At 41.7% G+C, this 72,089-nt stretch overlaps 2 protein-coding genes across 4 annotated transcripts; one reads left to right on the forward strand and one right to left on the reverse strand.

Moving 5' to 3' along the window:
• Positions 1-21,866: 21,866 nt before the first annotated feature.
• LOC105047573 (abscisic acid receptor PYL8) lies at positions 21,867-24,862 on the forward strand. Its single transcript, XM_010926552.4, has 3 exons — positions 21,867-22,316; positions 22,778-22,993; positions 24,209-24,862. The coding sequence occupies exons 1-3, from the start codon at positions 22,128-22,130 to the stop codon at positions 24,410-24,412; spliced, it is 609 nt and encodes a 202-aa protein (XP_010924854.1). The 5' UTR covers positions 21,867-22,127; the 3' UTR covers positions 24,413-24,862.
• Positions 24,863-28,273: 3,411 nt separating this feature from the next.
• LOC105047572 (ATP-dependent zinc metalloprotease FTSH 9, chloroplastic/mitochondrial-like) lies at positions 28,274-45,984 on the reverse strand. 3 transcript variants are annotated; one of them, XR_012141988.1, is made up of 18 exons: positions 45,116-45,982; positions 44,418-44,571; positions 43,868-43,960; positions 43,612-43,700; positions 41,752-41,875; positions 40,231-40,350; positions 39,442-39,492; positions 36,827-36,888; positions 35,138-35,195; positions 34,392-34,517; positions 34,232-34,312; positions 31,440-31,569; positions 31,042-31,190; positions 30,606-30,887; positions 30,439-30,528; positions 30,302-30,355; positions 28,475-28,677; positions 28,274-28,327 (listed from the first exon to the last, which is right to left on the reverse strand). XR_012141988.1 is itself a non-coding variant. In XM_010926550.4 (17 exons), the coding sequence occupies exons 1-17, from the start codon at positions 45,724-45,726 to the stop codon at positions 28,540-28,542; spliced, it is 2,412 nt and encodes an 803-aa protein (XP_010924852.2). In that variant the 5' UTR covers positions 45,727-45,982; the 3' UTR covers positions 28,274-28,539. The 3 variants fall into 3 exon arrangements, 2 of the variants coding, with proteins under 2 accessions (XP_010924852.2, XP_073115064.1); XM_010926550.4 differs by having other exon boundaries at positions 28,274-28,677; XM_073258963.1 differs by lacking the exon at positions 30,302-30,355 and having other exon boundaries at positions 28,274-28,677; positions 30,389-30,528; positions 45,116-45,984.
• Positions 45,985-72,089: the final 26,105 nt, after the last annotated feature.

Below are 72,089 nucleotides of genomic sequence, written 5' to 3' on the forward strand. Positions count from 1 at the left end.
GGAGTACCAATCTGTTTGAGTTATCCGATCAAATTCATTTTTGAGAAAGCTTCATAGAATAATACATCAGTAGAGCTTTCATTATCAACAAGAATTTTTTTTACATCATACTTTGTTATCATCGTAGAGACGATGACAGTATCATTATAAGGGGTTTGAACTTTCTTTACATTATTTTCAAAAAATGAAATAACATATTTAGTTCTCTGCCTCTTGGAAGACAAGTTATCAGTATCAGAAAGGATATCAAATATTATATTGATACACCAACAGTTGGTCGGTTGTGATCATCAGAAGTTTCTTCTGTTGGAGGCCCTATTCTCCGATTGTGGCCGGTCTGACATATTTGCCGAGATAATCCCGATGCATTAAGGTTTCTATCTCATTTTGTAGCTGCCTGTATTCCTTGGTGTCATAGTCATGATCTCTGTAGAAGCGGCAATACTTTTGCTTGTCTCTCTTCTCTGGAGGGGCCTTCAAAGGATCAGACCTTTGGAGATATCTTTCTCCTTCAATCTCCATCAAAATTTGAGCTTGGAAAGCAGACGGAGGGGTATAAGAACTAAAGCATCAAGGTAAGCTTTTTGACCTGAGATTTTTTTCAGGATCGATTTGAATTTTTAGTCTACTGCATCTCATCATTCTTTCTCGATCATTTTTTTTTATTTTTATCATTTTTTTGTCTATCTTAAGATAGCCTCCTCTTCCTTGGCCTGGGCATACTTACGCACCAGGTCAAGCATCTCGTTGTAAGTGTTCGAAAAGTTTTTATTCAGAGAAAAAATCAGACGGTTGCTCAGGAATCTCCTTTTCAAAACGGACATGGCAACTAAAATTTTTTACTTTCAGAATGGCCGCGTTGAAACGAGCCACATACTTTCGAAGATCCTCTCATTCCTGTTACTGAACAGAAAAAAGACTATCTACATACCTCAAATGAGGTCTGTTGGTACCAAAATAAATGACGATAGTCTCTCAAGCTGCCCAAAAGAAGAGATGAACCCTTATGGGAGTCCGAAAAATCACACCCTCATCCTCTTCTTGAGGATTACAGAAAAAATAATGCACAATAGAATATTAGAAGTTTCTTACAAAGCCATGAGGGCCCTATAACCCTCGATATGATCTATTAGATTAGCAGAGTCATTGAAAGACTTAATGGCGGGTAGCTTGAATCGGTTTGAAACTGGTTCACTCAAGATCTCATGAGAGAATGGAGATCGAAGATTGAAACTATCTTTATTCTGAGATCGATCTCCTATCTAGAGCTCCATCAAACGCCTTTCAAGATCCAAGATCTTGTGCTCCAGATCATCCCATCTTTGAATTTTCAAAGTACTGAGGGCAAATTCACTGTCAGCCTCATCAATATGGTGTTCATCTTGATCGACTGATTGAGGGCTATACTGAGACAAAATATTTGGTGGAGGAGCTTCTTTCGACTATTGCTCCTCCTTTTTTTGAAGCTGTTGAACTGTTGCTATCAGAGCTTGGACTTGCTAAGTAAAGAAGCTGAATTGTTGAGGATCAACAGCAATTGGTTACTGTGGTGGCACCTCAGGTACTCCTTCCTTTGGAGCAGAAGGAGAGGGATGCTAAGCTCGTGCTTTGACCATCTTTTCTACAAAAGAAATTAAAAATACCCTCCTTCTAGCGTCAATCTATTACTGCAAGGCTCAAAATCTGAAATAGAGTTGACCAACCAGAGTGAGGCTAGGCTGGAGTGATCCTTGCGACCTAATGAGAATTTCTTCAATCTGCAAAATGAATCAAGAAATCAGATGAAGATTCTCTGATTCTTGACCCTCCGATACTTAAATCAGTTCGAGCCTTGAGAACAGCGGTAGAAAACAGTAGAAGAACAAGAGAGATTGAATAGAACTGGAGGAGAACTTGGTGGAAGCCAAAAGTCTAGCCTAATTTTCTACTGACAGAGTCTTCTCTTTTTTCAGAGAGCAGAACTTACCGATGAAAGATCTCTGACCCTCTACTTATAGAGAGATTGAAGAGACCATTTCAGAGTTTGTTAGGCCATTAAAGGAGTCTGTTAGGCGGTTAGAGAGCCACCTATAAATGAGTTGGCATACAGTCGTACATATGAGCTAGATATGAGATTGTGATCAATTGTGGCTTAGTTGAGAAAACCACCACGGATGTTCGCACGATGATTAAGTCCATCAGTATAATAGTTTATTTTGGTAGATGATCGAAATGCAATAGAGATGTCATAACATTCATCTTGGATAAGGAGGCATCGGGGTTTAGATCGGTAAATATCTGATCTGAATATTTTTTTGTTAGCCGAGACGTCATCCAGATAGAATACAAGGGTGTCTTTTATTCAGGTCGGTAATATACCGAGTTAAATATGCTAATCGGTAAATTGGTCTATTGGGATCTGGCGTTTTCAGATTGACATATCTTTATCGTGATGCCATGTATCTTGAGGGTGTTTTAATGCACCAACAATACTTTTAAATAATAAAATAATTAAAAATAATAAATATTTAAAATAATTTTAGAATTATTTAAATATAAAATAAATAAATAAATATGATAATGTAAATAAGTTTAACAAAAAGAATCATATAACTTTTTCTCTTTTGCCTTTTGAGTTCTGATACGCAGGTTTGTCTCCGCGCATTAATTCCTTTGTAATCCTTCCATCAAGGAAATGAACAAAAAAAATAAAATGATTATTTTTTTTAATAACTTTTGCTCATCAATAATTTTTTTAGCTTGAAGCGACGTGACAAAAAGATTGTGTGTTGAAACCATCACATTCTTGCGCTGCTTTTATTTGGCATGAAAAACCCATGTCATCAAGGCGCACGAAGAGCATGCCCCAGGTGGTGCTCGACCCAAACAAATGCCCATACGTTTTCACGGTGCAAGAAAAGCAGCACAAGTGCGTGGCGTTTTGGATACCCATGATAAAAATTGTTGGAGGACGTACGCGGGTGGGAAGTGTATGATCCCACCATTCATGTGAGTGCTGCTACTTAAACCTCCAACAATGTCTACCTTTTGTGAAGCAGTCGCGATGCTGGCTAAAGCACAATGGTCATCAAATACCCAAATTTTGGCCTCATCTAAAATCCACTTTATGACCTTTGAAACCGTCCATTTATTTTCCCAGGCTCACTTTTTATATTCAAATCCTTGAACTCCACGTTAGCTCTATGTTTCGTTCCTACACATGCTCCTCTCCAATAATTGGTGCCAACCCTACGGCCATCACCATCAGCCAGTACATCAGAAAAGAAAGATAGATTCGCTCCGAGAATAAAATCTATCAATGAAAAGAAGAATCTTTTCTTTTTTTTAAAAAAAATTTATAGACAAAAAAGGGTGTTGTCACTTCACCAAACTTTATAGGCTCCTCTCTTCTATCGAGAGAACCTAAACGGTTTTGGGAAGTGGAGCGAGGGGAACTCACAGCCCACGAAACCAAACAAGACAAAGGACACCCTGTCACACAGCTATCGTGCCATTGCTTGTGGTGTGGGATTCCATGCATATTCCCTTCCATGGAATAGATTTTTTTTTTTCCTTTTGTAAGCTTTCCATGGTGCATGCATGGTGGTGGATAGAGTTGGATCCATGATATGGTTGTTTTTCTTATGTATAGTGCTTGGGACTTGCAAGAGAGGACGTGCACCAATGTCAATTTACTGGTTTTAGATCATTATTTTGATCATCTTTGAACATATTTGGGTTGGTTTGGGCTTTTTGGTTTCCGTAAAGGCGAGTAATGTTGGGCTGAGAATTGGGTAGTTGATGAAGGTTTTACACTTCCTTTTTCGCCAGGCTATTGGCATGAATGTTTTCATTAGATGTGGCAAGAAAATCTCTTCCAGATCGAACACATTTAGTGGTAGGATCCATCTAGTTAAGCGTAATAGTGAGATCTAATTTAGCTCATTAATCTCTCATTTCTATCCAATTTACCTTAAGGATAAGATGATGTATCCAATTAACTATTTTATGATCTATATTTTGTTCGAAAAATTGTTTCTTGTTTCATCTTAGGAAAAAAGAAAAAAAATTATTTTTTTTTTGAAAAATTTACCGAAACATCTTTAAAGTTTTACCATTTTACACTTAAATTCCAAAAAAAAAAATTTCAGCTATCCACCAAAATTTTGAAAATATTGTAAAAAGTCCTAGCCATCTATCTCTAATTTAATAGTATTAACAGAAAGGACGAAATGACTAAAATACCCTCAATTCACATTCAATTTTTTTTTATTTTTTTTTCTGAATCATCGGGTGCAGTTGGATCGTGCGAAATCCCATGGTGGATGACACGCCACGTTACCCCTTGTATTTCATCGATTCTTGATTGCGCACTATCCATCGTGCATATACTTCGAGATTTATCCGGTTCACTTGAACTTAGTGCATGCCATAATTTCTCCTTCCCCGACCTCCTCCCTGCTCTTGCACCGCCACCTCCCACCAGTCTCCATCATTGCCTTCCTTTCCATTGTCACCACCATTGACCTTCCCCTCCAATCTCCCTCGGGTGCTTTCCTTCCCATAGATTTTCGAAAAGAGAGAGAAATGACAGGAAAAGAGGGGGACGGCTCCTTCCTACTCTCATCGTTGCCACCTCCAATCGATCTCCATCATCGCCTTCTCCTTCATGGATGCCCACCTCCTCTCCACTCTCCTTTCCGCCACCTCCTGCAAATCTCCGCCACCACTTTCCCCCTCGAGGACGCCCATCTCCCGTCAGTCTTCGTTGTCGTCTTCTCCCCTCACGGATGCCATCACCGGCATCAGCCTTCTCCTCTGTGAATGCCCACCTACCACTGATCTCCACTATCTTCTTTTCCTTCGCGAACATCCTCCCTGACATCGGCCTTCCCCCGCGCGGATACTCACCTTCCCCCAGTCTCCACCATTGCATTCCTCCTCAAGGATGCTTTCACTGACGTTGCCTTCCCCATTGCGAAGGCCCATCTCCTGTCAGTCTCTATCGTCGTCTGCTCCCTTACGAATGTCCTCACCGACATCAGCCTTCTCCCTCCAATCTCTCTTTGTGCTTTCCTTCCCATAGATCTCTGATAAAGAGAAAAAAATGAGAAAAAAATGAAAAAATTTGGTCGATCTATGTGGAAAATTTTTTTTTTCTTTTTTCATCCTTCTTTTTATGTTTTGTCTAGATTTTTTTTCTTTTTTTTCCGTTCTCTGGAGTAACTAAAAGGGAAAGATATTTATAATATTTTATAAAATTTAATCTCTCAATTATTTTATATTATAATGTTGCCTAATGGAGACAGACCGGTAGATCTCTTTGTAATATTTTTAAAATTTTGATAGATAGTTGATTTTTTTTTTTTGAGTCTAAATATAAAATAATCAAGTTTTAAGGGGTGTTTTTTTTTTTTTTCTTTCTTTTTTTTTTTTTGAGGTGCGAAAAGGCTTGCATCCTATACAACACCGTGTGAATAAAGCCATGTACCTTTTTTTTACCAAAAAAAGGCCAAGTACTTTTTGTCCCACTATCGAGAGAAGTTGTTTTGCCTAAACAAGAAAAAATTATATGAGGAGCTCTCTTTATTTTTTTCTAACAAAAAATATTCATCGAATCATTACCACGCAACCTTGTTGTTCAATCACAACCACATCTATCAAAACAGCTTTAAATGGAACTCATTTTTCATGTTGTCATTAAAAGATAGGCTTATGTGGCAAAGTACTCTCATCTATACATCATCCAGAATAATGCTGCAGGGCCCAACTGGAATCAAGAAATTCTCTACTGACGGCATGTCATTTCTTTTCTTTTTTTTTTTTTTTTTGATAAAAAGAGGAGCATTGCTGGATTAAAAGATACAAAATCTTATGATTACAACAGGAAAGAAGAGTAAGACAAAATATGACGGCAAAGCAAGTAGAATACGAGGGGTCATGCAGTGAAAGAGTGCCGAAGTGTCCCCCACTTGATGCATATCCGATCCAACCAGTGAACTGAGAACAAAGGATGTTTGGTTTGCAATCATGATGGTTGGCTTGCAATCGAAATTAAAATAATTAATTTTTTTTAAATATTTAATTTATGATCGAATTTAAAATTAAAATTAAAATTTATTTTTTTTAAAAAATAAAAATCAAATTTTAAATAGATTGAATTATTTTTATTCCATCTTAAAATTGAAATTGGACTCCTTCCAACCAAATGATTAAAACAAAAATTATCCATTCCCATTCCGATATCAGATCTCAACTTTTTCCAACCAAACATCCTTCCATATCTTTTAACTAAGGTTTATAGATAAGATGAGATTTGAAAATAAATAAAACTCAACTACATATCAGAAAGAAGTCTGTAGTGTAGAAGCTGAAGCCAAGAGAGACGATGTAACATGAGATCAACGAGTAAATATTTGATACCACGTCAAACTTGTAACAAGCCAACGAGAATATTGCATTTCGTCGATTGTCATGTATTTTATCGATTCCAATGATGATACCCATATTGCTCCATCGATTTTGATTTTTGATTGGTAAATTTGATATGGTATCACCATTGCTACGAATATTTACTCGAGATCAACAAAAAGACCTGAAAGGTGGTGGTGTATAGCACCTCTTATAATACAGTCTTGAATTTTTTATTTTTACCGCATTGCGGCCCCAAACTATTTTCTACGCTGTTTTCTACGGTGATAGTTCCCACTGATCATGCCTTGCCGCTTTGAGAAGCGAGACGTTGGAATGTTGGCATCATTCTCCGTCATCCTTTCGCTCAACAAAGAATCGACAGGTGCCATGTTGCTTGGCTCCCCAAAAACAAATGTTCCATGTTCTGCTCCCTGGTCCAGTAGGTGAAGAATTTGATGGTACTGTAGATAGAGAATAGAGTTTGGCCAACGATTCTGATGTGGTCGTGGTAGGGGAGGCAAAAGGATAGATCATTTCCTCTGCCATTGGGACCCTTACACGAGTGAAAGGGTGGTTTCTATCAAAGGGCTGGCTTGGAATAGATATTTATGACAGGATCTGATTAGGTATTTCTTTTTATCAGGATTTAAGTCGGATTGGATACCAACATATCATATTTATATTTATTTTATCTATAAAATATAAATATATATATATATATATATTATTTAGATATAAAAATTATATCATATTTATTTTAAACGAATATGGATACAATTCGGATATTAAAAATATGAATATAATGATAAATATAACTTATATAATAAAATTTTACTGTTACAGAATTAAAAATATTATTAAAAAATGATAAATTGAGTTGATAATATGTTTACATAATTATATATTTTTTTAAAAAATTAATAATATCATATAAAATTATATAATGATACATGTAAATTCAGATATTCAGATATTGATGAAATAATTGTATGTTTATATGTATATTTATTTTTTTTTGACGATATTGATATAGATATAGATATTAATCGGATTCTCAAATTTATGTCTATATCAGAATTGATTCTTATCCGAAAATGGATCCAAATGGATAATATCTATATCATTTCACCTTTACTTTTCTGTTTTAAAATTAGGAGTGGTCAATCTCCATTTTTTTTTTTTTAAAAAAAAAATTCTATTCTCACTCCATTCTCGGAGTTATCCGAAATCCAACCAGAATTGAACCAATCTCCTTGTCCAGGTGGCAAGGGATGATATATACCGCCCAAGCAAGCACTTGGTGATGGGATCTAATTTAGTATTTCATGAGAAATTTAAATTGGTTTAGCACCAATTTGCTTTCATGATGGATTTGTTTGCTGGTCAATCTATATATTCCAAGCATTTGTTTTTTTTTGAAAGCTGCAATATTATAAATATTGAAACTTAATTTGCTGTCTTGACAGAGCAAAAGGGTTTTCACTGAAACTTGGTGCACTGAAAGTGGGGCTTAAGATCTCATATGATGTAATTGCAAGGTCGTTTTACCATGACAAAGTTTGTTAAGGTAATGGATTCAGATAAAAGGTTGTGGTAATGGTATTGCTGGCGGACTGCACACATTGACAGGGGCAATGCGAAAGAAGAATTCCCATTCCTTCCGGCAAATATGCACCATTGGATCACGTAATGCTTGCATCGAGAAATGTACAACTGGTGCGATCCAATGATCAAAGTTGTGAAAAAAGATCGATCATTCTTTGATGCCAAAGATACAACCCAAACCCCATTGATAGCTTGCATCTATTACTGGTAGCGGCCATGAGACATGTACTGGTTTTAGGTTAACCAATCCACGCTTTTCAGCGACATTACCGAACCACGTCAGGACCTCATGCGGGTGTTTCCTGAGAAAGAAAATCTTATGCAGGTTTTGAAACTCCGTGCATGCAATGCTGATTACTATGGCTTCTTATCTCTTATCTCCTCTTATCCTCTGCTTAGCATCTAGGAATAGGGTGGTGGTGTGCCTTGGATCCAACTGTTGTCGATGTGGTCAGGCTGAGCGTGGGAGTTTGCAAAGTAGCCACCCTTCTAAAGGCACCATAAAGCCCTTCAAATTTTCTCCAATGGATGGTGGTGCAGCTCAACCTAGCTACAATTGCATGCGGTTAAGCCCCATGATGCAATTTATGGGCAGTTACCCAGAAATTAAGACACATTTGCCTTGCTCGATAATGGACACCGACCCGCACCCCAAAAAAACAGTGCCCAAAGGATCTCCAAATATGCTTTTTCTCTATATGTTATCTACTACTGTCTTTCAAATCCCTACTGTTTTATCAAATTCTCTGTCCAACTAAAGCATCGGAGATTTTCATCGGACAAACGCTGATAAGTCATTTTCTTTTTCATATTTTTACATTAGACAGTCAGCACCAAGCAAGTTAATTCATCCAAATATAGCCATAGCCGATCACTCTCACTAGCCATTCTCTTTAGCTCAGAGCTTATCCAACCTCTCTAAGCTCAGAGCTTGGATTTTGGTGGCAACAAGTGGAATATTTCGCCATCCATCCCATGTTAGGGTTCGTGCATCACCACTTGTGTCTATGTCTAGGAGGGGACCATATCTAGAATTTGTGTACGGTTTAGAATATGGTCAACTTTTGTAGGATGCTCGTTCACATTGTACACGCACAAAATTTATCTAAACTATAGTTGCTGCTTGGTTATCATCTCAATTGAATGACCATTGCTTGATATTGTTTCATCAAAATATTATTTAATTGGTTCAAATCTTCATCTTATTTTTAAAAATTATATTTTTATTTTAGAATTATAAAAATAGCTATAATCACTATCAGAATAGGGCACTGATTAGATAGTTTTTATTTTAGAAATAAAAATATCTATTATGGGCCATCACTTCAGTCTCAACCAATCTGGTCCTTGGTCAATGGTGAGGCCTAGATGAGTTCGATCCTCGAGGAAGCTGGGGAGGTTAAAAGCTCAGCTACGCGGACTGGAGAACTTAAACATAATAGCTGAAATAAAACATGCTAACCAATCTAACAAGGAGCTCGTCTCTCATGGTTTTGGAAAAGCTAGACCAAACCTTGGGCATGACTGAGGTAGGCGAAGGTTGATTACGGCCGATCAGAGGAAGTTGATCCAGATAAGACGATGATCCTATATTCGACAGGTCATCCTGATCTAGTAAGAGGACATTTTGAGAAGACGATCAACCATATTCGCAAAAATGACAGATAAGATGCTGTAACTACCAAGATCAGATCATACCCATAAACAGCAACTATCGATTGGCCCCATGTTGTAAATGAGGAAACAATCGCTTTCAGCATGATCCACATATGATACTCAGGGAGTAGCCACTCTCCCCAGCGTGCACAACTCTTACTCCCCTTTATAAATAGGGAGAGAACGGGGACCTCAGGATAAGCTCTCAAAAGAAGTCTCAGCTTTCTCTCTGTTCTCCATCTCTCCATTGATTTAGTGTTGGAGGGTCTCCGTCGAAGAATACTTCGGTCAGGGGTTTTTTGTAAATCCTGCTCCAATTCCTGGAGTTCACCACCTTGGCACCTTAGTTTCAATCGAAGACCAACCCTTCTCATCTTCCGCTAAGGAGCCAAATAATTAGTTTCTGCTCGAGAAGATCATCTTCGGCCTCAAGCTCAGGATTTGATAGCAACAATATCAATAATTACTATCTAATGATCAAAATAGTACATTATGCATTTATCCTTTTTAGCTTTGTCGGCATACCAAAAAATTTGTTGGCTGGTGGAGAAAGATAACAAATCTTATGGCTAAATGTGGGCATGCTACCAGCATTAGAGCTAGCAAAAAGACAATTATCGAAGGGAGGATAATGAGGATAGCATAAGTCTAGATGCTTTAACTTTAAGAATTTTGCCATCATCACACCATCATTTCAAAAAAAGATAGATTGGGATATGATGTAGCTCAGACTATACACTACAAAAAATATGATTTTTTACGATAAAATTTTAGTGATGAAAAAATTTTTCATCGCAAATAAATATATTTTTGCAACGAAAAAATTTTCATTGTCAAAAATTAAGTACTTATGATGAAAAAAATTTTCGTCACAAAAAATTGAGTTTTTTGCAAGAAATGTCAATTTTCATTGTTAAAAGTGAATTTTTAACGATGAAAATTTTTATCGTCGCTCAAGTTTCATTTTTTTTTTGCGACGAAAAAAATTTTCATTGTCAAAAATTAAGTATTTTTGATAAATAAAATTTTCATCGCAAAAAATACTCTTTTGTGACCAAATTTTTTATTTTTGGTGACAAAAAATTTTTTGTTGCTAAAAAGTTTTTTCGTTGGAAAAAAAAGGAGGGAAGAAAGGTTTTTAGAGCAAAATTTTGCCCCAAAATCTTTCACACGCCAACATTACCATCCCATTGCGCCCTCCCTCTCTCTTCGTCTTTCTCACTTGCTCTCTCACTCTGTCGAGCCGCGCCACTGGCTGGCCGATTCAAGTCCTTTGCGATCATCGGTCGGCGTTGTCCCTCCGCACCACCGTCCCACCATGTCGGCTGAATCGAGCCATCCCTCGTCGTCGTCCTCCCTTCGCCACTACTGTCATCATCCTCTCGAGTTCTCCCTCCCTCACTTTCTCTCTGTCTCTCTCCTCTTTTATGGTTGTTTACTTCTCCTAGGGCCGCCACGGTCCTCATTGCTCTGCCTCACCACTGTCATCGTCGCTCCGCCTCCGCCACCATCCCTCTTTGAAGTCCGTCGGGCCACGATCTCTTCTCTCTCTCAAGATCTCTCAGGTACGGCCCTCTTTCTCTGTATGGCTTTCTCTCTATCTCTCACGGTCCATCCTATAGGTTGCCGTCATCACTATCATTACCCACCATCGCCATCGCCGTCGCTGCATAGCCACTGCCGTCCGCATCCATCTCGGTACCCCTCTTTCTCTCTCTCCCTCTCTCTCAGAGATTTATAGGGAGAGTGAGAAGATTAAGGTATGATTTATTTTAAATTTTATGATTGTTAAGTGGCTACACAAATCAAAATAAAAACTTTGGCCGTTCTCAGTGTTTTAAATTTTATTCTCTTTTTGTTAATTGATTTGAGTCGTTAGATATAATTATGATTATTTGTTGATCTACTCCTTATATGAAGTATAGTTTGAGATCTAAAAATAGTTTAAAAATAAAAGTGATTATAATAATAATATATTAATCGTAGCATAACAAATCTATAAATCTTAGAATTTTCATTCGAGGATAACGTGTATGAATCAATGTTTGTCCTTTAATGAAAAAAATATTGATGTTGTACATACTATTCTCGAATTGTTCTTGTGGATAGTTTGGGCATGTGAGTGAATTTTATGTTACATACCATGTGCTTCTATATTGAAGAGTTTTGTCGGTATTTTTTGTCATATTCTCTGGATACATAGCATAATTTTAGTATTTGTGTATCTGGAGAACTACGTCGAAATACTGTTAAAATTTTTTTAACGTAAAAAACATGTATGGCAATGTTAAATTCTCACATTTCTAAATGGAATAGGACCACCACCCTATAGATAGGGGATATAAGGCGTTAGTCAACTTTTATTACATAAGATTGACTGTACGGTTTGCATCATAAATATGTAGGCATGGATCGTAGTTGGATGTCATTACACGATAAGTTCTATCTCAAGTATATTGCGGGTGTGACATCTTTTATGAACGTAGCGTCCAATCACACTAAAAAAGATAGAAAAGCTCTTTATCCATGTCGTTGATGCAGAAATCTATTTTGGTGTACCCTATCGGATATTCAGAATCATTTATACAAATATGGTATAGATGTGACTTACAAGAGATGGACTTGTCATGGTGAAGATTTACCGACTGGCTCGAGTATGTTGCCCAGAAGTCTCACAAATGCATCGTCAGTAGGTGGAACATCTAGTCGTGAAAGGCAAATACTCGGTGCAGAAGATAGAAAAATTCTGGAAGATCTCCATCTAGAGTTATTTGAAGTAAATGTGGAAGCAGGATCAGAACATCAGCATCCCATCTCCAAGACAGTAACATGCCTGTCAATGATAGATTTGAGCATCTATTAAGAGATGCGCAAAATGACGTTTATCCTGATTGTAAGAATTACTCTCCATTGTCCATCATAATAAAGTTATTACATATGAAGGCTTGATAAGTGGTCAAATAACTCATTTAATTGATTACTCAAATTTTTGAAGAACTTGCTGCTTGAGGGAGAGTTACTTCTGTCAAGTCATTACGAAGCCAAAAAATTGTTAAAAGGACTCAAATTGAGAGTCGATGACTTGGGCCTATGCTGCAAAAAGAAACATGCATATCCAAATGATTATGTTCTATTTCGAAAGGATAAAAAAGATCTACAAGCATATGCGATTTGTCATTCAAGTAGATGGAATGAAAGTAATGGTAAGGATACAAGAAAATACTGTGAAAGATTTTGTGGTATTTTTCGATTATGTCACGATTGTGTCGATTGTTCATGTTGAGGCATACTACCTGTGACATGCGATAGCATAAGAAGAGAAACAACATCGACGACAGTATCATAAGACATCCATCAGATGGAGATGCATGGAAATATTTCGATCATGAACATTCATGGTTTGCAGCTGATTCACGAAATATCAAGCTAGGATTGGCAACAGACAGATTTAATCCATATGATAATCTTAGCATTATATACAGTATGTGGCCCGTTATAGTGTTTCCTTATAATTTACCACCTTAAAAGTGCATGAAATCATCTTTTAATCTACTGGCTTTGTTAATCTCCGATCCCCATGCCCTTGGAAGAGATATAGATATATTTTTAGAACCGTTGATCAAAGAGTTGCAATACTTGTGAGAAGAAGAATACAAAATGTATGATCATATCATAGGAGGTATCTTTCACATACATGCGGCACTGCTTTGGATAGTTAATGATTTTTTTATGTACAGTGATATTTTTGGATGGTGTACAAAAGAGTTTAAAGTATGCCCAACTTGTAACGATGATATTACATCGAATCGTATTCGTGAAAAAATTTATTGCACTAGCCATCGATGTTTCTTGCTGAATAATCATAGATGGAGGAGAAGTCTTAAGTTCAATGACAAGCATGAACGACGTGCCCAGCCAAAGTTCTGATCTATGGATAATATTTTAAATCAACTATCCGATCCACAAGATGTCATATTTGGTAAGGATCCAGCCAGCCAAGCAGGCGTGCGAACAAATATCAAAATTAGAGAAAAAAACAAGTTGTTCAATCTTTCATATTAGAAAATACTTCTTCTTTGACACAATCTTGACGTTATGCACATTGAAAAGAACATATTTGATAATATATTTTATACCATCATCAATATCGAAGAAAGAATGAAGGATACCATGAAGGCTCGTCTTGACTTGGAGGACATGCAGATTAGAAAGGAATTACATTTGATTCGACAAGGAGATATGCTGGTCAAGCCACTAGCATGTTATGTATTGAACTGAAGAGAGAGAAATTAATTTCTCACATATCTGAGATCAGTGAGATTTTTCGATGGATATACCTCAAGCTTGAAATGGTGCATCAAGCCGAAAGATGGAAAGATCGTCGGGATGAAAAGTCACGATTGCTACGTGCTTCTACAATATGTGCTTCTAGTTGGCTTACGTGGATTGTTGTCGGATAATGTGTGTGATGCATTACTTGATCTGACAACTTATTTTTAGGACTTATGTGCGAAGACGTTGAGATGAAGTCAAATCAACATATTAGAGAAAAGTTTATCATTACTCTCTATAAGCTCGAGAATATATTCCTCCTGCCTTCTTTGATATCATGGTGTATCTTTCAGTTCATCTTCCATATGAGGCTAGATTGGATGGGCCAGTACATACAAGTGGATGTATCTAATTAAAAGGTAATTGCATGATATTGTAAAACTTATTATTCATTATTGTAAAATTATTATGTATGTATATCAATTGATAATTTATTGGATAGGAAGATGCAAGAATACAAGAGTACCGTTGCTAACAAAGCACGGTCCGAAGGTTCAATAGTGGAGGCACACGTAATGAATGAATGAATGTCTGACATTCTGCTCTATGTACCTTCAGAGAATGGAGATCAAATTTACGAGGCGCAACGGAATATCGATGTTGACGATATTTTCATCGATGAATTGTCCGTGTTCTCCAATATTGTCTGGCTATATAGTAAGATAGATTTTGAATGTTGACACTACAAAAAATAGATGATATGCATTGGTATGTGCTAAACAATTGTGAGGAGATGGAAGCATACATGATATGAGTATACATATTTAATTTTTTCAATATTGATATTGCATGAACGTACTCGTAGATTCTAAATTAAAATATACATGTTATTACTGTATCACTTCAGTGAGCATGCAAGTGAATTCAGAAGAATTAATCTTACATTGACAGCGACACGACATAGAAATCAATTCGCATCATGGTTTGACGAACAAATAAGCTATGTTAATGTTCACCATGACTCAAGGTTCATTTATATAGTTTTTATTTTATCAAAAATAACCTGCTTATTGTTCTTTTAATTATAGTTAGCTCAGCTACGTATAGACAATTCCAACTGTATCACTGATGACTTAGTTACACCTGCATGAAAATTTGAAAGACATGCATCGATATATTTAGCATGCATAGTTAATGGTGTGCGATTCTTAATGAAAAAATATGATCGTGATCAAACCACACAGAATTATAGAATAAGCATGGAGGGTGAGCATAAGGGTGAGATAATGGATTTTTTCAGTGTTCTGCATGAGGTTATAAAGCTGAGGTATAGTGATCTTCGACGAATCATGTTATTCAAGTATCGATAGTATGATTTAGGATGATACAGGCCAATTATTGTAGACCCTCGGCTCGTCAGTGTCCACACCTGTCACTTATGGTACGAAAGTGATCCTTCTATTTTTACAAAGCAAGTGAGACTAGTGTGGTATGTTGAGGACACCAAAATAAAAGAGTCTTAGCGAGTTGCAATAAGGGCTCAGTATAGATATTTGTTCGATCCCACACTTTTCACATGCCCAAATGATGAAGGTCTAAAGAATGAAGTTCGTGCAGCTATTGAAAACAAAGCATATCAAATGCAAGTACCATATAATATATTAGTGCCAAATGATACGGTCGACATAGGACAATTGCAATGAGATGACTATGAACCTGAGGATGTTTCTATTGTTGGAATGTTAGCACGGGCATGATTCAACAATAATTTGAGGTCACAATCACATATAGATGATGACTTCATCAATGACGATGATGATAGCATTTCAGGGTCGACGCCTTCTACGAGTCTTATTGAGGATGACTATATGATATGAGTTCAGATTCTGAGAATAATAATTAATATAAATAAGTAATCTAATTTATTTTTTTATTACATCATATAGTATTTGAGTTTTTTTTATTACGTACTGATTTGAATTATCTTAATCATTACAGCATCATTGCTAGTCCTAGACGTGGATGTGGACGTTCACGGGATAGATAGCAGGCCTCACTTGATGATACACATCCTTACTTTAGTATTTTGCACGATGAGTCAGAGAACTTAGATGAGACTCAGTTGTTCGAGTTTACGGAGCAAGCTAGTGCTCAACCAGAGTCCATCCAGCTGGAGGTCATGGCACCGCAGCATCATCTCTCTGCAGGTACATCTCTATCAAATTTATAAACTATATATATATTTTTGTTATATACATCTATTGGTAGATGATATATGTTCATTTCATAAATTTTCATATGCAGGAATACAGCAGCGATGCACGGTGCATGGTCCTAGTAGGGCCTCATTTTGGAGAAATACATGCATACGCATAATAAAAGTCGAAAGTATAGATATTTTGAGATTATCCGATTGGCACAGAGGCTAGTATAGTCGCCAACGAGATCAGTCTGTACATATAGAATCATTTTTCATAGGCCGTCGAAAGTTTCAAACATATCGCCCCTCGATACCACGATGCCCTTGTCTCTCACATCAATGTAAGAATTAACTTCGAATGTGCAGGATAATAAGAATGTTCTCATAAATAATAGATAATTCTATGTCTTGCATATCATTATATAATCTATATTATCTTTTTTGTAGTCTCTTTGTTAGACTTCAAGGATGTTACATGGATAATTCTTTGTTATATAGATAATTCTATATCTTTGCTTCTTGTTATGATAAATATTCATATATGCAAGATAATATTAACTTCAAGGATTGCACCAACGAACAAGTGACGGCATGTATTCTCAAAATGACTGCAAATAGGTACAAAAATTGATGATGTAGGCTTCATACATATTGTAATCAACTGCAGACGAAGGAGATTGACCCTGTGATCCAGTCTTACAGAAATTGGGCTGGGTCTAGTGATGATTGACGGTGGTTATGCGAGTATTTTGAGAGTGAGGCATTTAAGGCATGTTTAGTATTTCAAATTATTTTGATATTATTATGTCCTTTATTAGTTATAACTATATATATTTTTTAGCGACGATCGGAGGTGAACAAGGTGAATAGGAGTAAGATTGATTCTATTCACACGCAAGAGAGTATCTCATTTATACAAGAAATGAAGATGATGGTACGTAACTGTATTTGCAATTGCGCGTTATAAGTTCTTATTGAATATATAAATTATGTTGATGTCCTTTTTCTTCTTTTCTTTTGTTTGAATAGAGACAATCCGGGATCGATGCCTATGATAAATTCTATCAGAATAAGAGTGGCGAATTTGTGATTGAAGAGGTGAGACAGCATCATGTAAGTATGGTACTATATTTTGAATGCTTTTAAAACCTTTGAAACAAACTTATAATATTATTTGATTTATTGTGAAGAAAAAAATATTACAATTGAGAGAGCAGGTGACGAGAGAGGTTGGATTTGACAGTGATGCTGGATTATAATCCATTTGTTCGATGACAGATGATACGATCCTGGATGTCATCCTCGGGCTGCAGCTAGGGTCTGGGCACAACATGCACTCAAAAAAATCTCACAATTCATCGTCCGACTGGTCTGATAATGCCTCGATGCCAGAGGCCGTCAGAACATTGATGAGCATGATATAGGATCGAATTACTTATTGGATGAATCACAGTCAGATGCTCGAGAGGATAGTAGCGATGATGGCGAGATGGCTCGGTATCGATATCTCTGAGTTAGCACCTCTACAGCCGCATGATGCCGTCTTTGCACAGCCATTGTGACACACATCAGGCTAGAGATCGATGCCTATAGGAGAGAACGAGACCAGCGACGGTGATGATGTATAATTTGTAGTTTTTTTTAATTTTAAATGGTGTATAAACTCATACTTTTATATCTGATAATGATAGCTATGAAACTTATTATTACTTAAAATTTGAATATTTTTATTGTGTTCATATATTTCTACGTAAAATATGCTTAATCTGATGAAAATTTATATTTAAACAGGTGCTTTTATGACAAAAATAGTAAAAAATATTTTATTTCATCCTTAACTTAATTTAGCAATGAAATATTAATTTCATCGTAAAAAATAATTAAAAAATTTTATCTCCTATTTGAAATGAAAATTTTCACTAGAACTTACGACGAAATAATTTTTATCGCTAAAATTGTGATGAAATAAATTTTCATCACTAAAAATGAAATTTTTTATCATAAATTTTATTTTTTTCTTTATCTTTTTATTAGCGATGAAATTTTATATTTTGTCGCTAAATTTGCGACAAAAAAATTTCATCACAAATTTAGCGATGAAATTTTATTCATTGCAAATTTTTATTTTCGTTGCTAAATTAGTGACAAAATTATTTTTTTCGTCGCTAAAATTGTGATGAAATTATTTTTTTCATCGCTAAAATTATGATGAAATTTTTTTCGTCATAAATTTTACGACGAAATTTTTTTCGTCACAAATTTAGCAACGAAATTATTTTTTCATCACTAAATTAGCTATTAAAATTATTTTTCATTGCTAAATTTTACGATGAAATTCTATTTTTCATTGCTAAAATTTAAAAAAAAAAAAAATTAAAAATTTATAATGAATAATATTTATTTTTGATGATAAAAATAATTTTTATCGTAATTTTAATGACAAAAGTATAAGCTTTTGTGATGAAAAAATTTCGTCGCTAATGCTACGAACTTTTTAATTTTTTCTACAAATTTTTAGCGATGAAAATTTTCGTCGCTAATAATTTTAACGACAAAAATTTCATCTTTGTGATAAAAAAATTTTGTCACAAAAAATTAGATTCCTTGTTGTGTCACGCGGGAGAAATGTAATTTTATACCATTCCTAAAGTAAAAATCTTACATATAAATAAGGTGCGTGATAAAGTGAAGCTAATGCAAAGATAATAATAATAAAATAAGATTGATCGATGTGTCCAAGATTCCTCTTGGAGTGCAATTCCACCTCTTTATATTAAAAAATAAATAATATATTAACTACCAGCTATTATATATGATGGTGGCTTAAGATCCTCTTCCAGTGCCGACGATTTTGGCAATTGGCACCAACTATCCCGTCTCCTCTTCACGTCCATCAAAACGGTCTAATTTTGTACTACTCATCGAGCCAATAGTCATGCTTAATCAATTCAAATGTTTATTGAACCTCCATTCAGCCTCCCTTGTATTTTTGTATATTTGACCTCTAATATGATACCCTCTAGTTGACTATCATCTTATACATGGTGTTTCTTACTTTGGTCTTAACTTTTGGGATATTCTCTTCATATTCTGAACTTGCCAAGTTGCTGAACAAGCATGCACTTCTAATGTGCCACATTGGATAAGGATATGATATAAATAATGCCCCCATGTCCCATCAGCTGTGAACCAAACATAAGGGATCGTCTTCACCTTCTCCATTACAATTTCCCTCAGACTCTTCATCCTCTTCTTTGCAACTCATTTGCATCAATTATTGATTACATTAAAAATATTACTTAGTTCATACATTATAATTGCCGATCAATGCCATATTCTAATGATAAAAATGCAATTAAAATTTGAGGTATATTTATCAGATAAAAATTGCAGCTATTAATATCTCCTCTCATGTCTGTATCTTCCCTCCGCTGCGAGGCATGCGTCCACAGCAAGCTTCCAAAAGACCACGAACGTATCCGTACACATTGGCTCTTTACACATGCCTGCCATTTTGCCGGGCGGCCGAGCCACGTGCTCTTCCAGCCACATGGTGGGGTCCGACGTCTAAGCGATTGGGTGTGCAAGTGGGGCATTCGCCAGTGTCGTCGTCTTCTCATTTCTCCCTAAAGATTCCGCAAGCACCGAGGTGGGGAATGGCACAGCCATAGGCCGTTGTTGTGGATAAGGCCTTTTTTTTTTTTTTTTCCAGCGGGAGGGAAATAATAAAAAGATTTTAAAAAAAACTCCCACTCCCTGGTCAAAACCGGTGTCGGTTCCCGAACAAAAAAAAAAAAAAGCATTTATTGCAGCCATCGATCTGTAGAAATGGACGGTCTGGATGGCAGCCTTCCATTCCGGCCTTTGCCTTCGGGGTGGGGGCAGCTGCGGCCGGCGAGCAGAAAAAACACCACAAAAAGATGATAATATTATCATCAATGAGAAGAAGACTAATTAATTGCACCCACTCTATGTGTCTCTATCTGGCCCATTCATTGTACTGGATTCCACTGCACCAAATGGGTGGTCAAATAAAACTAATTGCTTTTACGCCAGTGCCCCCACTTCTTTGAACAAAACTACAATGCAGTCTCTGTTGACAAAACGAACGCCACACCTTTTTTGGCTATAGTTAAACAATATTTTTTATTTCTTGGATAAAAAGGATGGGATTTGATTCCAAGTTAGGTCGGCGTTCCCTTAGGTCATCACAGGGTAGGATGGATATGGGTAGAAAGTAGAGATTAGTCCTTTCTAGATTCAAAAGGAAAGAAGCAAAGACTATAGTGGAGCAATGCTAGCATAAGTCAGGAGCAATGAAAAGCTGGATAGAGACCAAGTTTTAAAAAAATAATATTCATTGGATGTAAGCTATTTACCTCTTAAGGACTTTATGACTTACGAAATTATTTTATTGCAGCTTTCGTGAAGAAATTCATTCTCAGTTGTTTATCTCCACTAATAACTTGTCTGACTTGAATCCAATTTCATTTGATTTTGGTTCGAATTTTAGATTAAAAAATATATATCTAAATCAAATTGAGTAGTGTTGGTTTGTCCCTCAAAACCAAGCTTTCAAGATTTGGTTGAAATTGGGATTAAGCTTGGATGACTTGTAAGGTAAGAAGCCATCCAAATATCAACAATCAAGGATTGGATTCTACCAAATATTTACATAGATGTCATAAAATTAAAATATGCATCATTAATTTATGAAACAAAAATTTGTACAAACCTTAGTAGGTAGATGCAACTAATTAGCTACTTGATCTAAGTTTATAGATTAAAAAAAAAAATGCTATCCCTTGATACCTCTTCTTGTAGTAATATATATCACAATTTATTGAAAAACTGATAGTATTACTATGATCTAACTTGAAGATACAAATAAGTAAGAAAAAGTTCAATCTTTGAGCAATGATACTACTTATGATTGCTACAATATCAACAATATATTTATCTTATTTTGACATTTAATTATAATATTTCTAGATGGTTACTCCAAAATTCTCAAGTCAACTTTAATTCGAGCTATCCAACCTACTTTTTTATAGACCATATCACACAACTAATGTAAATTTTAGCCTAAAATAAATGCAAGGTCTAATATAGACTACTAGCCCTCATTTAGTAAAGATCCTATATTGTGGGCTCATGGCAAGTAGTCCGTCTAACTTCGAGGTTATATACACATTTCAAAATAATTCTATTACATCGATTCTGAATGCCTGTTATCTTATGTTTATTTATAATAAAATCAAAATACCAAACATTATTTCACTATTCCTCTAATTACGATAGGTATCATATAACATGAATAATGATCAAGACAAAGACTGTTATTTAACATCTATACTATCTAAATTACAACATTTTCTGAAATGCAAACCTTTATATCCACTAAAAAAAAAACCTATTGTTTATTGAATTGCAATAAAAGTGAACAATGCTTTTATTCTTTTAAGTTGTTTGAGTGTTTTTTTTTTTTCTTTTCTGTTATAACAACTAATCACGGCTGTGGCTAATTTAATCTCAAACAATCTCAATCAAGTCAGATGATTAAAGATAATAAGTAGCGGATTTAAAAGGTGACCTCCATTAGTAAAAATGATGGAAAGCAGCTTCAGTGGCATTTCGATAAATCGTTTGGAAATGCAATGGCAAATGGTGATGGAGGAGTTAAAGAGTAACGTGGGCGCTGCCTCCCGTTCCCATTTTTATATCGCTGCCGAGCGCGACGCAGGAGGAGGCGAGCGCAGGGACCATCGAGAGATTCCTCTCCGCCATTATTGCTGCTGTCTGTCCGAATGAATCCATAAAAGACAAACAAACAAGAAGAGACGAGAGAAGAATTTCGGCAGCCCAACGAGGAAAGAAAGCAGAGAAGCTTGGGTTCTCCTCTCCCTCATCTTAAAGACCTCTTCGACGTCGGCCTTCATCTTCCTGCTGCTCTTCTTCCTTTTTCTTGATCAAAGGTGAGGTTTTTTTCGGAAGGGGGTGAATGGTTGGGGAGAGAGGGAGGGGCGGAGATCTGTCGGTGGCGGCGGGCGGGTGGTGGTCCGACGAGATGAGTGGCCATGGATGCAGGCAGATGGAGGCCGAGTTCGTGCGTCGGTACCACCGCCACCAGCCGAGAGAGAACCAGTGCAGCTCCACTCTCGTCAAGCACATCAAGGCCCCCGTCCATCTCGTAAGTTTCCTCTCCCTCCTCGCTTTTTTCTCCTTTTCTCTATTATATCACTCTTCAGTGGATCCTTTGGTGTTGGATATGTCAAGAAAGGCGAGATCTTTCGTCGGTTCTCCATGGTTACTTTGAGGAATTTTAGGGATTTGATCTCTTAATGCAGTATTGTGGGGCCAGAAGCCATCGCAACAACCTAAGGTTGGGGTTGTTTAGGAAATATGAGATATTACTCAACTGATTGGATCAATTTGTTTTCTCTGTGCCTGCAAAATTGTGCATTTCATAAATTTGAAGGAAGAAATCATTTTTTTTTTTTTTCAAAGATAAGAATCTTGCTCCAGTTTATTAGGGGTCTAGCAGCCTTACCCCTTTTGGCCGTGTTCTTGGTATGCTTGTAGAATTGTGGCCTTCTTTGCTGTTTTAGTTATTGTGATCTTTGATTACTTTTTCTAATTCTTTGGTAATAGGTGTGGTCACTAGTGAGGAGATTTGATCAGCCGCAGAAATACAAACCCTTTGTGAGCAGATGTGTGGTGCAGGGTGATCTGGAGATTGGGAGCGTTCGAGAAGTCAATGTCAAGTCAGGGCTCCCGGCCACCACCAGCACCGAGCGTTTGGAACTCCTTGATGACGACGAACACATCCTTAGCATCAAGATTGTTGGAGGAGATCATAGACTCAGGGTTTGATTCTCTTCAATTGCTTCTTCTCTTACATCAATCTTGTTCATGTTTTCCTGCTCTTTTCTCCAGCTTAGCAGTAGTTAGTTTAGACGCCGTTCTTGGTAGCCTCAAAACATATTAAACAAAAAGAAATAGAATGGATCTAACACTAGGTTTGACATAGTGAAGAAACATTATGGGATTTTAAAATGGCTGACTCGATTTGTTTGTGATGGCCCTTTGATATTTGACTTAGCACCATCCACTGAAGCCAATTGTCTGCTCTATGCTCTGTGTTTTATTGGTTACTTTAGGCTGTTATTCAGTGTCTTACAAATTCAAAGCAATAAGATTGTTTTGATATTGAAATATCAGAATTTAAATCAGAGAAAAGCTCTGGAAATGATTTTGGCTCTAAAAGTCCAAATGTGGCCTTTGTTTCTTGTACCTCAAATTTATTCCAACTCTTACTTTAGATGATTCCTTCATTATTTCACCAGTAAAAGAGCATGTGGTCTTAAAGTTGGTTAATAGTGCAATCGATTTTGTGGTAGATTTGCTTCTTCTGTATAACCAGGTGATCAAATCGTACACGCACTTATGATTTTCTTTTTCCTGGCTTCAGAAAATATTGAGGCCTTTTTAGCATTGTTATGGTAGATTTATGTACTAGATCATTTTAATTCATCCTCTCGGTGGATGGTATTACCAAACAAGCAACAATATTCTTTGTTCTTGTGGATAACACCCTTGCCTTTTTCAGCTTGATTCATAAACCAGCATATTCTCATTAACTAATCCATCAAAATTTCTAAGAGTGCTACTCCTTTGATCTTTCTTGTAGTCTGTTTATCAAACCATGGTTTTGCAATATAATCTCTTGAGCACTGTGGAAACCATGACAACTTCATATATGTCCAATAGCAATTATTTCCAACTCAATTTGCCAAAAGATGATAATTGTTAATTGGATCATGCTAGTGTTGTTTATGTATCTGTTGATTCCTTATTATCGGGTAACTAGCAACTAGGAACAAATTACACAATGTAACAATGATCCTGTCCCATTCCTTTATATCAACACTCCATTTTGTGATTAATAGTGTACATGTAGGAAGTGGAAAATTAGAACATGGTGATAGATCAATTATCAGGAATTGCTACTTAACAATTATATTGGCTCAATCTTGGTATGAGCTGCAATTTATCCAATCCTCATATCAATTTGCTTGGCAGAATTACTCTTCTGTTATAACAGTCCACCCTGAGGTAATTGATGGGAGACCAGGGACTCTGGTAATCGAGTCGTTTGTGGTTGACGTGCCTGATGGGAACACCAAGGATGAGACGTGCTACTTTGTGGAGGCCTTGATCAAGTGCAACCTCAAATCTTTGGCCAATGTGTCCGAGCGACTGGCAGAACGCCACGGAAGCGGTTGACTGATTATAAGTCGACTAGAGGTAGGTGGAGGAAATGTACATAGCTGCAGGCATGGATGCTTTGAGGCTGATCCAGTACTTCTTTAACCCTTTAAAATTGGATGGTGGAGGGATTCCTTAGTGTTTTACTGGCTCAAGAACCTCTACTTTCTCGACCTCTTTATCTCCATCATCTGCCTAAACTGAAGGTTTGCAGTAGTAGGCCTCCCTGTTATCACTGGCTTTCCTGTATCAGGCTGTGGTGCTACGTGCAATATAATGTAGCTGAATTGGTCACTATGTGCTTTTGGTAAAGGCCGTCTACACCATGTCACAGAAGCTTAAATATGTTTCTGTAAAAACGGGGAAGAGGACGGTTTTCTTGCGTGTTATTGTGCATTATGGAGGCATGTGGATGTATGCACTAGACTATATTCTATTCTATTTTATGAACAGAAGAAACCTTCAGGACATGCTTTTGTTTTGTTAGAGCTTTCCTTTCAGTAGCCATGATCCATTGGTTTTAATTGCTTTTTGAATTGAATCACGGGTTTTTGGATGCCTTAGTGGTGTCGATGAGATAGATAAGCTTCGAGTGTCGGCAGTACGTCTCTAGCCTGAAGCTGCTCCAAGTTCCTTTATGGAAGATAAATTTGTATATGTTTTGGGTGGGTTGGGGTGTCGGGATGAGGACGAGGTGCAGGAGGGTTGTCGCTTAATCCATTTAATTTATTTCAATTTATTATAAATTAAAATAAATTATCTATTTAATAAAATAATTAATTTTGATTCAGATTTTTTATCTATTTAATAAAGAGATTGAATTCGAATCCATAGGTTTTTTATGTATCCTGTATCATCCAATTTGATTCATAATTTGTTTGATCTGATCTGATTGCCATCCCTAATTGGGGCAAGTGAGCACAAATGGTGGTTGTAGATGCTACAATTGCAAAGCTTTTCAGCTAACAGATGTCTTTCGGCTGCACTTGCAAATAATTCTTATGAACTTGTAACTCTTTTTTCATGGAAACTTAAGTGCAAATCAACCTGAAATTCTTGGCTAGGTACGTAATAAGTTTTAAAAGGCCACAAATGGGTGACCTAACAAAAAAAATTTTCCATCTCGGTGACGGTTTATGACAGCCATGAATTTACTCTAGGTCCAACCAATCATTTTCCTCGCCAGTCTATCAAGAGAGTCAAATATCACGAAGAGATTTCTCTGTTTAAAACTGCATTTGCCATTTGGTTTGGAAATTAAAGAATAGAAAAAATTGAAGTTTTGCCTATAAAGATAGTTATACTATGAATTACATCGACTTTTTTGGCTCTATATTTGAGTATCAAAAATTATTTATTAAATAATTTTTTAAACGATAAATTTTGTCCACAAAATAATAAAAAGTTTATATAAAATATGTTTCTACATCAATGAATAGTTTATGATAGCTTCTTTTGGAGTAGGTATGCCCGTAATAAATAAGTTTGACGAGTATAACTATTTCTTGATTATGCTACCTTTCCAAATACCGTATGATAAGCATAACATTTATTTTAAAATTTATATACATGTGCATAAACCAAACATGTCCTAAAAAGTTGTACCTAAAAAGTTGCTGTAATTACTTATAAAATCAATAGATAGCACCCAAGAAATATTCATTCTCACGGCCGTGGGTTGGATAGCCTACTGAGATAAGGCAAGGTGTTCTCCAGCCCGTTGTAATACCGGTATTGACTAGCTGGCTCGGTTTGGGATATGCGCCACCCGGACTAGGTTTCTGTTGCATATCCTGTACTTGTGGAATCATTTAGGCTTGAACATCTGCTGTGAGATAGCCGCACCAGGAGCAGCATTCCTTTCCAAAAAAAAAAAAAAAGGTCAGGGAAGAGAGTTGGTGCTCATTGACCTCCTTTTTGTTGTTCGAAGATAATAATTTTTTTTTTATTATTGGAAGCTCTTTTTCTATCTAAATATTCCTGAGAGCATGATCTAAGATGTGACAAAAAAGTTCAACTCAGGACAAAAATTTCATTCGATCGAATCCAATCGGATTGAAGAAAGTTTAATCTATTGCGGATCATTTATCATGTATAAACCGTTTGGAACCAAAATGAATGATTTGCAACGGATTCGGATGGGTTGTGTCAGTTTGGACTTTAATATTAATCTAATGCTGATTTTAAATCCAATATTGATCAACTTAAACTTATTTACTTTTTTTTTAATTTAATATAAAAAAGATCTAAACTTTATGACTTACAAATTTTGGACTTATTTTTGAATCTATACAAAATAAAACAGAAAAAAAAAATTACTCATCTAAAAGCAACTACATCTGAAAGCTTTTATTTTAAAATTATCTCAAATTGATGTACTTTCATCAACAATTCAACATTATTATTTCTATGAATCCAAATGGATGATAAAGTATTTTTTAGAATAAAGTATTTAAGTCTAAACGATGCCGTTCCAAAATGAAAATAAGTTTGTGAAATACTACATCGGTTATGTTCGATTTCATACGGATTAAAAATGTAAGAACCGAATCTGACCGTAAATAATCAATTTTTAACAAACCCCAACCCAATTCCATCCAATTTATATTTTTCAACCGACCGAAACCGATGTTTATTGGATCAGATAGGTGGTTTCTTCGGATTTCAGTTATTTGCTCAGCCCTACCATCTACTTGGCTATAAAGTATACCCAATTCAATGCTGCTTGCTTATCCCTTGATGCCCTTGATCTTTGGAACTCCCATGCTGCTCTTGCAGCAATTAGAAGATTATTTTCATTTTTTGGAAGCCCTCTCTTTCAAAGTTTGTCAAGATGAATTTTGATGACAGTTTCAGATATGATAGGGATGGTGTGGGCTCTGTCATTCAAGATCCGAATGACAGCAAGGGCTCTTATTTTTCGAGCCTTCAATCCTAAGAGCTGCAGAGGAAGAGGATTTTTATTAATAGAGATTTTACCATCATCATTGGTTGGATCTGAAACAATATGAAGCAGTTAAAAACTCATTCGCTGCTCCGTAACATCTGGATTGCTCTTCATCTTTCTGCTACAATATCGATTCAATATATCAACCGAAAAAAAAAATAGGATGATAGATTGAATCACATCTTATATGACAGAGCATTCCGAAGACTGGATTTAAATAGGATGAGACTTGCTCGCCGATTCTACGAGATATTTTATACTCTGAAGTTGCTCTCTTACCAGAGTGGTATGACCACCTACATATAATATAATATATATATATATATATATATATATTATTATTATTATTATTTTTTTTGATACGTATGATGTCATGGAAACATGCTTCCGAAGTTTTTTCTCGTGTTACTATTCCCTCGCGGGAGTCACGCTCCACAAAGTTCATAGTGGACTCTTTCAAACGAAAAAAAAAAAAAAGAAAGTTCATAGCGGACGCTGCATTAGTGAGGCTTTGATTGTTGGTGTTGAGATTTTCAACTGCATTACTATTACCATTGTTTCCTATTTTCCACATTAGTATTATGTTCATAGCTGACCTCACCTTAATGAGTCAGCCTTGCAGCCATGGCCGTACAGGTGAGGGACCACCTAGTGATATAACCTCTGAAATAAGAATTAGTTCATAGATTTATTCTCGCCCCACTCCCTCTTTTCTCATTTTCCCCGGGAGAAGGAATGATCAGCAACAATTATATCTTGTTGCGTTCAAACCACACAAAATTCATGATCTCTACTGTGTGTGCAACAACAGTGATGGTCAGATACACAAAATTTACTACCTAAACAAATCGGTATTGTTGGAATCTAATACAATTATTTTTCCACTGTACCTTTGATCAAAATACCTAAATTGTTGCAGACAACCGCAGGTCTTCTCCAAAAGTTGCTTATTCCGTATTTGATTGCATCGGCTTTGATCAACAGAACTGAGATAAATTACAGTCCTTTGTGAGAATTATATTTCCCTCCGCTCCTTCTAAATGGAACGGAAGTTGAAAAGAACATGATACTTCCCTTATGCCTTTAGTAGCCAGTTTAGAAAAAAGGACGTCACAGAATTTCTAATAATTTACCTGTGATTGCATTACTGTACACAGCTTTACAGTGAGGCAAAACTAAGTCAATAAATGATAATTAGTCAAGTCAGTGCAAGCTCCTCTTGTTGCTCCAAAAGTTGGTCTTCTTGGTAAGGATTGAGGACTTGCTTGATTTCATCTGCAGTGAGTGTTTCATACTCAAGAAGCGCTTTTGCTAGTGCATGTAATGCCGTTTCATGCTGAAAAAAATAACAAAAGCCATGTATATGGTAAGTGAGAGAGAGAGAGAGAGACTAATGCAGCTACAAGAGCATAGAAAAAGTTGAGAGAAACTCAGCAGCCACTTAAGCACATAGGGAATGTTGGATCTAGAGTGATGCCAGAAGTCAATTACAAATGGCTGCTGTATCACATTATCAGAATACATTAATTACTATTCAAAAGATCCAAGTATTTAGTCATGACTACGTCAATCATGAATAAAATAATGATGACAGTTATTTATTGTGTAATTTACACACCCAAGTAACAGAGCAAAATAATGCTTTACCAATTTGAGTCATTTTTTACTTCTGATTATGGTGTAAGCAAAGTTCAATATATAAAGCTATCCTCACTGCTTACATCAGCAAAAGCACCACAAATATAAACTCTGCATGTTTGATTCCTGGTCTCTACTTCTTATGCTTAGATGTAAACAAGTTAACTAGGAATCCGTAAGATTGGCAACACACCCTATCTACTATTTATGTTCAATGACGATGCTTGTATAACTCAATCTGCAAGTAAATCAGAATGATGCATCATGAAGCAAAACAGGCTGCTTGTCATCCTGAAGTACTATGCAGCTTCTGAGAGGACCAGCATACAGAAACTGATACCAACCTTATATCTTCCTCACCAGTTCATAGAGAGAATCACATGTATGCTTCCATTATAGAGAACACTCCAACCATTAGTTAACTGAACTTTTGTGCATTTAGTTCTCATTATGTGACATGAATTGCCCAATATTGTCTTCAAATTACAGCTAAGCTTCACATGATTTGAGGTGTACACCAGCTGTGCATCCTCATATGCTCATTCAAATTGGTCAGAGATATCTGTCCTTACCACTTCATCTTTCTTATCACATAACGAGGAAGCAAAAGTAATCACTTTTTTCTAGCCTAACAAATTATTAAATCTGAAGCTGCATCTATGAAATTAGTTATACAAGCATGTTCTATCTTGTATTGAAAATATAATGAAGAACAATAAATGCATGAAACCCCCTCTGGTAGGAACATGTTCATCTCTGTAACATGTAAAGCTCTCTTTCCCCGAAAACAATTAAAATTCTCAGTCCTTGCTCCTCATAGATACCTGTATCGACTGCCTTTTGCAACCTTGATACAACCATATCAGCATGTTCCTAACTCTAACTTAATTTTTTTGATGAGTAAAAGTTATCTCTAACTCACTGCTTTACAAAATCCTAGTCTCTGGCTTTTATCATCCTTGAAACTTCATGCAGTCATCTCTTATACAATGCAGAAAGAAGGATCCAAAGAATTTATATGTAATCCCATAGCATATCCTAATTCTCCCGTAATACTTTGGAGGCCATCTGTTTCATTCTAATGCTAATATAACCACAAACCAAAGTAATTAATGCAATGAGGAGACCCACACCTCTGGTCTCATGGAATTGGAATGGTGAATATAACCTTGTAATCATACTAAAATCATTATGGGTCACAAGCAAATGCTTCATTTTCTAGTGCAAAAGTCATTCTGTATGGAATTATGCAAATAAATGAATGCATCTTATTGTAAAACTTCAGAAGTTTCATATCAAGCAATAGACCTCGAGAAACAAACCTTCTTTAACAACTGCTTAACTCGGTCATAAGCATCTCTTAGGAGTTTGACAACCTGTAAATACATATAAAAAAAGAAGTTTCTTACCAAAGTGTAATCGATAGACTTAGAAAATGACCAAGTCTCGTAACACATACTTCTGCATCAATTCGTGATTGCATCTCTGAACTTGGTCGCTCTTTGACATACACAGGGCCAATTGCATCACTCATCCCACAGGTTGACACCTGAAAACCAACAAACTTGTGAGAAACTGATATTGGATAAAAACAACACCAATACTGCTGGACTTAGAAAAGTATACCATGTACTGTGCAAGCTCAGTAGCGGTATGGAGATCATTGCTTGCACCGGTTGTGATATATTCTTCACCAAAGATGAGCTCTTCAGCAGCCCTCCCTCCCATACAAACATCAAGGCGTGCTAGTAACTGTTTCTTGCTGATAGATGTCTCATCTTGAGAAGGAAGCTGTGTCACCATCCCCAAGGCAGATCCTCGTGGCATAATAGTCGCCTTATGAACAGGATGAGCACCATCGGTATTGAGTGCAACAATGGCATGACCACTCTCATGGTAAGCAGTGAGCTAACAAAAAGATAATTATATTAACATTTATTTTAATAAAAAATCTCTCATGGATCTGATAAGTTTAGATCAGGCATTGAAAGATTATATTTTGCATACCAAGAAAGGACTAGCACTGCCATCATTAAAGATAAAAAGCACACAGCATGCATACCTTTTTTGATTCTTCTGTTATGAACATAGTCTTCCGCTCTGCACCCATAATTATTCTGTCCTTTGCAAACTCCAACTGTGCTGCAGTTAACCTGTCAGCACCTTCAACTGCAGCCTTAATGGCTGCAATATTTACCAAGTTTGCAAGATCTAACAAATAAGACAAATAAATAAATAAATATGTAGTTTAATTGTCTTTGTTTCTATTAAAAAAAAACCCTAAGATGATTTGAGCAAATGCAAAATGATATGCTGTTGAAGGGTAAAAAAGATGATAAGGAACAAGGAATTAATAGGAAACAAGCTACTTGCTAATCTAAGTTTTTTGGTGATTAGTGTTATTAGAGTAAAAAAATGCGGGTACACTTTTTTGCGTTAAAATAAACTAAGAAAACAAACCTGCACCATTGAAGCCTGGAGTACCACGAGCAATTGCTTTAACATCTACATCATCAGCCAATGGCTTGTCCTGTAAATAAAGCTCCAGAATTTCTTGCCGGCCCCGCACATCAGGATTCGGAACAACAATCTAGAAGCAAATTTTGTTAGAATTTATTGTGCCTCAAGCAGAAATCTAGTAGCAAGAACATCAAACCAAAAGCATGCAAGCTCAGTGGTGTTTAGTGTGTATGCATTCTACTGCTTCTTTCTGCCTGTACAATTAGTGCTTATATACTCATCCACAGATACTCATAAAAGCGTTTGGAAAATCAACAACAGGACAAAGGGAGCATATGCATCGCCCATGAGTTTAGCAAGTAATTGTTTTAGACAGGTAAAAGATTAAGTCCATAGTCCGTGCGGTCATACATTATGACTTACATCTTGTGACCTACTCAGAAAACTCCTCCTATATACATGATAAATTCAGTTATTAGCAACTACAGAGATAAGTCTATTGACTAAACCCTCACATAAGGCATAGTGTTTCACCAGTTAAAGAACTCCTCCATACCATGAATGAATGCCTCAACAAATTTTTACCATATAATCCACCAGACTGAAATATTAGTAAGATTTCTAACATCTAAATCATAAACAAGTGCATCTGTCAAAGTAAACAAAAATACTCACAAGCCAAACATGAACACAACCTCATGAAATTTCAGTTTCAACATGTTTGATTCACATTTCAATATTTATTCTTCAGTTTAAGGCTGTTGCTCATTAAAAACAGCTGTCTAATTTCAAACATCTTTGAAAGAATAATAATCGGCTTATTGAGCATTGTCCTTTCTGCTATTTCAAATAAATAATGCTTAACTATTAGGATGCAAACAGAGTTTGTGCAGAATGGATATACGCAAAAATTCATATTCATAATTTGCACTATATAGCCATTTCCAAACAAGAGATCGTTCAAATCTTCAAATAAATATCTGTTCTTGGTAAAGGCAAATGCAGATAGAAACTGGATATGAGCAACAAATGTACATGGTATAAAATATAAACACCACCAAACATAATCAGATTTGGCTAATAGCACATCCAGCATTACCAAATACTGATGGCTGAGGTATCAAATACACAGGTTACCAAGGTGTCCAGACTGCCTTTCTTGTGGGCCCATGCATCTGTAAAAAGTTGGCAGAAATAGTATATTGATTTAAAAAGGAAACATATAAGCATATTTCGTCCATATAAGTATACATGGTAATCCATATTCAGATCTGAAAACTATACGCATATTAATACTCATATCCAAATTTAGCTGAACTCTAAACCATGCACCCATGTCTAAACCTGAACTGATATTAAAAGCTTGGCTACGTTTGTGCTTGGTTCAAAATCATACGGAAATACCAAATTGAATCAGATATATCTATATCCAATAACATCTCCATTCACCACCTTTCATGGGATACATTTTCGTTTTAACTAATTGCCAACTAATCGTTCATATGTAGCTTCCAGTACGTTCTATCATCATCATTTTTTAAACCTCCCTCTTTTTCCCCTGCTACATAAGACCCATGATCCTTGCAACTATTATTATTCTCAGCATCTTTAATGACAATGCACAATCAACAAAATCTTGAGAGCATTTCACAAGCAACCTTCAACCTGACATCAGCCATCAAAGGGATGTATAAGAGAACTGTGCCCCACTTTGGAGCACAGATTGGAAGCGAAATATCAAAATAAGAACATTCCTGTGTTGTCGATCTTGTATGGAGGAGCAATCCTTGTGTTTTCTGCAACCAAAAGCATTTCTCCCAGTTTCTTAAAATTAATTTTTTATGAAGATGAACCAACCAAAAGTTGCACCTTATACTTCAAATTTTGAAAGTTAAGCATCTTCATTTATCAACTCAGAAACAATTGTCATGTTTTCTCCATCCATATAATAAATACTTCCATGTCAGTCATTACAACTGCAACTCAAATGCCGCCAAGTTTATTGCTTAAGATAGGAATATTTCTTCTTCAGGCCCAGTTGAACCAATCTGACCCAACCAACAATACCAATCCAAGATATGAGATCAAGGACGGGAATACAAACTGAATTTTGAAGATCATCATTAACATAAAGTTTAAACGTAAACCCAGATCAATGCAGCTCTATCATCAGTTGTCATAATTCATAAAAAATAATAAGTTTGATCAGAACTTGATAATAAATACTTGAAAGGAACCAATTAGCTCATAATTATCCTTCAGAAAACATTACTTTCTTCTAGATATATATGGTCTTACTTTCATAATTTTCTTCCATACTTGAGCTATGATCTAAGTTACAGTTTGTGGTTGAATAAGAAAACATACAGTAATTTTGCCACTAACTGTAAGTCAAAGCAGAAATTTGAATCTTTCTATTGATTCTTGCTAGTTCAAAAATGAAGATCAGGATAACTTTCAGAATATGCTTGGCCAGTCATTGATGGGATTAAATTTCCAGCTTGGTGAGTAACCAATAAACTAGAGCCATCTCCTCACAGGTAGACATTACAAAGTTCAAATTGTATCACAAGCAAAAAGATTGCAAGTGCTTCACTAATTAATGTTTAGCAAGTTTCTGAATCGAATAACTCATATAAGGGGCTTAAATATTTTGGCAAAAAAGAGTCCTCGCTTTCAAATATTGTAACATCCAACTTGTTTTTTCTGCAGAAATCAATCAAATTTCCATTTTCAGTTTAGAAAAACTAAAACATAAGAAAAGACTGCAGGAAAAAATTAACAGAACTTACATGCCTGTCAAATCTACCAGGTCTTGTCAACGCTGGATCTAGAATATCAGGCAAATTTGTCGCAGCCATCAAAATAACACCCTGTATAAAATTATTAGAGCTGTTGGCACATACTAACATGTGACTTTGGAGAGTAGTACGGGTATAAGGTATAAAATACCTCATTCTGCTCAAAGCCATCCATTTCAACAAGTAGCTGATGCAACGTTTTCTTAGTATGCCCTTCCCATTGCTTTCTAGTGGATCCGACAGCATCTATTTCATCAATGAAAATGATGCAAGGTGCCTATGAATACAAAAGCAGATGCAGCAAATGGGTAATGAAGATTTGTTAGAGGATTAACATATCATTTAAAGCTAATGACACCAATTAAAATGAAAGAAACGTGTGCAAAACGATATTATTGATAAAGCCATAGAGATCATTGGGAGAGGACGGCCTTTATTAAATGATAAAAAGAGCAGGTGGCTTCATTGTCACCCATTGTCATGTAAGAGAAATGAGATGGTTGGTTAGTCATCTACTCTTCATTATAGTGAGATATTCAAATCTGACGTCATTTTAGCAGCGTAAGGTATGTAACCCGGCCTTCCATGAAAAAGTATAACAATCCAAGATATCTAAATTGATATTTGTGATTTATTTACAATAATAACTCTTCAATCTACCTTTCCTGTTTCGTTCTTAAGTTGAATGGAAAAGAAAAGGAAAAATATTACCTCACATCATTTCTAATATAATTATTTATACTACATGCTGCCTATAATATTAATCACAGCATCATGGTATAGCAATGAGAATTGTTACAACTGACTTGACATGCTAACAATATGTAACACTTCAGTCATGAGTGCAATACTGTATAAACAAACAAATCAAACCATAGGTGCTAAAGAGAAGTGTACCTTTTTCTTAGCAGCCTGAAATAAGGATCTCACTCGCCGAGCACCAACACCAACAAACCTGACATAAGAGACAAACAGTAAGAAAATTATATGAACACGAAGTGTTTAAAATTTAAATTTTTATGATATCTCCAAAATTAAAATTATTCTCAAGTCTTCACAATTGTAGCATAAAGTCATCTTAGAGGAGCAACCCATGAAAGGCATTCTAATCCAAGAATTGCAAACTCCTCTACATATTGAAAAGCCTCAAATGAGGAGAACATAATTTGGAGAACCGAGTGCTGTATGCTTTTGTGATGCAATGTGATGGAATAAAGAATTGATTCATATGGTCTATTCATGCTAGCCAATCCAGAATATAATTTTAAGGAGGGGTCTATTAATGAGAGAGCACATGATGCCAGGATGCAATAATTATTCACTTATGAGAAAATAGACCAATATATTGTACACACAATGCAATTATTTAACAATCCTAATGAAGCCCTACCCACCACCAAAAGGACAGGCACACACATCAGGGAGAAAAGAAAATCATCCACCAACCATACTCAAACTTAAGTTTGAGCCTACAAAGTCATGAGTAAAGGAAAGAGCAATGCTTGATATCATAGTTCATGAACAAATATGACAAATTAAGTAGCTGAAGGAGAGCACTTCGGAAAGGAAGTGATGATGCAGAAAAAAAAAATCATCTTGACAGGTCTAGTTTGCTCATAAGAACTGGAAGTACAGTGTTTTGAATAGCATTTGTAGTTGAGAGTTATATTTTTTTATAATGTACAGGTTTAGGAAAAGTCAGATTTACTAATCAAGATCTCTTTTTTGTTATTTTGAATAAATAATTCCTGCTAGTAACAGAATTCCTATAGTGCAGTGCATTAAAAACCTACTCAATAATCATCTAGTCAGTCTTGCATCCAACACAATTTTAAACTGCAACAAAATCCTTAAAGTTATCCTCTTTAATATTTAAAAGAATAGTAGCCTTCTTCCTTTCTTGATAATGATTTTTCCGGACAGTTCTCAAGGTTTGTGATCACCAAGACTCCATGTTAACCTTTTTTTTTCCTTTTTTTTTTTTTTCATACTTTGCTTCATGCAAATATTCTAAAGGCCCATCAAGACCCTTAACTAACTAATCTCCTACCCAATTTTCTCATTGACCACCCCTATTGTCCAAACTAAACTGTATTCCAGATTCCAGTAAGTTCAAGCAGCATTAAAATTTAGTCTTTAGTTTTAGCATCCACACTTCTGAACATTTAGGCCCCGTCTACATTTAAACTTCAGGTCTTAAAATTAATAATTTAAATCTGGTCCTGCATCAGTATTTTTCACAGACAGAAACACCTTAAACTTCACATAATACAAATCAACAAGCTTCTATAGCACAAGATCACAGGAAACCTAAAACATAAGGCCAGTTATCAAGGAAAAAACAAAATAAGTAAAATAAACAAAATTTGAATATATAATAAATTGGACAGACTACGTTACGCAAGATATTAAGCACTGGATGCAGAGTGGTCAATAAACTTAACAAGTGCATTATGTTACAATTAATGACCATGGCAGAGCTTCTAAACATTGTCCTTTCATAGGATTTTGTAACTTAAATGTTAACTATTAGCAATACAGCAAAAATGGATGTAAAATTTATTGCCACAAAAATAGTTGGCTTACATTTCCTCAAATTCAGATCCAGCTCGATAGAAAAAAGGAACACCAGCTTCTCCAGCAATAGCCTGCAGCAGATTAGCTCTGGTTGATAAACAACATAATTATACTGCTAAGAAGAAAAAACAGAACCAACAAAACCTAGTGCTAGAACAATCACATAGGGAACAAAGGGACCTTTCATCTATAAGGATTTTACTTAGCTTTTTCTTTCCATTTTTCATTTGTTGTTGGACTAAACTTCAAGCTACCCATATGTTATAAGGTCTTATATACTAACCACCAAAGTCAGTATATGATATTTGCTTGAGGTGTTTACAATGAAGATGATGAAGCAACATAAGGTGTCTGCACCAATAACCATTCCCAAACAAGAATGGCATGCAGTGTTCATTATATAAGGTATATTTTATAGGCATAGGGAAAAACCACCTTCATGCAATAATATACCTATCATATGCCAGAACAAGTTCAAACATGTTTGAACATGTATTTTCCACATTCCCTTCAAAAAAGAAGAATATCTCTTTTCTGCATAAACGAGGACCACCATAAAATTTTCAGTCTCCAAGTCCATGTTCCTTATCTTCATGCCAAAACTTAGTCCAAAAGATTAATTCCATTTCTATGTCCCTTATTATCTAGAAAAGGATATTATGTCCCTGCGCTAATTGACTATCAAAATCAAGTGCCACTAAACATATATAAACAGTTATGAAACACCTAAAAACAATTTCTAGGTGTTCTAGATCTTGTCATGAAGAAAATATTAATAGCAAAGAAGAGATGGACATCAGTTTCCAAAAAAGAGTAAAAAAAATAACCCCCTGTATTTTAGGTCGATTTGCAAATACCTCTCTGCAAGTCAAAATGCTGTAATGTCAATCTTTCATTTTACATATTGTTACAATATCACCCAGAGACATCGTGATTGGGACCAAAGATGTCATCTATGCCTACATGGCTAGTTATTGCCTGACATGATTGTTTTCTTTTTTTTTAAAGGGATAGAGAAGCTGACGTGGAGGTTCGATTAATTTAAGAGAGTGGAGAGAGAAAGGAAGAGAGAGAAGAGAGAAGAGGGAAACAAGAGACGTGAAGCCTCTCTCTTCCTCACATCCAAGAAAAAAAGAGGGCCAGTTCAAACAAGGCCATGGCCGATGGGTCGTTGCTCATGGTGACGTCCCGTGGCAATAGTGGCGGCAGCAATGGCTATGATTGATGACCGGTCAAATGGAAGGAAAAATAAAGAAAATTCATGAAGAAATTGGTTCAAAAAAATAGATCATTCAAGGTTAGCTCTCTAGACCGATGACCAATGTCAGTCATGCGAGCCTAGAGCACTCAAAACAGTGATAAAGGCCGAACCAACCGGCGGCTAGCAAAAGTTCACAAAGAAAAGAAATTGAAACAGAGCACCTCTATTCAAAGATGAGTCCGGCGACTCACCAACTCTAATTCGAGTGCGACGACAGCTATGAAATCAAAAAAAAAATAGAGGAATCAAGGACTTAGGTCCTTAAATCCGGTGAGGCCAAGAAGGTGATCTGGTGATCTATTTTGATGGAAAATCTAAGGATAAAATCACAATGAAAAGCTCGAAATCAATGGGGATTTCTCATGGTTTTTCGATGGTGGAATCCATAGGAGTCGTGAGGCTTTTATAGACAAGATCCTAGGGCTTTAGCTTGGTTTCCGGCTTGCCCTAGGACTCGATTCCACCGGAATCAGGAGAGGAAGAAGACTCCAAGGTTTCTGGCTTGCCCTAGGACTCGATTCCACCGGAATCAGGAGAGGAAGAAGACTCCAATTAGGAGTCTTCTTCCTTTCATGAGCACGTGCCAAGCACGCATGTGAGGGATGGGCCAAAACCTTTTTTTTGGGCTAGTTCAAACAAATCTGGATCTTTACCAACTAGCCAATTGGAGTCTTCTTCCTTTCATGAGCACGTGCCAAGCACGCATGTGAGGGATGGGCCAAAACCTTTTTTTTGGGCTAGTTCAAACAAATCTGGATCTTTACCAACTACCCATGTCAACTTGTCTATTCTTTAAGAAAAAAAGAAACAACCATGTCAGCTAATAACTAGCCACATAGGCATGGATGGCATCTTTGGCCCCAATCGGGAGGTCTTTGGGTGACATTGCAACAATATATAAAATGAAAAGTTGACATTACAACATTTTGACATGTAGAGGGATATTTGCAAATCAACCTAAAATGCAGGGGGTTATTTTTTTTATCCTAAAAAGAAGCTACTCGCCACTGCTGAATGATATCAATAATTAGCAACTGGGAATTCCAAAGGCTCATAGTCATTCTTGAAAAATTGCATCTGATGGTCAACCTACATGTCTTGACACATACCTTTGTTTGATATCCTCTATCTAATAAAATAAAGGTGAATATATAATTTCTTGAAAAGCCAGCTTGAATAGGCCATGCAAGAACTAAGATTACACAAGGAATTATTCTATTTGTCATAGAAGCACCTGAGTTGTAATGCATATAAATATTCTCAAAGGCCAAATAACTTTTGAGGAGAAGTTGAACCTTGATAACAATGTGATTACACATACGTGTGTCTGTGCATGTGTGTCCTTTTATGTGGATGATCTCACCTTAGCAAGCAGAGTCTTTCCAGTTCCAGGTGCACCAGTCAAAAGAATTCCCTACAAAACAATATGCATTAGGATCAATATCACACACATACACATGCACACATGCACATGCGCGCATGCAAACACACATACATATAAGAAAGAATAAAAGAGAAGTACTTAGATCTCTCAAAAATTGAATGCTCATACATAACATGCCCGATAATCTAAACGAGATCATTGATAGATAGAGCACCTTACTGTACATAATACAATGCATTATCAAATAATATGTGTTATGAAGCAAAGACACCACAAGGATCACATATTACAAGACAGGTTTTCGCATGAGTTCTCAGATTGAAGGATGAAACTCCATTTGGTACCAACAAGTTCATTGTTGATTTTTGATGAATTATCTTTTTGCATGAGCTTTAAATCATTAAATGTGAGAAATGATGAAATGATCAGTTATTCTAAGACATAAGATAGAAGTTTATAATCATATCATAGCTAGATATAAGTCTAATGAGTTCATGTCATTCATGTCCTTAAGTCTCTTAAAAAATAACTGCCCTTGAAAAGGATTAATGTTTACAAAGCTATTAGCTTAAGTCCAAAAATCAACCTCCCACAGTCACATACACATAGCATAGTGATCTCAAATACAGCTATCAGAATGTTAGCATCCAAAAGATAGCCCTTGAATGATGATTACCTGAACCTGAAGCATTACATTCTAACAATATATAAATATGCATGATTCGGAAAGAAATAGGCTGATAGTGAAAGATTGAAATCTAAACGAACCTTCGGTAATTTCCCCCCGAGGCGAGTGAACTTTGCTGGGTTTTTCAGATACTCCACTACTTCTTGAAGCTCTTGTTTTGCATCATCACACCCTTTGACATCTTTAAAGGTTTTCACATTCTACACATGAAGTTACCAAAGATGCAGAACTTTTCATAAGTAAACTATAACAAAACATGAGATGCTTTGTAATTTCTTTATCTGCTCAAGTTAGGAACTGAGAAGCACATCAGCAAAGCAGTAAAGGATAAACAACTACAAGCTACAATTTGAGAATAAAATATTTGAGATTCCCAAAATTTCATGTTTAGCAAATATTCATTTAAAATTGTGCCAAAGTAGGGTGAGGTCAAGATTTGTAAAGAAATGGTATCGCTCATTTGATTAAGCATAGCAGACAGGAATTAGTTGAAAGAAACTAGACCTGTAATTCAATCACTCGCAAGTGCATAGTAGATAGGTAGTTTGTTTAAATTATTGAGTTAAAATGAATAATGTTCCCTGACAACATACGAAGTAATTTACATAGAACAGTTCATGAAAATATCTTCCATCATAAGATACATGTTACCAATTTCTTCTATCATAAGATATAAATATGTTACCAAATGCTTCCAAGTGGAAAACTATTCCAGCTGAACAGCACAATCCAGAGTTCCCAAATTACTTAAGGTACAAGATATTTCTACTTAAAAATAATTTCACTTATCTAGATGGATAGCATGGAGACTAAAGATTATTCAGAGTATGGTTCCCTGTACCACCACATACCGCCTGGTATGGGGTGTGCTGTATCATACGGTACCGTACCGATACACTATGTATCAACACTACAATAGTATTTTACCAGTATGGGGTTCGATACCGAGATGGCAAACCTTGATTCAGAGTTTACTTTTGTCTATCAGTTCTCCATAGTAAAAGGACATGTTGTTGCATTATTATTAGTTGGTAGTCAAATTTATTGCATTTGCTTGTATTCAAAAGTTTCTATGAACTTGCAATAATAGGATAGAGAAGCAATAATTTACAATAATATAGAGAACTCACGGGGATTGTTTAAGAAGTTTATTACAATATTTTGAATCCACGCGCTTTTCTCAATCTATCCTGCACCTCCATGAGAAGGAACATGTATACGATCTCGATCACAAAAGGAGCCTCAGGACCAGCATTATTAACTGTTTTTGCTTGAAAAACAACTTTATTTCTGGTGAATTTTGCAACTTTTATATTTCTGTTACCAAGCCTAAATCAGAATGCATTTAAACTATGTCATCAGGCCCTCTAAAATTTAAAAATATAATACTTCAACTATAAATAGAATGAAACACGTCTCTAAGAACAGCCTTATCTAGTCTTTTGCTGAATATGAACCAATCAAGGAACTCAAGCAACATTGAAACAAATTAGCTGATTATTTTGAAATGAAAAAACCAGAGCACTCTCATATCAGAACTTAGAAAACTAGTCAAACTTAATGCAAGAAAAACACACATGGGCACAGAAGAGCCACAATACCTTCTCTGGCATGATTTCTTTGTTTAACTCTTTTGACGAATATGTAGCACTCGAACCAACACCAGACGTACCTATACCACCTAAGCTACCGACATATTTTTGGAGTGCAGCTGCACCGATTGCCCTAGTAAGGAAAACAATACACAAATAAAAAGAACTATATAAACAAAGAATTCCAGTCAGGAAAGCTTTCCTCATTAACAGATAATATTCAAGTAAAAAAATTCCTATATATAAAATATGTAAGAAGCTTTAACAATGTGACTTTAGAAAATAAACCTACAAAGGAATTGAGTGACATAAATATGCACAAAGTACTCTCATATAGCTGCAATAGTCCCATGCTCCTAAAAAGAAAATGTGAACTATGATACATCAAAGAGAACATAATTCAATGCATACCCTTCTCTATAACAGCACAACTGAGGGAGGGGGAACTTAATATACTTAATATAAATTAGCTGTTATGTGCCTTAAGGCCCTTAATGGTTAGCAAGGATTTGGGTTGCATTTTTGCTCATCCTGGTTTACCCTTTTCTATGATTTCTTTTAGTTCTTTCTAAGAGTTAAATAACAAGAGGAGAAAAGTATTCTTCCACAATAACCAGGGAAAAAGATTGAGCTTTTACACCAGAATGACATTGGGAAATCTTGCAATTGTGACAAAAGGGGAAAAAGGGGCATAAGTTACTTAACATAGGCACACCAAGGCCAACATTGGGTCTCCAGGGAGTCAAAGCCCAATACAAACCGCAAACAGTTGGAATACACAATGAACACCCAACAGAGATTTTGGTAGCATAGAAAATGGCATCATACACATGAAGGGTGTTATCAACTTCTTTACAACAGGACTAGATAGAAACAAATACCAATTCATTGTAAGGTAACTTCATTTAAGTACATTTAAATGTCATATGTTGGTTGACACATGAATGAATCATCTTGGGGTTCCATTGAGTTTCTTAGACTAGTTATAATGATCGAGGTCATATCCTTATCCTGATTAACTGAATTGCTTCTTATTTCTCTCTTAGTAAGCTCTTTAGTCTATATAAAGTGCAAAGTACAAGCTTTGACCTTTGTTGTGGTATTCTTTCAAGTTATCCTTAACCATCTTTGTGGTTAAGGAATCTCATAGCATGTATTTCCTTAATTTCTTAGCACTCTTAGCTCTGCATCTACTATTTTCATGTTCCACAATTATAGATCTATTTGCATTAGTTTGAATGCTTTCTTCCATTAGCTTTCTAAATCTTATCCTCCCATCTTCATCCACAAGTACAGATACTCTTTAAAGACAAAAAAAATACCTACTTATGGACTAAAATGTCAGGTGATCAGTAAAGAACATGGGCATAAGATGACTATAGCAAATATGAGATGCTGAGGCAAACTGTGGTAAACCATTAACTAGAAGAGTTAAAATTCAGTTTTTCAGGAAGGTTAGGATTGCAAACAACAAACAATGAAGTGGGGGAAAACCAATTAAGATGGTTTCATAAGCATGTTTGCTGCAGAATGGAGATAGGAACGTAAAGAGAAGAGATGATTAAAATGAATGTAGTGATAAATCTATCGGCAAGATCTTCAATTTTATAGAAGGTGGCCTTGGGTATCAACTAATTTTGAATTAGACCTAGTATAACCCATGTTAAATTGACAGAATTAGGCTTGCTGCAAATCTATATTTATCGAAGGATACAATCTATACATTTAAATCTATCAACATGAGATCCAACGCATAGATGTTGTGGAAAGAAAGGATTAAAAAGTTAATCGGGACAAGGAAAAGTTATTGTATCATTCAAATATACTAGAAACACATCATATAGTTTGGTAACATTAATAAAAACATACCACATCAGTCCAACAACAATAGTAAACAAAATGGTTGACAGAAGTTCTTGAGCAAACCATGTTGATTTGCTTGATGCTTTTGGGTCAACCTGATGAGCAACATATAGGACACAAAGTTAATGGCTGACTTGCAGAATATTAGTACGATACTAAAGGAGAGAGAAGAAAGTACAGCTAACATTTTTTACATTTTCTTTATACATCGAGCCAGCACCAAGCACACAGTCCAGAACTGAAAGGATTAACATGTTCTTACCATAACTACATGCAGTGGCTGTTTCTCCGATATTCCAGGGTTTAAAAATGGCTCATTACTATTTCCAGATGCACGCTGCTTCAACTCTTGCAACTACTGACATGAATATATTTTTAAGAAAAGTCAAAAGTCAGCAGCAGCAATCCCCATATCGATAATGACTTCATATTGACTAAAATAATTCAAATGACTGAAGCAAGTTAGATAATGACTTCAGATTCCAGTCAATTGAAATTCTAAAGATAATTTAGGACTTTTGGAAGATTGTTGGTGTTATCGACGTTCCTTCTTCTGTTTTCCCTCCCTGTATCGTCAAATTGTTGCAAAGAAATATAGTTCAATGTTGTCACATTATATGTTTCTAAGAAGTATATCAACAATGTAGCAAGATTACAAGATCAAAACAAGTAGAAATTTTGAGGAGAACAGGAAGGGAATGCTAATAATCCACAGAACATGAATGATGCAATATGATCTAAAAAAGAGGTGATCAACAAAGTGAATGTGTACATGACGCAACAAAATAGTAACACCGGATGAGCTTAACTACCAGTGATGGGAGACTAGAAGGCTTTCCAGATTGCTCATCTGGAAGATATTCTGCGATAGCATTGGTGACAATAAGAGCTCGAAGATATTCTGCAACTCCTTTACTATCTATTGCATGATTTCTTTGCTCAAACCGTCTAATAACTGATTCAGGACTGCAAAAATCAAAAGAAAGAGATAAATTCATGATAATATCCAACCTTCTGTTTGCTAACTAAAAAACATGGAAGAGCTACCTACATAAGCACTCAGCATTGCTAGAATGAATGCAAAATATCAGGAAAAGGAAAATCATATGCGTTGTTAGGATTAATTGTTGTTCAAGATGTTGATGAAGTATGCACTATGGAATAATAAAGCTCATAAGATCTTAATACATGTGTACTTTTACCATTTATATTGGGAGACCTCCACAGACTAAGATACAATCTATGGAGGTTTGAGATAGCTTACCATCAACCAATTTTGAATTTGTTATGATTTCCAACCAAAAACTCAAAGTGCAGTTTTCAGCAAGAAAGTGCCAATAGAGAAACCTAAATAAACAACAAATTCAGCAAAGGTGATATATAATAAAATGATATAACGTCTACATAGGGATATTGCCCAAATAATGCTTGTTTTTGGGTACAAAGACCTAAGAAAAGCACAGGGAGAAGAAGAAAGGAAGAAAAGCTCCAAAAAAAGGGTGGACTGAACCTGTGCTTGTTGAGTTCAGCAAGGAGAGCGCTCTGCTTCGCAGCATCTCCAGGGTTTGCATCAGCTTCTGCAATGAGAAGCTCCAACCTCTTCTCCTGCCGCCAGAACGGCCACCGGCTCAGCCACTCCGACATCATCACAGCATCGAATCCCCTCCTCAGCGAAGCCATCACTCCAACCAAGAACGCCACCAGCGGCCACCTATTCCTCATCTCCTTCTTCTCCACCAACTGACGACCAGATTCCAGTTCTTCCACGGAACCACTATCTCCGACCACCCCGACCTCTCCGACAGCCTCAGTCTCCCCTTTTGACCCCTCCCCACCGGTACCTTGCGAAAGGTTGGAGCTTCGGCGGGTATCCGAGCCCAAGATCGATTCTTGGCTGGACAAAAAGGGTTCCCGCTCCGAATCCACATTCTCTGGCGGCAATGCGTGGGGCACGAGGGCGAAGCGGCGGATGGAGTGGGATATGGGGAGGGAAGGGAAGAAGAAGCCCGCAGAGAAGTCGGGGCAGCGGAGGGTGCACGAAAGAGGGATAGAGGAGCGTTTGTAAGGGTGGAGGATGGGCGGGGAAGGCCGGAAAAGGAGGTAGGCCTGGAGGGCAGACATGGCAGAGGAGGCGACGGAGGAGATCGAAGGGAGTTGGAGCGGAGACGAGCGTGCTCTCGAGCTGCCCACCTCGCTCCCCTCCGGAATATGGTCGGGGTTGGAGGGAGAGCGAGGGAATTCGAGGGAGGGAGGAGGGCTCGGGAATTATTAGCCACGGGATCGAAAAGGCGAGAGGATAGAGAGAGAGGAGCGAGACTCGGGGGGAGTCGTAGAGATCTTATCTCGAGCGGCGCGGCCGCGTGGTTGTCCCCCCTCTCTCTACCTTCGCTCTTTTCTTTCTTGACTCGTCGCGCAAGTGGGGAATCGGTTGGGATACTTTCCTTGGTCTGGCTGAAATCGGTGCTTTGTGCCGATTTTCATGTGATCCGGGTCAGACTGTTGAGAGAAAGATGCCATTAACACTTTGCTGCAACCTAACGGCAAATTATACGCTATATAATTGCTGCGTCAGCTCGTAGACAAGTATCATGTCATCAGGAGAGGTCTTTAGGAAAGAGAGAGGGGATTGATGTGATGCATGGCTGCATGGTGCATAGGGTATATAAATTTCTCATTTGAATAAAATATTTAGTAGCTCAGATATTGGCTTAAGACAGGTAATGCTATGAGAAACCAATTCTGTGTGTCTCTGTGTGTGTGTGTGTGTAAATGGAGGCATTAACCTTCGGTCGCCATGTGTTAGCCTTCTTCGTGTGACATGTGTATGATAAGGACGTGGAGGATAAGACTGCGCTTCTCGTTGCGGTCATTTTTTGGGTCACGTGTTGCGCCATCTACAGACTACGGTTGATGTGGGCTCACCCATATGTTTGGGCCTGCCAGTTGGTTTTGGTTGGGCACCTACCACCCCTTGAAGCCACATGTGAGAGCCTATTCAAATAGATCCTTTAATCGGTGAAGGATGATTTTTTCGAGAAAAACACCTTTAGGTAGGAACTAGGACGTAAAAAGATAGTGGTTGAAACAAAATAATAGATATTGAAGACATTCATAATTTAGAAGCACCAATTGTTAGGAAATTGCATGACTCAAAAAGTTTTGAAGATGCTAGGACAAGAAAAAAAAGCCAATTCGTTGCTCATCCTCTGCAAAAATAAGAGAAAAAAATATGACAACATCATGATATTAGGTAACTCAAAAATGCCCAATCGTGAGAAATAAGAATATTAGTTTTGTGAAACTAAAAAATTAGAGAGGGTGAGAGTTTCGAATATATGATGTCAATTCAACAATCTAAGGATATATTAAAATGGAGGAAAAAATTTTGAGTTTAGAAAAAAAAATAAAGTAATTTATAAATAATTTATAATTTATATTATCCATAAAAATATAATTTTTATTATTTAAATTATTTTTAAATAAATATATAATATATATTAATAAATTAATAAAATAAAATATTTTTCAAGAAAAATTATATCCGTACACAGCACGGGTTTGTAAAGCTAGTACATAGAATATTTGTGTACGGGGTTGTAAGCTGGTACATAGAATATTTATTCTGCCTCCTGACTTAAGGGGATTGGTATAACTAATAGGAATTAGTGTGATAAAGAGGGGTGATCAATTGTTGAGATTAGTGCATCCTGGCAACTTCTTTTCTTAAATCAAGTTAGGTATTTTTTTGGATTGACCTGTGCTCATTGCTGGGCCTGGTTAAGTTTTTATAATATTTTCAAATATATCTGGCATTGGTGCATCTGAGCAACTTCTTTTTTTCCAATTGAGTTTTGGTTTTCTTTTGGATTGAGCTGAGCTCAATGTTCGGTGTAGTTAAATTTTCTAAGATTTCAAGAACGCATCTAGCCAGAACTCCTCTGGACTCGTCGATTTGAGCTCCATTGGCCCAGCCTGATATATGAGACTAATTGATGAAACCAAGCCCATTTATGGTCTTTGGTGGGGTTGGTCCTGCCCGACCCATTGACATCGATTTCTCTGCATCAATTCATTCTCCTCGTATTAAAACGTGCGTATAAGATGCAAGTGTCCTAATGAAAGTTTTTGACCGAGACTGGAAATGGCATGATAAAATCTGAACTTATAAAGATTGCCACGAGGCATGTTCACCACTCGTGTTACATGGGCAAATAATGAAGTCTTTTTAGTTTGATGTACCATACGTGCTACATCTATCTAAAAATATTTTAAGACACGGACCGAAAGAGTTGCAATTTTAAGAAACAACATTTGTGCGTGTACATACATAATATATATAACATCTTCGTGAAGATGACATGTCTGGAAAAATTGATGGTACTTTCTGTAGATTCTGGGAGTGAGAAGCCCTTTTGTTTAAATTCTGAGCGTAATATCTTATATTTTTTAAAGGCCATAAAATCTAGGGATGCGGGTGAGCCAAGATTTGATTATTATGAGCTTAAGTAAAAATATTCGATTTGAAAACTCATGAATCTAATTAAATATGTATATATATATATAATTTATATATTTAAAAAAATATTTTGTATTTTATTTTATTTTTATTTTTTTAAATTTCGATAAAGACTTAAATTTGAACTCAAACACGTGTGCAAGTAAGATTCAACTGGTATGCAAGTTGATTTGAGTTGTTTTCAAATATTTTTTTTTATCAAATCAAATTTAAAAGTAAATATTTTAAAATATTATCATATTTTTTTATTAATTGAACTATTCTAATCAATAATTTTGCTCTAAGCCGACAATCTGCTGAATGCGCTTCATTCTTGAGGCCCCCAAACGCCACCTTCGCTGTCTTCACGTGAACAGGTTGTTGGTTGGTCTCACCCAAGATTGCGTGCTAAAAGATGCTCAGGAACAGTGGCTAAAGGCCAAATCTATCATTTTATCGTATTATCCACTCTCCAGGGCTCTTGGTGGGGATTTGATATTATTAATTTTACTATTTTCATTCACCATATTCAAGATTTCATTTCAATAACCCTAGAGACCCTAGGCATTTTGTTGTTATAATAAAAGTAATGACAATTATCTATTGTTTTGGTTTTTTCACATCTTCTTTGAGAAGGTGCCAACCTACTTATTTACCCCCCAAAAAAAGTATCGGCCTACTTTTATAATATTTATACCATAATTATACATTAAGGATTTGTTTGGTTTACAAGAAGTAAAGTGAGAAATAGCAATTTCTGAAAAGTGAAGGAGAATCTCTTGTCTGATTAGAGTTTAAAAAAAAAAAAAAAAACTCTTTTCAAGAAAAAATACTTCTATATTTCATGAAAGTAGAATCCATGGAGAGATAAATTTTGAAACTTCTCATGGGATGAAATTTAATATTTTTTTTCTTTCTAAAAATATCCTTTTAAGATCTATGACTGAAATTTTATAAAATATCAATAGATGGTTAAGATGAAATACTAAAAAGTTATATATGTCAATATCTCTATTTTTTTCTTCTTGCAAAATTAATATAATATTATATTAATATTATCTTAATATTTATATTAATATAATATAATATAATATTTATTTTAATATATATTATAATATTTATAATATATTGATATTATTTTGATATTTATACTAAAATAAATATTTTTATAAATATTAATATAGCATTTATATTAATATATTAATATTATATTAATATAATATTACTATATATTAGTATTATATCAATATAATAAATTATTTTGATCTAATATTATATTATATTATAATATTATAATATTATTTTAATATAATATAATATTATTATTTACATAAAGTTTATGAACAAAAAGATATGGTCTTATATTTATTTAAGATATAATAATTATTTTATATTTTTTAAAAAATAGATACTCAATCAAACATAAGCTACTTTAAAATAAATCACTTTTCTATGGCCAACCAAATATGTCAAAATTATATTTTTAGAAGGTAACTCCCTGAAAGTTACTTTCTAAAAAAGTTGATTTCTAGAAAAAATATTTCTTTTCATGAACCAAACGGATCCTAAAATTTGATTTAACTTCATTGTTTCATTAAAAAATGAAATGATTATTATAATTATTATTATTTTTAAATCATGATAAAATAGTGTTGGGTATAAAATACCCACAGCCGAAATTCTCGACGGAATCGACTTCGAGTAGCCGGGCTCCTCCATCGACAGCAGAACGGCTCCGCCCGGACTCCTACGGGAGCCGGGCTCCTCCATCGACAGCAGAACGGCTCCGCCGGACTCCTACGGGAGCCGGGCTCCTCCGTCGACAGCAGTACGGCTCCGCCCGGACTCCTACGGGAGCCGGGCTCCGCCATCGATAGCAGCACAGCTCCGACTCCTACGGGAGCCGGGCTCCTCATCGACAGCAGAACGGCTCGCCGGACTCCTACGGGAGCCGGGCTCCTCCATCGACAGCAGAACGGCTCCGCCCGGACTCCTACGGGAGCCGGGCTCCTCCATCGACAGCAGCACGGCTCCGCCCGGACTCCTACGGGAGCCGGACTCCTCCATCGACAGTAGAACGGCTCCGCCCGGACTCCTACGGGAGCCGGGCTCCTCCATCGACAGCAGAACGGCTCCGCCCGGACTCCTACGGGAGCCGGGCTCCGCCATCGACAGCAGAACGGCTCCGCCCGGACTCCTACGGGAGCCGGGCTCCGTCATTGACAGCAGTACAGCTCCGCCCGGACTCCTACGGGAGCCAGGCTCCGACCTCAGTATCAGCTGCTGGAGCCGGACTCCACCCACGACCTCAACCGAAAGGAGGACCCCTCCCGGACTCCTACAAAGGCCGAACTCCGACCACTGCCGAGCCTCGATCAACAGATCCGCGCCCCCTGCAGATCACAATAACAACCATGATCCTGTTGCACTTCCTGTAGCGGATCCCGCGCGGCTCCATCACCCCCTGCGGCAGACCCATTACTCTCTGACAGGCTGTGTCAACGGCCACGATTCTGCTCCGCTCCCTGCGGCAGGTGCTGCACGATCCCACTACTCGCTGACAACTAGCGGCAACGGACGCCGCTCCACTACCTGCAACAGGCCCTACGTGGCGGGCTATGACGATAGCCACGGGTCTACCCCACTATCTTTCGCAATCAATTCCTCTGACCATGGCGGCCCACTACCAGACGGTTACAAACGTCGCCATCAATCCGTTGCCTCCTCCGCCTATAAAAGGGGGACCCAGATACATTATTCTTTAAGCTTATTTTTTTATCCCAAAACTCTGCTAAATTCTCCGTTCGAGCACTCCATTCTTGTTGAGGCAGAGAACTGACTTGAGCGTCGGAGGGTCTTGCCGGAGCAACCCCACCTCCGGTTTAGACTTCCCTTGCAGGTCCCGGCGGCGACCGCGGCTTCCCCGACTCCAGCTTCTCCGGCGCAAGCAGATTTTTGCACCAACAGGATTGGCGCTAGAGGAAGGGGCGCGTGTCTTCGCAGCACCCTTGTTCTTGAAGGAACGCTCAACGACCCGCTTCCGGCCATCTTTTCCGGCACCCAATCCTCTTTTCCCCATCCGATGCCCTCTCGCGAGGTTTCTGCACAACTACCTCCGGCTATGGTCGTCGATAAAGGGTGGCCGGGTGACCAGTCTCCGCCGGATTCCGTCAACGTCATCTCGGGGGAATCCCGGCAGGGGGCAATCAGCACATCAGCTGCATCCCTCAAACGGCAAAAAGTTGAAGAACCCATAGCCTTCACTGAAGAAGACGCCCAGGGAGTCCAATTCCCTCATAACGACGTGGTCGTAGTTTCCTTGAACATAGCAAATTATGACGTCCGTCGCATTCTCGTCGACAACGGAAGTTCGGCCGACATCTTGTTCTACAATGCCTTTTCAAGAATGGCCACTCTTGGCGGTCACCTAAGGCCGATCTGCTCCCCCTTAATAGGGTTTACTGGTGACGCCGTTCCGACGGAAGGAATGATAGCTCTAACTGTGACCGCGGGCCAGCATCCGAAGCAGTCCAGGCCCTGGTGAATTTCCTGGTGGTAAAGGCGCCATCTGCCTACAATGCAATTCTTGGCCGACCCGGCCTCAACGCCCTCAGAGTCGTTGTTTCGACCTACCATTTGAAATTGAAGTTCCCCACCAACAAGGGGATCGGAGAAGTCCGGGGAGACCAAGCGCTGGCCAGGCACTGCTACAACATTGCCCTGCAAAGAAATGATCAAGCGGACCTCTGTCCGGTCGACGGATTGGATGCGCGCGATGACCTCACTGAAGAGAGGGCGGTCCAATCGAGGACCTAATACCAATTCCTTTGAATGATGGGAATGCGGAGCATGTGGTGTTAATTGGCTCCAACCTGGAGGAGGAGGTGCGGACGCGTCTTGTGGATTTCCTCCGAAGGAATGCGGACGTTTTCGCATGGGTCCCGCGGATATGCCGGGAATCGACACAGAAGTCATGGAACATCATCTAGCGGTCGACCCTAAACATCGGCCGACAAAAGAAAAAATCCGGAGTCATGCCCCGGAGAGGCAGAAGGCAATAGCCGAGAAAGTGGATAAACTTCTCAAGGCCGGATTTATCAAGGAAGTCAATTATCCTGAGTGGATCTCCAATGTTGTCTTGGTCAAGAAAGCAAACGGCAAGTGGAGGATGTGTATCGACTTCAAAAAGCTGAATAAGGCTTGCCCAAAGGACAGCTACCCCCTTCCCAGGATCGACCAACTGGTGGACGCTACCTCGGGCCATGAGCTTCTCACTTTTATGGATGCGTTCTCCGGCTATAATCAGATTAGAATGGTATTGGAAGATGAAGAAAAGACAGCTTTTATCACTAATCGCGGCCTTTACTGCTACAGGGTTATGCCGTTCGGCCTCAAGAACGCGGGCGCAACCTATCAGCGACTGGTGAACAAAATCTTCAAGGAGCAGATCGGCCGAAACATGGAGGTTTACGTGGACGATATGCTCGTGAAAAGCAGGTCTTTCGAAAATCATGTCGCCGACCTCGAGAAACCTTTGGCGCTCTTCGAAAGTATAGAATGAAGCTGAACCCGACCAAATGCGCCTTTGGGGTAACCTCAGGAAAGTTCTGGGCTTCATGGTATCGGGACGCGGGATCGAGGCCAATCCGGAGAAAATTTGCGCCATCCAAAATATGACCGCCCCAAGATCGATCAAGGAGGTTCAGTGCCTCACGGAAGAGTCGCGGCTCTTAATCGCTTTGTCACGAGGTCGGCCGAACGATGTTTGCCCTTCTTTCAAACCCTCAAGCAGCCGAAGAACTTCTGTTGGACCCCTGAATGCCAACAGCATTCGAAGAATTAAAAAGCTACCTTAGCTCGCCCCCACTGCTGGCGAAGCCCGAGCCTAAGGAGGAACTATTTTTGTACCTGGCAGTCTCTCCCACAGCCCTTGCAGCTGTCCTTGTCAAAGAGGAAATGAAAGTCCAGCGACCGGTCTACTACATTAGTCGCGTGTTGAGGGATGCCGAGACCAGGTATACTAAATTAGAAAAACTGACCTACGCCTTGTTGATTGCAGCTCGGAGACTCCGCCTTACTTTCAAGGGCACACAGTGACGTTACTCACCGATCAACCGATCAAGGCGGTTTTGCACCGAGCTGATACCTCTGGGAGAATGGCAAAATGGGCAATCGAGCTCACAGAATTCGACATCAACTACAAACCTAGACCGACAATAAAGGCCCAAATATTGGCGGATTTCATAGTAGAGTGCACCATCCCCGAGGAGGCCGAACCTGAGCAAAGCAAAATTGACGACCTGAAGACTCAACCGAACTCCCCCGACGAAGAAGCCAGTTCCTCCGATCGCTTTTGGACCCTCCATGTGGACGGATCTTCCAACATGGCAGGCGCGGGTGCAGGCCTGATCTTGACCAGCCCGGAGGGAGTCGTCGCGGAGTACACTCTGCGTTTCGAATTCCCCGCAACAAACAATGGAGCGAAATATGAAGCTCTGATCGCGGGATTGAGGGTCGCCAGGGAGCTTGAATAGGTCAACTCCGGGTGCACAGCGATTCCCAACTTGTGGTGGGGCAAGTCAGCGGGAGCTTTGAAGCGCGGGAGGACAGTATGGCCAAATATCTTGAGAAGGTGAAGGAGTTCACCCCTGCCTTTGGCAATTTCGACATCAGGCAAATTCCAAGGTCGGAGAATACCAGAGCCGATCTTCTCTCCAAACTGGCGACATCGGCTCCGGCCGAATTGCCCAAAGCGTTCTCTTTGAAGTTTTAAAACATCCGAGTACGGAAGAACCGCGACTCGTAATGAAGATCGACCACGAACCCAGCTGGGTCGACCCGCTGGTAACCTATCTTAGAGATGGGATTCTCCCCTAGGACGCGAAAGAGGCCCGAAAACTTCGAAATCAAGCCTCCCGGTACATCCTTTATGAGGGCAAATTGTACAAAAGATCGTACTCCTTGCCCCTCTTGAGGTGCCTCCAGCCCTCAGAAGCTGACTACGCTTTATGGGAAGTACACGAGGGAGCTTGTGGAAGCCATTTGGGTGCCAGGTCTCTATTCCACAAGCTACTCCGCCAAGGGTATTACTGGCCAACAATGCATCATGATTCGATCGAATATGTCAAAAAGTGTGATCGATGCCAGAGATACGCCAACGTCCAGAGACAACCTGCTACCGAGCTCACACCCTTGAGTGCTCCATGGCCTTTTGCACAATGGGGGATGGATATTCTTGGCCCCTTTCCCATGGCGTCCGGTCAAAGGAAATTTCTCCTTGTAGCAATCGACTACTTCACCAAATGGGTCGAGGCCGAGCCACTAGCAAAAATCACAGAAGCAAAAGTGCAGATTTCGTCTGGAAATCGATCGTGTGCAGGTTCGGTTTGTCTAGAACCCTAATCACTGATAATGGACGGCAATTCGCAGGAGCCAGATTTGCTGAATTCTGTGAAGATCTAAACATCTTCCACAACTTCACATCAGTAGCCCATCCCCAGGCGAACGGCGAAGCTGAGGTAACTAACAGAACCCTTTTGCATAGATTAAGACAAGGCTCGAAAAAGCAAAAGAAACTTGGGCAGACGAACTTTATCATGTGCTATGGGCGTATCGAACCACCCAGAGGTTGCCTACAGGGGAGACTCCCTTTGTTTTAGCCTTTAGTACGGAAGCCGTCATCCCGATCGAGCTTAAACTCCCATCGGCACGAGTCGTGGCATTCGACGAACCCCAAAACGCACAGAGTCTCAGAGCCAACCTCGACCTGCTGGAAGAAAGGCGGGAGATTGCTCAGGTTCGAATGGCAGCCTACAGACAGAAAGTTGCCCGATATTACAACGCCCGAGTCAAGAACAAGGCATTTAAAGCAGGAGATCTAGTGCTCCGACGAGCTGCTGTCTCGCAACCACAGGGCCAGGGGAAGCTTGCCCCAAACTGGGAGGGACCTTACGAGGTCAAAGAAGTAGTCCGGCCTGGAACTTATTATCTTAAGGAGCTCGGAGGAGCCGACCTCCCGCGACCATGGAGCTCAGAAAACTTACGGATGTACTACCAGTAATTTCGTCCTAATCAAAAAATGCGTGCCCATTTGTCTTGGGACAATTCAAGCAAACTGTATCAAAAACAAGAGGGCAACCTTATAAAAGTCGAAGGTCCGGTTCTTTTAGACCGGATGGGGGGAGAGGCCTCGCAACGCCCATATGTGCCCCCACAGCCCTGTTAGGGACAGGAGGAGAACCTCGCCCTAACTTGAGCAAAGTCGAAGGTCCGGTTCTTTTAGACCGGATGGGGGGAGAGGCCTCGCAACGCCCATATGTGCCCCCACAGCCCTGTTAGGGACAGGAGGAGAACCTCGCCCTAACTTGAGCAAAGTCGAAGGTCCGGTTCTTTTAGACCGGATGGGGGGAGAGGCCTTACAATGCCCATATGTGCCCCCACAGCCCTGTTAGAGACAGGAGGAGAACCTCGTCCTAACTTGAGTAAAGTCGAAGGCCCGGTTCTTTTAGACCGGATGGGGGGAGAGGCCTTACAACGTCCATATGTGCCCCCACAGCCCTGTTAGGGACAGGAGGAGAACCTCGCCCTAACTTGAGCAAAGTCGAAGGCCCGGTTCTTTTAGACCGGATGGGGGGAGAGGCCTTACAACGCCCATATGTGCCCCCACAGCCCTGTTAGGGACAGGAGGAGAACCTCGCCCTAACTTGAGCAAAGTCGAAGGCCCGGTTCTTTTAGACGGATAGGGGAAGAGGCCTTACAACGCCCCAACGTGCCCCCACAGTCGTGTCAGGAACACGAGGAGAACCTCACGCCGGCTCGAGCAAAATGAAAGGCCCGAACTCCTACGGGAGCCGGGTTCCAACAACAAAATAGACTTCACCCGGACTCCTACGGGATCCGGGCTCCATCGTCGACATCAGCTACAGGGCAACCCCGCCCGGACCTCTACGGAAGCCGGACTTTGCCTATGACTTTGATTGCAGAAAAACTTTGCCCTGACTCTTACGAGAGCCGGGCTACTCCAACTTCAGGAGGGCTTCTCCGTTCGGACTATCAAGGGAGCCGAACTTAGCCCCGACTTCAGCGGAGAAAAATCCAAGCAAAAAAGAAAAGCAACTAGTGCCCGAAGGCAACGGGAGCTCGAATCCCCGGGTTCAAGCCCTAGGAGGAATCTTGGGCCCGAAGGGCCCCAAGCAAACCTGACAAGTGGGTATCTTCGAACGGCATAAAAACCGAAAAGGAGCTCGGCGAATGACGACCCCACATGTACTGAAGAGGTCGCCGATGACCTTGGGACGACGTAACACAGACGAAGAGAAGGAAAGGAAAATGAAAAAAATTCGACAGACAACTATTTAACGCAAGATGCAGATGAGGTACCAAAATCTCTTTTTCATTTAACAAAAGTATACGTTACAGGACCCGGTGGATCAGGAAAAAAAAAAGAAAAGAGGAAAAAGAAGATACACGTCATCGCAAGTCTCGCAGGCACGGTTCGGGCAGGACGAACCAGAGGCCGCTCCGAGCTACGAACTCCTCTCTCCATCTCTATCCTTCTCAGTCGCGTTCTCCAGTGCGTGTAACAGCTCTCGCCCCATCTCGCCTCATTCTGTTTCCGAAGTCCAACCTTAGCGGGAAAGGGGTGGGATAGATCTCCGGAGGCGGTAAGGGCAACGGCGGCAGTAGCAAAGACCTGTTTCAAGAAGAACCGTAGCCACTTCAGGAGCGGTAGCGACACCAGAGATGTGCCTCATCTCCGAATGCACCACGACGGCCGCCACCCAAGATGCTCCGGCAAGGTCGGCATGCGTTACTTCCACCGTCTCCGCAACAAGTTCTACTGCCCCACCGTCGACGCCGACCGCCTCTGGTCTCTCGGCCCCGACGGCATCAAGGATCCCGTCATGGCTTATGACGACTGCTCTGCCCTCTTGACCGGTATCACCCTGCCTTGCTACTCCAAAATTCGCGGGCAGAATAACTTCACCGACAGCCCCCGTTATTAAATCCCTGTTGTTGAAGGAATTCTTCCTTGGGCCCCCTTTAAAACGACGGAGATTCTCACCGGCCGCCATTCTCCTCCTCACCTTCCTCCAAGCCCTAAAAATTCCCTCAAGAACAGCCTCCCGAGTAGAGGACCTGGTGCGAGGGAAGGAGACAAGGACTGGTGTGAGAGAAGCAAGATTCTCAGACGAAAGAAAAGCACCAGGATGAAGCCACGAAGGGACTGAGGGGTTTAAATAGCCGACGGATCCTGGCACAGTTATGGCGGCGGGTATTCCTGGGCCAGCTGGTGTGTGCCACGTGTCGCGCTTATCCCCTTCATCGCCATCGAGGGTTGACCGCTCACAAATTCCCGCGGCACGACGCTTGGGATCGCGTTTCAACGGGGGTTCCAAAAAGACTTTTCAGGTCACCTTCACCAAAAAATGGACTCTGACGTGCGCGCATTAAATGTCAAAATATCTGGGGGCGGCAGTGCGCAGGATTCGAAGGGGCGATTCCGGCTGTGCACATCTCTCTCTGTGTGTACTTTCTTCGCTTGAAATTCAAACTCGGAAGTAGGGGGACTGGTGTTGGGTATAAAATACCCACAGCCGAAATCTTCGACGGAATCGACTTCGAGTAGCCGGGCTCCTCCATCGACAGCAGAACGGCTCCGTCCGGACTCCTACGGGAGCCGGGCTCCTCCATCGACAGCAGAACGGCTCCGCCCGGACTCCTACGGGAGCCGGGCTCCTCCATCGACAGTAGCACAGCTCCGTCCGGACTCCTACGAGAGCCGGGCTCCTCCGTCGACAGCAGTACGCTCCGCCCGACTCCTACGGAGCCAGGCTCCGCCATCGATAGCAGCACAGCTCCGACTCCTACGGGAGCCGGGCTCCTCCATCGACAGCAGAACGGCTCCGTCCGGACTCCTACGGGAGCCGGGCTCCTCCATCGACAGCAGAACGGCTCCGCCCGGACTCCTACGGGAGCCGGGCTCCTCCATCGACAGCAGCACAGCTCCGTCCGGACTCCTACGGAAGCCGGACTCCTCCATCGACAGCAGAACGGCTCAGCTCCGACTCCTACGGGAGCCGGGCTCCTCCATCGACAGCAGAACGGCTCCGCTCGGACTCCTACGGGAGCCGGGCTCCTCATCGACAGCAGAACGGCTCCGCCCGGACTCCTACGGGAGCCGGGCTCCGCCATCGACAGCAGAACGGCTCCGCCCGGACTCCTACGGGAGCCGAGCTCCGTCATCGACAGCAGTACAGCTCCGCCCGGACTCCTACGGGAGCCAGGCTCCGACCTCAGTATCAGCTGCTGGAGCCGGACTCCACCCACGACCTCAACCGAAAGGAGGACCCCTCCCGGACTCCTACAAAGGCCGAACTCCGACCACTGCCGAGCCTCGATCAATAGATCCGCGCCCCCTGGCAGATCACAATAACAACCATGATCCTGTTGCACTTCCTGTAGCGGATCCCGCGCGGCTCCATCACCCCCTGCGGCGGACCCATTACTCTCTGACAGGCTGTGTCAACGGCCACGATTCTGCTTCGCTCCCTGCGGCAGGTGCTGCACGATCCCACTACTCGCTGACAACTAGCGGCAACGGACGCCGCTTCACTACCTGCAACAGGCCCTACGTGGCGGGCTATGACGATAGCCACGGGTCTACCCCACTATCTTTCGCAATCAATTCCCCTGACCATGGGCGGCCCACTACCAGACGGTTACAAACGTCGCCATCAATCCGTTGCCTCCTCCGTCTATAAAAGGAGGACCCAAATACGTTATTCTTTAAACTCATTTTCTTATCCCAAAACTCTGCTAAATTCTCCGTTCGAGCATCCATTCTTGTTGAGGCAGAGAACTGACTTGAGCGTCGGAGGATCTTGCCGGAGCAACCCCACCTCCGGTTTAGACTTCCTTGCAGGTCCCGGCGGCGACCGCGGCTTCCCCGACTCCAGCTTCTCCGGCGCAAGCAGATTTTTGCACCAACAAATAGTATATTAGAAAAATAATATGATGTTATTTACAAACAACTATCAGATATAATTTTTTTTTGAATGAAAATTTACATTTATATCACTTTGTTATGAAAAATGAAATGTATATAATTTTATTATTTTAATTTTTATGATAATAATTATAATAAAATTTAAAAATATAATTTAAAAATATAAATTAATTAGCGACTTTCGATATTGTTATAATAGTTATTACTTTCATCCATGCTTCAAAGATGCTCCTTCATACTTATTTTTTTAAGATAGGGGTAAGTAATATGATCCACATGTTTATCCTCTTGGCCAGTAAATAAACAACTATAAACAGAGAGAAACCAAGAAAAGAATCCAACCACGATCTATCATAGGGTTGCAAATATGTTGGACAATATTCAACATCATCCAATTTCATTGTCAATTCCGATCAAATTCGAATAAAAATTCTAGTATCTAATGGTTCCTACCTACTCATAAATATTATAGTAAATTATATTAGAGCAAAGAAACATAGACAAGGTATGGGCTTACAAATAGTCCCAAAAGGACTAACGAACACAGAATAGATCTGGACAGTAATCACCTGTTACATGCAGATAAGTGGGAAGTAGGAATAAACATCTATGTGTGTGTGTGTATATATATATATATCTCCTGGCACCAGAATTTTCAGATGCTTAAAGCCTTTGATAGTGCCTCATTGGAACACTTTTGATAAACAAAAGCAAGTGTAGTCCAATAGAAAACCTGCCATATACTTTGACAGCAGCTAGCATCTGAATCATCTTCATTATCATATCCAACAGTACATATAAGAATGTAGAAGCTCAGGTGTGACGAGAAGAGTATTTATAGGCTAACTGAATCTACTGTGAGGTGGAGTAGTCAGTCCTATCTTGTGTGTTGAAAACCATATAGTGAAGATAGTCATTTGTTTCCTGTGCAGTTACAAGCTTGGACGTATAATGAAACCAGTAACATGCTAACCAGTCTATGATTGAATTCGGATGAGAAGCTCGCGGATGCAATAAAAAGTATTGACTGAACAGTGGCAATGAGACCAAAATACTGTTGAAGTTCGGAAAGAGTCCCTAATGATCCAGCCAAAGAGACCCTTGGAGTAGAGGTGTTCGAACATATAGTTGACATGAGAAGTCCAGAAAAGGAAATGGAGTCTATTTCTTGTGATCGTAACAGAGGCTAGAGAACAACGTAGTATACAAACTATAGCATCCGTGCTTATAGGTGAATGTTAGAATTTGATGCCTCGAGATTCAGCTTATATTGAGCCTACAGCGAGGTTCGCGATGAAAAACGGAGTCCAATGAGATCAAGATCACCCAAAACGGAACTCGGACGAAGAAGATACGAGTTTTTGAAATCGGTACGAGATCCGAGACGGTGGAGGACCACCGGAGGCCAGCGGCAGGCCGGTGGCGGCGCGGCTGTAGGCGGCGGGGCCAACGTGGGGTACGCGCGACCCAAGCGCACGGCCCAGGCGGGCGGGTGGCCCAACCGGGCGCGCGGCCCAGCCCGTGCGCGGGCCCGCGTGTGGGCGCGGCCCGGGCCCCCGCGCGTGGGCTGGCCCTGGCCCAGGCGCCTTGCTTGGGCCCTGTACCCCGATCCACCATGGACCGGGCGGTTCATGACAGATCGCGTGGATCGCGTGGGCGTTTTCTATATGTTTCTCGTGGTCCAAGGCACTATTCCATGGATCGGAGTGCGATCAAAGGACATGGGTGACTCTCGATCTTGATCCAACGGCCTGAGACTTGATTTGGGTTGATTAAGGAGTCCTAAACCTAATCTAAGTCATGTTTAACCCTTTAAAAGGGCTGTGAGGCACAGAAAGTGGCTGAGTGGTCTGGTTTTTGCCGTACGGAGCCGTACGGAACCCGTGAAGAAGAGAGAGAAGGCCGTATGCTGTGAGAGAAGGAGCAGGAGACTCCTGGACAGCGGACACCGGTCACTTCAGGGGTTCAGGGGGTCTTCCAAGAGATAGAGAGCTTTTGTAAGAGAAACTTTTAGAGAGAGAGAATTGGGTGTATAAGGGTTGAGGGTGAGGTCTCCTCTTGTAAATTTTTTTTTTCATAGTGAAGTTTGCATGCCCCATGGAGGCGAGCCCTTTTGTGGCTGATCCACGTATTTTGATTGTTTTGTTTTTGTTTCTTCTTTCTTCCTGCTGCATCGCGTGGTACTGAAAAGATCTTGAGATGTGGTGTCCTTTCCAGACATCCACCCAACAAGTGGTATCAGAGCAAGACGGTACAAAGATGCAGATTGCAGCGGTGGTGAGCAAGACTGAAGATGAAAAAAACAGGAACAATCAAGATGGAGATCAACAAGTTTGATGGTAAGAGCAATTTCTCCTTGTGGCAGGCAAGGGTGAAGGACATGCTCATCCAACAGTGATTGATCGATACTCTCTTGTGCGATGAAAAGTCGAGCACCATGGAAGTGTGGGATTGAAAACGGCTACAGATGCAGGCAGTGAGTACCATCCGTATGTACCTGACGGATGAGGTGGTGATCCATGTGCTGAGCGAGACTTTCCCGACGGTGCTGTGGTCGAAGCTCGAGGAGTTATACATGGCGAAGTCTCTCACCAACACTCTTTTTCTCTGGAGGCAGTTCTACCAACTGTGGATGACTGAGGGATAGAGCGTGCAGGAGCATCTAAGCCACTTCTAAAAGATTCTCACCGACCTCCTCAGCGTTGGCGAGAATGTTGAGGAGAAGACTAGGACATTGGTTTTGCTGGCGTTGCTTCTCCCTTCGTACGAGTCTTTAATGATTGCTCTTCTAGTGGGGAAGAGAACCATCAAGATGGACGAGATCATCGTGGCGATACTCCAGAACGAGGTTCTCAGAAGGAAGAATCCAGCTTCGAGCTCAAGTGACGGTAGTTTAGCTTTGGTAGCTTCTGGAGGAGCAGGAGGCGGTAGATAGAGCGACAGGAGATCGCAACGAGGGCAGTCTAAATCCAGGAGGGACTTGAGCAAAATCAGGTGTTACTGGTGTGAGGAGTTGGGGCATCTAGCCAGAGATTGCCCTCAACTCAAAAATTAGACGGTGGCTGCTGTAGCAACGGTCGGCAGCGATTCAGATGGAACTGTCCTAGAGATATCTGACGAGGTATCTACTTCTTCCCAGCAGTGGATATTATATTCTGTATGCCCCTATCATGTATGTTGCAGAGAGGAGCAGTCTGACTTTCTGGAGAACAGTGAGGGCACTGTATATCTGCTGGATGGATCGAGCTGTGCGATCAAAGGTATTGGAACGATCAGCTGGAGGACACATGACAGTGCAGTGAGGAGATTGGGGGAGATCCGATACATATCTAATTTCAGACGGAATCTTATCTCACTTAGCAAACTGGATTCGAGAGGCTACAGGACGGTAGCTAGTGAAGGAAGCCTGAGGATGCTACGTGGTAATAGGATTGTGTTGGAGGAGAAGAAGGGGAGCAGAGGATATTATTACCTAGCGAGGAGCCCAGTGTGAGGTGGATCTTCGGAAGCCAGATGGAGCCTAGAGCGAGGTGGAGCTCCTAGAGGTGGATCGAGCACGAGACAAGAGACTCGGGAGGACGAGAGGCGACGTCGCAAGGTAAGATTCCTATTGCCGTAAGATGATGCCCCGAGCAGGTCTCAGGTCAGGAAGAGCACAGCATACGATGGAGATGGGATCGAGCAGCCTGGCTCGACTCTCATGTTTGCCCATCCGTGATCAGCAGACGATTGCCTCAGGACATGGGGGTGAGGAGATCCAAAGGCTCTCAGAGTTTGGAGGAGACCGAATATCGAGTCGAGGTGGAGATTGTTAGGATGTGACATTTCGAGATTCAGCCCACATTGAGCCTACAGCGAGGTTTACGGTGAAAAATGGAGTCCAACGAGACCAAGATCACCCAAAACGGAGCTCGGACGGAGAAGATACGAGCTTTTGAAGTTGGCACGAGATCCAAGGCGGTGGAGGACTACCGGCTGCCGGCGGGCGGAGCGGCGGTGGCGCGGCCGTAGGCGGCAGCGCGCGGCCCAGGCAGGGCCAATGCGCAGGACGCGCGACCCAGGCACGTGGCCCAGGCGGATGGGCGGCCCAGCCTGGTGCGCGGCCCAAGCGGGCCCGCGGCCTTGCCGGGCCCGCGGCCCAGGCGAGCGCGTGGCCCAGCCTGTGCGCGGGCCCGCATGTGTGTGCCTGCCCAGGCCCAGGTGCCTTGCCTGGGCCCTGTACCTCGGTCCACCGTGGACCAGGCGGTCTATGGCGGACTGCGTGGGTGTTTCCCACGCATTTCTCGCTGTCCACGGCACTATTCCGAAGATCGAAGCGCGATCGGAGGGCGTAGGTGACTCCCGATCTTGATCCAACGGTCTGGGACTTGATTTGGGTTGATTAAGGAGTCCTAAACCTAATCTAAGTCATGTTTAACCCTTTAAAAGAGCTGTGAGGCACAGAAAGTGGCTGAGTGGTCTGGTTTTTGCCTTACGGAACCGTACGGAACCCATGAAGGAGAGAGAGAAGGCCGTATGCTGTGAGAGAAGGAGCAGGAGGCTCCTGGATAGCAGACGTCGATCACTTCAGGAGTTCAGGAGGTCTTTCAAGAGAGAGAGAGAGCTTTTGTGAGGAAAACTTTTAGAGAAAGAGAATTGGATGTACAAGGGTTGAGGGTGAGATCTTCTCTTGTAAAATTTTCTTTTTTATAGTAAAATTTGCGTGCTTGGTGAAGGTGAACACTTTTGTGGCTGATCCACATATTTTGATTGTTTGTTTTGTTTTTTTTTTTCCTGCTGCATCGCGTGGTACTGAAAAGATCTTGAAAAGTGGTGTCCTCATCAAACATCCACCAAATAGTGAATCTGAAATAGTAGACATGCGTATAAAATAACAAAAAATATGTTAGCAAAATCCTCACTGCTCTCCCCTCTATCTTTTCAATGATGTTCCTCATGTTTTCTTTTGCCTCCCGTTTTTTCTCTCTCTCAAGTTTTTTTTATTTATTTTTGGGCCTAAAAATTTTTTCTGTACCATTGCCCTTTTACTTTTTTTCTCAACAAAAAATAGTTTTATGGATCACAGAATTCTAATAAAAAAGCATGCATTTCATCTGAATCCCATCTTTGTAATAGTAATGCACATTAGCCCAAACAAAAAACCTCCAAAATGTGGATATTTTGCCTGGCACAATAGTTCATCCCAAATGATACAAAGGATTTTGCGAGCAACCCCTCTTTACCATGCCATAATTGCACAGTCTTGAAATATAAGTGTTGCGGCCAATCCCCTCGTCGCCTGGTCGCCGGGAACGAGCGCCTGCAAAAAAGGAAGTCCACACTGACCGGAGGTGGCTCCGACGGAGACCCTCCGACGGTCAAGTCAGAGAGGTGACTGGGCAACAGTGAAATGCAGACAGAGAGCTCTGAGAAAGAGAGAGTGAGGGGGAGGAGTGAGCCTGCGTATGTGGGGGGACGGGCGGATCGATCCCTTGCACTGTTGCCTTCCCTGGTATATATAGTGGAGCTAGGTATGGCGCCGTCATTAATGGCGCGGACAAGTGAGGAACTGTCAACTCACTGTGGACTGTCAGAGCCGCCGTGAAAACGTCATGTCGCCGTGTAGCCGTCTAATCACCAGGGTCGACCCAGCTCTCGGCGGGACAATGCCCCTAGGTAACTGCGCCGCATGTCCGTGTCAGAGCTGACAACGTCTGGCGGCTGTACGGCGGTTGGAGGAGCCGACCGACCCAAAGTCGGTAGCCAGATAAGTGGTGTCGGGTCCCTCCATTGGTCGGCGAGCATCATGTAAGTCGGCCATCGAACCTCGGGGTTCGGTCGGTCGGGATGGACACGCCCGACATACCCCCGGTTGGCAACGGGCCGTTGGACGGCCGACGGTTAGCCGCTGATGGCTCCCGTCAGTCGGTCGCCCCGACCGACGATCGGTCGGCCCATCGGCCAGTCGGAGTCGTCCAACGGAGGCGGTCAGGCCACCAGGCGGTCGGGCGGTCGGGCCGTCCGGTCGGTCGGACCCTCCGGTCGGTCGGGCCTCCCGGCAGTATGTCGGGCCCTACGGCAGTCGGTCGGGCCCTCTGGTCGGTCGGGCCTCCCGGCAGTCGGTCGGGCAGCGGGTATTCCCCAACAGTTGCCCCCCTCCACTCTCAAGTCGGGTGGCGGTCTGGCCGAGGCTTCCATTCGAGTAGCAATCCCGGACGACTGGGAGTGGATTTGTCGTATGTGTTGATCCGACCGTACTGTCGGATGATCCGATGTCAGACGCCTCATGAACGCTCAGCGATCCGGACGTCCAGTCGATGTCAGAGGTCACGTCGACGTCAGGCATCAGACGCCACGTCTTGTCATCGTCAGTCGTTACGTCGGTGTCAGAAGATCGGGTGCCGGACGATACGGCGTCAGTCGATCGGATATTCGGCGCCGATCGCGGAAGAGAGGGCCGCTGTCAGGCATCCCATCGGGAACGCGAACCGGCGCGGGTGCGTGAATGCAGGGCCGCGCCCCGCGTGCCGCGTGTCAAGGTGGTTGGCCGGCGCCCCCTCCGGCATTTAATGCGGGCGGTGCGGCCGTCCCGGGGCGGGGCGCGCCGAATCTTCCGCCAACCGGTGGGCGCCACACGTCGCGCATCTGCAGGTCTTCGGTCGGCGCGGAAGGATCTCGACTGTCGGTCGGCCCTATATATATAGGACCTCCCGGACCCTGACCCACATTTGCAACATTTCGCTGGGGAAACTCTGTCCGGGCGATTTTTCAGTCGTCACGGGCAGAGCTCTTCTTCGCCTGCGGAGGGTCCATCCGGTTCGTGGTCCCCCCTTTTCCTTCTTCCTTCCTTTCTTCTCTTTCGGTCCCTGCATAATGACCAGGAAACCGACTCAGGGAGCTCGGTCGGGGAACCCGACCGACGACTCCCGATCGGCTCCGGAAGATGAGGCCTCCTCGCTTTCGGGGCCGAACGTCGATCAGCTTCGGGAGCACTATCGCATCCCGGAGCAGTTTCGGCTCTCCGCTCCAGGGGCCGGCGGTCGGGTCAACAACCCTCCGCCTGGCGATCTGGTGCTGTACGTTGAAGACCTCCGCGCGGGTCTTCGACTTCCGATTCCGGAGTTCGTCCGAAATCTGCTCGATTACTACGGACTCTGTCCGGCGCAACTGGCGCCGAACTCTGTTCGGTTAATCATTTCTTTAGCGCTGTTGTGTCAGCTCTTGCCGACCAACCCCCGCGTTTCACTCTTTCGGGCCTTCTTTGTGCTCCGACCCCACCCTAAAGCCCGAGGGTGGTGGCTCTTCAACCCCGGAAGGGTCTCGCTTTCATAACTGGTCTTCCATCGTCCATTCATGGATGGAAGAACCAGTTTTTCTTTGTTTCCTCCTCTTCTTCTTGGGGCTTTCCTTCTCGTTGGGGTATACCCCGAACAGAGGCCAACGACAACAGTCGGGTGGATGTGGACGACCGGGAGGACTTCCACCGACTGAAGGATATGTCGGTACCGAAGCAGAGGGAGCTTGTTACCGAACAAGCTCTCTATGACGCCGGCTTGAGTCTGGTCCCCCGAATAGGTATCGCCCGATCCTCCGGCTTTTCTTTTTGTCCATCTTTTGGTCGGCTTTTGGCCCAGCCATTAACTCTCTTGTCGGTATTGCAGGGACACCACCGAGGATGAGGCCGACTGATGCCGAAATTCGGCAGTTCGCCACGAGGAAGAGGCCAGCGTCGGGGGCCGGCCCTTCGCGTCCTGCAAAGAAACCAACCCCAGCTCCGCCAACCGTCGAGGCATCAGCGACCGACCAGTCGGAGCCGGTCATAGCCCTCGTGGCTCCGACGGTCCGAGCTGAGGAGAGGCCGACTGAGGAGGCGGCCGAAGAAGTATCGGCGGCTTCGCCGGGCGGGTGGAGCCGGATGTCGTTCGGGAAGCCGAACATCACCCGGCGGCGTCCGCTGGCGCAACGGGGGGCACCGGCTCAAACTCCAGCGTGCCGTCGCTGCCAGTACCGTCGGTCGGGGCAGCTGATGGGGGAAAGCCCCGATGGAGCCCGAGGAGGAGGATAGGTCGGGGAGCCGCTCAATGCCTCCAAGCGCATACTACCCCGAGGGCGCGTCGGCGTTGGCCGACCACAACCTTGCGAGGAGGTTGTGCCAAGGGATCCTCCCAGCCGACGTAGAATCGCTGCGGTCTCGGCAGGTGACCGAGATGCTGTCGTGGTTCTACCCGACGATGGTTGAGGTAAGCTCCGCGTCACCCTTCTTTTGACTTAGAAATTTTTCTTGTCATGCGATTCTGATGAAGCTTTTTGATCGGCAGCTGATCTTCACAATGTCCGAACTTGAGGCCGGGTACCGAAGGTTCGGCAATGTTCGGGCAGCCTTCAAGGAGAAGTCGGCGGCGGCCGAAGCTGAGAGGGCGATGTTGGCCGAACAACTCCTGCAGTCGGCCGACCGGGAGGCCAAGTTAGTCGACGAGGTTTCCCAGCTTCGGACCGAACTACAGTCGGCCAAGAAGGAGGCCAGGCACAAAGGTCGGGCCGTGCGTCGTCTTCGACGCGAACGGGATGGTGCAACTGCCGAACTCAAAGGGGAACGCGAGCAACTTCGGGCCAGCCTGGAGAAGCTCGCGGAAGCCGAAGAAGGAGCTGTCCATCGCCCAGATCGATGCCGAAATGGCGAAGGTCGAGGCGAAGTCGGCGAGGGAGGAGCTCGCCCGAGCTGAGGACGAGGCAACGTCGGCGAGGGAGTCGGCCGAACGGGCAGTGGAGGACTTCCGGTCCTCCGACCGATACCGGGAGGAGATGCTCGAATCGGGCTTCGCCTCATACCGGGTCGGGTTCGAGGACGGTCGGGATGCCGTCCACGCCTTGTACCCGGAGTTGGACGTCAGCCGCATCATCCCGTCGCTAGCCGAGGAGGAAGGAGTCGAAGGAGAAGGAACGGAAGAGATGGCCGACCAGCCGTCGGGAGGCGTCATCGTGGTGGAGGAGGCCGTCCCGGAGCAGGTGCCGACCGAATTTCCTTTGCCGACCGAAGACCATCCCTCGGCGGCCGACCCAGCGTCGCTTATGGCCGAGACGCCGATCATCCCCGATCCTCCGTCGGTCGAAGAGATCGACTAGGACGGGTGATCGGCCCTGCCGACCGTCTTTACTTTTTGTCTTTTTGAAAATACATGTAATCGGGCTTCGACCCGACTCTGTAATTCCTTTTCATCAATGAATGAAACTTCTTTCTTTCTCTCCTTGTTATTTGTAATGCCGGCTATAGCTGCGATGTCGATCTTTAGTCGCTAACTTAAGTAAGCCACCAACTCACATGAGTCGGTAGGACTCCGACAACTTGCATAGCCCTGAAAGTGGAATGGGTCCCGACTTTAGGTCGGCTTCCAATAGTCGAAGCCGTTAGTCGGGTGCATCTATTGAGTCGGGAGCCGACCGAACCTGGAAAAGGTTCGGCAGGTGGACCTCCGTAGATGCACTTAGTCGATCATCGTCCGGCGCAGTGTCGGGGGTACGATAGTAAGTCGGGTCCCCATGCTCTTGCGTCGGGATTCCATATCTTTTGACAGACGGTGGCAAGCCGAATGTCGTTCAGCCGGCCGTAGGTCGGTCGGCGAGTCGTGTGATAGACGGTGGCAACCGAATATTCCTCGACCGGCCGTAGCCTGGTCGGAAGTCGCGGCAATAGTCGCGTGGGCTTTTAGCCTTTCTTTCGGTGGGGCCCGATCGGCCAGTCGGCCGATGGATTCTGTCCGAAAATTCGACCGTAGAAGGAGCATGAACTCCCGTCGCAACAGCTGCATCGGCCTTTGTTAGGGGCGGATGTGTTGCCGAAAGTCGAAGGAGTGTAACTCCCGTTCATAAGAGTCCGTCGGCCCTTGTGAAGGTCCGACGAGTCGTCGAAGGGGTATTGGCTCCCGTCATTGTAGATGCATCGGTCCGTGTAAGGGCCCGATGTGTCGTCGGTGCCAGGTCCGCGTCGATGCATCGGGGTGAGCGCCGACCAGTAGCTGAAGAGTTAGAACTCCGATTTTTCAAACTGAACTTGTATTCCGACAATCGAATTACAGAATTCACTGGTAATACAGCTTCAAGTTGTCGGCGTTCCAAGTCCGGGGAATGGGCTTCCCCTCAAGGGTCTCCAGCCGATAGGCTCTCGGCCCGAAGGTGTCAGCAACCTTGTAGGGTCCTTCCCAGTTGGGAGCCAGCTTCCCTTGGTCCAAGGGCTTCGACACTTCTGCCTTCCTCAAGACTAGGTCGCCAGGCCTGAAGAGCTTTGGTCTGACCTTGGCGTTGTAATACCGGGCGACCCTCTGTCGGTATGAGGCCATTCGGATTTGAGCCTCATCTCGCAGTTCGGGAGAAGGTCTAGGTCGGCCCTCCGACTTTCGGAGTTGTCTGGCTCTTGGTACTGCTCGACCCTTGAAGATGGCAGGCCAATCTCGAGCGGGATCATAGCTTCTGTCCCGTAAGCTAAACTGAACGGCGACTCCCCGGTCGGGACGCGGGGGGTCGTTCGGTAAGCCCACAGAACGGAGCCCAGCTCGTCGACCCAGAGACCTTTGGCTTCGTTCAGTCGGGTCTTGAGTCCATGGAGCAAGGTTCGGTTGGTCACCTCAACCTCACCGTTGGACTGTGGGTGCCCGACTGAAGTTAGTCGGTGGCGGATGTGGAACCTGGCGCAGAAGTCTCTGAAGTCTTGGTTGTCGAATTGCCGTCCGTTATCGGTGATGATGGTGTGCGGCAATCCGAACCTGAAGATGATAGGACTTTTGGATGAAGTCCTCCATCTTCCGCTCGGTGATCTGCGCCAAGGGCTCGGCCTCGACCCACTTCGTGAAGTAGTCGATGGCGACAACGATGAACTTCCTCTGGCCCGACGCCGGTGGGAATGGGCCGAGAATATCGACTCCCCACTGAGCGAAGGGCCACGGAGCGACAATGGGAGCGATTTGGCTGGCCGGTTGGTGCTGAATATTGGCATACTTCTGGCATGGCTCGCACCTTCGGACCAACTCTGCCGCATCCTTCCTCATAGTCGGCCAGTAGTAGCCTTGTCGCAAGACCTTGAAGGCTAAGGACTTGCCCCCCAAGTGATTCCCACAAATTCCTTCGTGAACCTCTCGGAGAGCGTAGTCAGCGTCGGTTGGTCCCAAGCACCTGAGCAGAGGGAGGGAGAACGACCTCTTGTAGAGTCGGCCGTCCATGATCACATATTGCGACGCCGACCATCGGAGTCGCTTGGCCTCTGCGGGATCTTCGGGACTGGTCCCGTCGGACAGGTACCGGACGATCGGGTCCATCCAACTTGGTTGGACGTTAGCTGCTGCACTTCTTCGACCCGATTATGCTCGGCTGCTGGAGGTTTTCGACGAACGTCCGACCCAAAGAATCATAGGCCGATGTTGCCAATCTGGAGAGAGCATCGGCGGGGCGTTCTCCATCCTGGGGATGTGGGAGATCTCGAAATACTCGAGGCGGCCACGAGGTCCTTACCTTCTGAAGATACTTGATCATGGTCGGATCTCGCGCCTCGAAGTCGCCCTTGACCTGTCCCACGATCAGCTGAGAGTCGGAGAATGCCCGGAGGCTGTCGATGCGCAGCTCCTTCGCCATCCTCAAGCCCCGAGGAGTGCCTCGTATTCGGCTTGATTGTTGGAGGCCTTGAAGTCGAACCGGAGGGCGTATTCGGTGACTACCCCATCCGAATTCGTGAGCAGGAGCCCGGCCCCGCTTCCCTGAGCGTTGGAGGCTCCGTCGATGTGGAGTACCCAGTGGAGATCGGGTCTGGCTCAGAGCCGAATCTCGTCCCGGGCCTTCAGCTCCCGACCTCGTCGGTCGTCGGGCATTCGGCGATGAAGTCGGCCAAGACCTGAGCCTTCAAGGCAGGCCTTGGTCGGTACTGAATGTCGAACTCGCTAAGCTTCATCGCCCACTTAGCGAGTCGTCCGGATGTGTCGGGTCGGCGCAGTATGGCCCTCAGGGGCGGTCGGTGAGTACCACAATGGCGTGGGCCTGGAAGTATGGTCGGAGCCGTTGCACGGAGACGGTCAGGGCGAAAACCATCTTTTCCGTCTCCGAGTATCTGGCTTCGGCGCCGTGGAGCACTTTGCTGGTGTAGTAGATGGGCTGATGAGTTCGGCACTCGTTTTCCCGAACAAGCACCGAACTGATCGCCTCGGAAGATGTGGCCAATAGAGATACAAGGTCTCCCCGACTTGCGGCTTTACGAGCAGCGGTGGGGAAGCCAAGTACCTTTTCAGGTCTTCGAAGGCCTGTTCGCACTCATCCGACCAAGAAAAACCGTTCGCCTGACGCAGAGTCTTGAAGAACGGGAGGCACCTTTCAGCCGATCGGGAAATGAATCGGCTAAGAGCGACGATTCTTCCGTTCAGCTGTTGGACCTCCTTCTTGGTGTTCGGATGACGCATGTCGAGGATTGCCTTTATCTTCTCAGGGTTGGCCTCGATCCCTCTCTGAGAAATGAGGAATCCGAGGAACTTCCCTGAGGTCACCCCGAAAGCGCATTTGGTCGGGTTGAGCTTCATTCGGTGTCGTCGAAGGGTGCGGAAGGTCTCCTCGAGATCCTGAACATGGTCCGGGATCTGCGTGCTCTTTACCAGCATGTCATCCACGTACACCTCCATGTTACGCCCGATCTGGTCTTTGAAGACCTTATTGACGAGTCGCTGGTAGGTGGCGCCGGCATTCTTTAATCCGAAGGGCATCACCCGATAACAGTAGAGGCCCTTGGGAGTCACGAACGCGGTGTGCTCCTCGTCTTCAGGCGCCATCCGGATCTGGTTGTACCCGCGAAGGCGTCCATGAAGCTGAGCAGTCAAAATCCGGACGTCGCATCCACCAGCTGGTCATCTTCGGAAGTGGGAAGCTATCCTTCGGGCAGGCTCGATTGAGGTCGGTATAGTCGATGCAGATCCTCCACTTCCCGTTGGCTTTCTTGACCATGACAACATTGGCGAGCCAATCGGGATACGTGGA

The sequence above is a fragment of the Elaeis guineensis genome, chromosome 6 (assembly GCF_000442705.2).
Source record: "Elaeis guineensis isolate ETL-2024a chromosome 6, EG11, whole genome shotgun sequence".
NCBI classification, from domain to species: Eukaryota; Viridiplantae; Streptophyta; class Magnoliopsida; order Arecales; family Arecaceae; genus Elaeis; species Elaeis guineensis.

Excerpts from the sequence above, each read along its gene's own strand:
- LOC105047573 (XM_010926552.4), top strand. The coding sequence starts at position 22,128 with ATGGTTGGGGAGAGAGGGAGGGGCGGAGATCTGTCGGTGGCGGCGGGC. Across the intron at positions 22,317-22,777 it reads TCAAGGCCCCCGTCCATCTC|GTGTGGTCACTAGTGAGGAG; the intron begins GTAAGTTTCCTC and ends CTTTGGTAATAG. Across the intron at positions 22,994-24,208 it reads GAGGAGATCATAGACTCAGG|AATTACTCTTCTGTTATAAC; the intron begins GTTTGATTCTCT and ends TTTGCTTGGCAG.
- LOC105047572 (XM_010926550.4), bottom strand. The coding sequence starts at position 45,726 with ATGTCTGCCCTCCAGGCCTACCTCCTTTTCCGGCCTTCCCCGCCCATC. Across the intron at positions 40,351-41,751 it reads AAGAAATCATGCCAGAGAAG|AATGTGAAAACCTTTAAAGA; the intron begins GTATTGTGGCTC and ends CTTCATGTGTAG. Across the intron at positions 31,570-34,231 it reads CTGGTAGATTTGACAGGCAT|ATTGTTGTTCCGAATCCTGA; the intron begins GTAAGTTCTGTT and ends ATTTGCTTCTAG.